At 39.5% G+C, this 57,492-nt stretch overlaps 2 protein-coding genes across 5 annotated transcripts; one reads left to right on the forward strand and one right to left on the reverse strand.

Annotated features, from left to right (window-relative positions):
- Positions 1-5,571: 5,571 nt before the first annotated feature.
- Positions 5,572-9,240, reverse strand: rnf26 (ring finger protein 26). The gene has a single exon (XM_044015731.1). The coding sequence runs from the start codon at positions 8,757-8,759 to the stop codon at positions 7,407-7,409; it is 1,353 nt and encodes a 450-aa protein (XP_043871666.1). The 5' UTR covers positions 8,760-9,240; the 3' UTR covers positions 5,572-7,406.
- Positions 9,241-20,185: 10,945 nt separating this feature from the next.
- On the forward strand, positions 20,186-54,122 carry mcamb (melanoma cell adhesion molecule b). Of its 4 annotated transcripts, XM_044015739.1 has the most exons (17): positions 20,186-20,335; positions 43,229-43,353; positions 43,444-43,675; positions 44,465-44,535; positions 45,153-45,240; positions 45,374-45,550; positions 46,008-46,138; positions 46,347-46,485; positions 46,587-46,702; positions 46,983-47,124; positions 47,939-48,066; positions 48,905-49,046; positions 50,313-50,369; positions 51,042-51,068; positions 51,559-51,682; positions 52,241-52,352; positions 52,463-54,122. In XM_044015739.1, exons 1-17 carry the CDS (start codon positions 20,272-20,274, stop codon positions 52,463-52,465), a joined length of 1,878 nt encoding a protein of 625 aa, XP_043871674.1. In that variant the 5' UTR covers positions 20,186-20,271; the 3' UTR covers positions 52,466-54,122. The 4 variants fall into 4 exon arrangements, with proteins under 4 accessions (XP_043871674.1, XP_043871672.1, XP_043871673.1 ...); XM_044015737.1 differs by lacking the exon at positions 52,463-54,122 and having other exon boundaries at positions 52,241-52,373; XM_044015738.1 differs by lacking the exon at positions 52,463-54,122 and having other exon boundaries at positions 51,045-51,068; positions 52,241-52,373.
- The last annotated feature ends 3,370 nt before the right edge of the window (positions 54,123-57,492 follow it).

Genomic DNA, 57,492 nt, shown 5'->3' on the forward strand with positions numbered 1-57,492 from the left:
TATGTGTGAATTATCTCCATTCACTGAAACTCCATTCACAGACCCTGCTGTCCATCTCACATCTCTGTTCTCCTTAAACCCCAGAACTGAATTAGAAGAAGTCATTTTGACAGTGAATTTGACCTCTCAATTTAACCAATTCTTTTTACACAGCAGTAGTGAACTCACACAAGCCAGGGACACCGGATCAGTGGGCAGCACTTATCTACGCCTGGGGAGTAATGGGGGATTGGGCGCCTTGCTCAGGGGCAGCCCAACCCTTGGCCCATCCCAGGATTGTAACCGGAATTGGGCAAACTAGTTTCAGGTAATTTTGTTCAATTCTCACTTTTCTCGAGAATTTCACGGTTCTTCAGTCTCCTCCCACTGTCCAAAAACATGCAGATTTCTGGATTAGGTAAATTGGACAATTTAAATTGACCATAGGTGTGAGTGTCTCTATGTGTATGTGTGTGTTTTGAAAAGGATTCCATCTTTATTAATAAAAATCTGATTTCCATTCCCTAAGGCAGAGCACTGTACCAAATCAATAAATATTAATTTTCCACTGGAGTCACACTGTTTACCTCTGCTCTGCCGAATTCACCAAACACTTAAAAACACCGGGACAGATGCACACATTTCAACACTGAGGTCAATGTCACCTCCTTCTCCCCATACTCCCATATTGGAGCTTAAGTCAAAAAGAACATGTGTTATTTTCACAGTTTACTGAGCTGAATATCTCCTGGTGTGTTTCTTTTTTTTTTTAAGGAAGGTAAACACAGACCAGAGCTCATCAAGCACTTCCTGTGCCTGTCAAATGTGCCACCTCAGACGGGAGGAAATGTTATTTTCCCATTTAGACTCGAGACATAACCCAATAACTTTTTGTCTGTGGGGCAGAACGAGAGAAGCAGAGCGTTAATCAGTCGTCCTCTGGCATTAATCACCTATTTCCATTAGTTCACAGTGTCTAAAGTGAAGCTGATGGCCAAACAGACAGTGACATCACTCTCTGAAAACGCTGGGTGAAGATTTGTTTGGGCGAAGGAAAGTGAGGTAAGACATCTGGATTAAAATTCAGATCCAGGGAGGCTTTAGTGAGAGTGAAAGTACAGTATGTATGTGTTTGTGTGTCAAGGTGATAATAGATTTGGATTTTTCATTAGTTTTTTTCAATTTTAGTTTAGTTTTTTTCTTAGTTTTAGTGTTAATTTGAGTTCTTTGTAATATGGAGTATTTGCCAGGTGCAAGATTCCAATAGGTAATAATATGTTTTGTGTCATAAAAACCCAAAAGATGCCGCTTTAACAGACAAAAGTAGACTGAAGTGCAAGATGTGCATCATAGTGTGTGCGTCAGGATTGTAGAAAACAAATTCCCCAGTAAAAGCTCACCAATGTACGATTTATTTCATTTATTCTTTAAATTCTTATTTAATGCGTATGGTATTATCACTAAATTTTGTTGGATTACATTTTACGTCCCTGCATAAAGGTTGAAATGTGTATTATTTTATCTTTATCTTTTTAATCCATTTGTCGAGTAATGTTTATAATATCACAAACACACTAAATTCACACGCAGGATTGATGTCAAAGGAAAAACAGTGTGAATACAAAGCATTTATCAAAACTTCTTCAATAATCACCTTTCATTTATTTAAAAAAGATAACTTTGTTAAAGCCCACTTAGTGGTACAGTGGCTAGCATTGTGGCCTCACAGCCAGATAGTCACCAGTTTGACTCCCACTCGACTCATTGAAAGAAGGGAACGAACAAATAAATAATAAGGATTAACAACTCCAGCTTTTGTTTGGATAAAAAAAGAAAAACATAATGAGTGAGTTTACTTACTGATTGACACGACGGGAGGCAGATTTATGTAATAAATTCAGCAAGAGTGGGATCAATCTTCTCAGTTTACCTAAAATGTCAGACTAATCTGTTGCAGTCATCTCCACCATCAAGCTGTTAATTAAAAATCATTACAGTATCGCCAGAATCTTCAGAGTGTGACCTTTGAAATTAAGAGAAACAAGACGTGTCCTCGCTGTCCTCACTCACAGTGAGGGTTTGTTTCCAAGTTCAAATTGAAATTAACATACATTACAGCACAGCCCTGCCAAGTATTTGGAGTCAGAAGTGAGCTATGCTCTCGTCAACTGTTTTCTGCTGCGATTTCTTCAGTGGGGCTCAGTTCAGACTGCTGGTGCTACTTCACTCAGCAGGGGGCAGTGTTGCATCAGCGTATTAGAATCTGCAGGTAAAGTTGAGGCTGTCCACTGTCCTGAGAGTCCTGAGATGACTTCACGGCGAGTGCACTGTGAAAAGACACCAGACAGGAATGAATTTTATATCAGATCAAAGTCATCAAAGTCAGATCATATCAACACTTTTGCAGAAAATTGAGCACATCATTCTCCACCACCTGGAAAATCACGATTAGAACAAGGTTATCAACAAATGATCAACCTAAACTGACATTATCCTCGAAAGGAAGGAAGAGTTTGCATTCCATTAAGTCACTTTTTTTGAAGCAGCTCAGATGCACAACAGACGGATCAATAAGTCGACCTCAAAGTGCTCGTCTCTGTTCATAAACGTGTGTAAACTCTGAAAAACCTGTAAATAATGAATGGACTTTTGAACTGGCCGCAGATCGTCATCGAACATGAATCATTTGGTGCAGCCTCTGGTGAACGTGGAACAAATGACTTTGAATCAAATTATGCAGGACGAGGTGTTCATGAACGTGTTCCTTTATAGCTGTGTTTAGACGCACTCGGTGGTATAAAACAGAAAGTAAGGTTATCTCTACAGAAATGGGAGCATTTCGTGTTGACTAGACTTTATGATCAACAACTGAAATGAAAACAAAACATTGCACAGAACAAAGATTCACTTTTGCTGCTGGAGCACTTTGAATCTCTGTCTTCATGTATGGTCATTTGAAATGCAAAGGTCAGTCTCTGGAGGGAATTAAGATCGAGATGCAACATTGACCTTTATTTTTTATTTTTTTACTGCACACTGTAATCAAACACACTCAAACTGTCACTTAAGCAGCGATCAAAAACACTCGTTTGTCATTGTCACTGTATACCTTTCTGTTGTGTTCTAGTTGGATAATACAAGGTGATCTCCATCCATCCATACATCCATCTATCCATCCATCCCTCGGTGCCAGTCCCAGCTGACAAAGGGCAAAAGGTGGGGTACACTCTGGACACGACCAGGGTGGATTCTGGTTCCTGCTCCTGCACCGAGCCTCATTAAGGACCCGCAGGAGCAACCAGTCTCTGCCAGATTTTCTTCCTCTCCAGTGTGGTAATAATCCGGTTACTCACTCACTGTTTGTACTTACCAGTCTTACATTGTGCCTCCTCGTTAATTCCTTGAGTCACTCTCCTGCCTGCTCACCCTCCTCCCACGGCTCAAACAACCTCCACATACATGATATATATCTCCTTCCTCCCAGAGGCTCTCACCTCACACCTGGACAATCCCTCAGATCCACTGACCACTCGCACACCAGCAACTGTTCAAACAAACTTTAAACTCAGTCTTGGTGGTGTTCTGCTTTTAGAGTTTTAGAGCTTAAACTTGACAGTCGCAGGTGATCTCCATTTTACTCAATTGAATTCACATGACTGCATCTGTGATGAATCAAGTTAAAGAGGTGAACGTTTGGTACTTTTAGATCTGGGTTCCGTTTGATCAAAGCCAGAAAAACCTCATTAAATCAGAGATTCAATCTTGTGAAACAATGTCCTTCCCTCAGTAGCAGAGTATCTGTTTGTAGCTCCTCCCACAGGCCTGCTCCTGTTTCTTTTTGCGTGAAAACAGTGGAACATTTCATTAGCATCTCATTTTACTCTCGGTCTGAAAAGGTGAAAGTTCAACTACTTATCAGCTCTGCGACCCCAGCTTCGCGACGCGTCATCAGCGGCTTTCATCTCTGCACTGCACTTTCTTTAAAGAATGGAAGGATGAGGATTATCAGTTGTCGAAATCTGCACTGCCGTGCTGATTACAACTAACATCCCAGTGGGCAGAGTTGTCGTAGAAGGCCACCACTTGTGAGGAATAATGCCTTCATCTTTACTTCATTACATTACTGTCAAACAATTGTTTTCCCCTTTGTGGTGATGAGGGTCCTGTCACTTCACGCTCGTCAGTATCAGAAATAGAAACGTTTGCTAAAACTCTCACGTGGTTTATCTTTCCAGGGCAGTTCATTGTTTAAGAGCCTCCCACAGGTCACGGGGTCAGAGGGTGTTGGGGGGGGTAGAGATCCATCATCTCTGACATATTAGGGGCACAGCAGCTCACTGTTCTGATGACTCAAATCCTCTGTTTTTTAAGAGCTTTTCCCACACGTAAAGATAATATAGATATGATATAGAAATCATGGCACAGAGTAAACATAGAGAGTGAGCGTAAACAGAAAAAATAGAGCCTGAGTGAGGCAGATAGAAATGCACTTGAGGTTGACATTTTCCCACACTGCTCCCAACCAGGACGACCAGGGTCACAGCGAAGGGGTCAAACCCCCAGAGTGTAAAACTCCTCACTGCTCTTCCCTCTGACATCAGCCTTCTTCTGCTCTGTTAACACCAATCTTCATTTACAAGCAACCCATAAACACCTCACAGTCAGGACAACAGCGTGTTTAGTAGAAACCTCACAATTATTACATCGGGGGAGGTTTGAATGATGAGTAAAAGATGCCGATTATGTCATGTTGTGTCATTAATAGCATCAAACTGCATTCTTTTATCCCAGCAGATGTTCAGCGTGGATATTTTGAGAGGGAATACTGGGAACAGGAATGAACCTCGGCTGCTTTACAAACCACAGAGCTCTGGTCAGCGCTCACATGTGAGTGGAAGTGGTCCCTCGTGGTAACGAGTGTCTCCTGTGTCACTGGAGCCTTGCTACTGTAGAACCCTGTGTTCTGCTGCAGAGGTGAGGTGTGAACGCTCAACTGTCTCTGAAATCAACGCTTCACCATGCATTTGTATTCGCTAATTTGACAGAATACAGTAGGGTTATTTTATTTTCATCACTCGACTGAAGCTCTGATGTACACAGACAGCTCCTGTGGCTGGGATGATATCTTTGTATTAATGATGAATCAGTGCTGAATATGCTACCACTGCTACTATTGTTGGAACAAAAATACATTTGAATTGTCACTGTGAACTCTACAGTTTTTTTTTGTTTCCGGATTTTTATTTTAATATCACAACCCTTTAAATATAATACAACTTTTGTATTTGATATACAATGTGTCTCCTGTTTGTGTGAGAGTGACCTGACCTGGTATGAAATCCTCCTCCAGTCCTGTTGGTGAGTTACCGGCATCTGTGCTTGAAAATATTGGGTCTATATTTGGCCTTCATTGTAAACAGCTTCTCACTATCTGGCTGTGCACCCAGCTTTTTATAAACATACAGTTTTTGTTTCAGACTTTCTGAGAAAATCCAATCTTGACCTTACTTTAAGTCCACATCAAGTATCAGAAAATACTGTATATATTTACATGTGTAAAGTGTTTTAGTGGTGAATAACGTCAAGACAAACTTCTTATGGTTGTTTTTATTATGAACATAAGACCTGCCATTATATGGCAGCCAGAGCATTTAACGCAATTTACATTCATGTCTTCAAACGGCGTCATACATACTGCAGGCAGCAACAGATGATGGTCATGACAGCAGTGTTCAGTTCTGCTAAACAGTGGCATGTTAAGAGATACCTGAGAGACGTTGTACTCTGAAATGTCTCGCGTCTGGTCTCGAGAAACATTTTTAACCCTAAGAAAAACTGGCATCCAGATCACATGACATCCGTGTAATGCACTGAGCATCAGAGTGATGTCAGTACGAAGCTCAAAAACAATGCAGAAATCAACTGTTTCTTTTGATGATAATATACAGTAAATGGAAACTAAATGTTGCCCAACTTTTTAAACACCGATCGATATCAACACTTCGGCTTCAACGGCTACAAATGAAAAACAAATGCAAATTAAATTGTGAGGCCTTATCAGCTTATGGTCCTTTTATATAAATCTGTTTTATTACAATGGCAAAGGAAATGGAAAACCTTTTATGGATTATGCGTTAGGTGGTGACTGTAACCTAATGCAAGACAGGAATTGGCCCCACCCACAGAATTAATAAATGTAATAAAGCCGTACTTTACCATTACTGCCTGGAATATTATACAGGACTTTCCTCAAATACAGAGAACTTTTTACACGGCTCTGTGCAGCACAAACATGTACATAAGTATATAAAAAAAGAGTTGTGGTATAGTTTTGATATACGTACAACATGTGTGGAATCACATGTAAGACTCATGCAATGTTCGTATTCACAGCTTGGTCCTTTAAAAGCACAAAGTTTTAAGACATTAGCAGTGGTAAACATTTCAGCATCAGAGATGGGGGGGGGGGCACTGACTGGTTACCGTGGCGACGAGACCTGAGACTCAACATGGCAATGCAGGACCATTGAAACATGTGCATCACAGTGACAGAGGAGCAGGATTTTAGGACATCATCTATTCACATTTGAAAAGCAACAAAAACAAGATAAAGATACTTTTAGAAAAGCATTTTTCAGTCTCTTTTCAATTTCACTCACTCACTCTGCATATACTGTATTTTAGTCCTTAATTAGCCCTTTTTGCTTCATAAACATTTGCTGTATAATTTGTTTTACATTGTTGGTAACATAAAATAATAGGAAAGTGGTTAGATTCCCCCCACCACTAATTTTTCACATAGTACATTTACGTAATTAATCAAAAACTGGAGCTGGAAGATATTTTGATCATGAAAAAGTACTGTAACCCGGGACTTTTTATTTGGTAGTGGTATTGTAATGTCCTTTTCTGACATGCATCATTTCTGTGTACATGTGAAATGGTATGTGCATGAAATGCATTTAGAAGTTATGTCTGGTGATATATATATATATATTTTTCCATTATCAGCAAACCCCAATTAATTCATAAATATGAGACGTGATCATACTGTCTGTAATAAAGGCCATTTTTACCTGCTTGAGTACAATTTGATAAAATCTACTTTTTTATTCGTCTTTTTTTTAAAAGAATAAAATGATATACTTACTTTACTGGGGATAAACAGGATTGAGTGTCACAGTCAGGGAAGAGAGGCAGTAAAGTACTGGGCGCTGGACTAAACCACTCTTTGTGTATTAATGTGCAATTTGTCTATGGCGCAAAATATATACAATATCACCAGACTTATCCTCCAACACAGCCTACAAAAACACATCATATACAAAACGATTTCTGCAGTGAAAGGTAAAACTTTATGTATAGACACTGATTGGTTATTTGGCTCCCTGATTCCAGAAGCCTGTAGATCCACTTCCACTGGTTCCTCAAAGATAAACATCCATAGTGTTCAGGATCATGTGTCGACACAGTGGGCAGTTCTGCTGGTAGATAGGTTGCCTCAGCAAGATGTTGGTACAGTCTCTACACAAGCAGAGGTGTCTGCACGGCAGCAGCACCACCGTCTTGGTACAGTCCTGACAGATGACACACTTCTTTCTCTCCTCCTGCTCCTTTAGTAGAGTCAGCAGATCCTTGGCAGGCAGATGTTTACTACCTTCACCTGAAGATGACAGCTTCTTTAGAGGCCTGTCTGTGCTAGAGGAGGGAAGGTCCCGCAGCTCTTGGTGGGCTCCATCGCCTGCTCTTCCATCTGGTGGACCCCGCCGCTCTTCCACAGTATCGCCATCCCCTCGCACTCTGTTGTTGTTGTTGTTCCTGTTCCTGTTGAGGTGTGTTCGCAGCACCAGGCCCAGTTCGCTGCTGAGTCGAGACAGCCGTCGCCAAAGTCGTCTCTCCAGTACATTGAGGCGATGGAGTATCCTTTGCAGGTGTAGTGTGTTAACATGCACCACATGTGGCACACGACGCATGGCTGAAACAAGTCGGCAGAGAGTGCGATAAAGTCTGCGCAGAGCGGGAAATGAATTCATGTAGTTCAGGATTTGTGCCGCAGCCTGTTGCGTAAGCTCTGGGTTCAGGTAAGCTGTGGTGGTTAGAGCGATAGAGACAGTAAGTATGAAACCATAGATATTCAGTATGAAGATACTGATGAACATATGCGCCAGAGAAACCAGAAAGTCCAGAACGAGCTTGCAGGGCGACCACAGGACAGCAGATGTTCCTACCAGGCTACTGTAGAGAAAGGTGAGGGAGGTCAGTGTAAGCTCCAGCACTTTCTGTAGTGGGCTGGACACTGTGTGCCACAAACCAACCACAGCCAGGTAAACATTCTGAGTGGCAATGAGCACAAAGTTAACCACTGTGTTTGTAAAATAGACCACCAGACTGACAGCGATGCCACAACCCTCCAGCAGCCACAGCAGACCTCGACAAAGGTGCTCCTTCCCCCGCAGGAGGACGTGCATGGACAAATAACCCATCATCTTCAGGCTCTCCAGCAGCCCCTCCAGAGCCAAAACCACACTGCCCAACAAAGTGACAGTGTTCTGGGCCACGTTTGAAGTCGCCTCTGCTGTGGACATCAGGCAAAATACCATGAAGTTTGCCAGCTCCAGCAGTGAAGTGAGGAGGAGGGTGGGCAGGTTGGTGATGAAGGTGATGACAGCCACCACAGTCTGCACCACACTGTGGACGAGGACAAAATTCAGGTCCAGGAGAAAGCAGGCCACGTCCAGACATTTTACTAGTGTGGAGATGACAAAGTTCACCAGTCCCATTGTGATGATTCTGTAGCGTATCGATCTTCACTCTCAGGGTGTCTCCGAGGCAAAGTCCATGTTTTTCTCACTTAATAACTCACTCAGCACGACGCACGTACACGTTACATTTTCCCCATACGGTGTGTTAGCCGATGCCGAAAGCCATTCCTCGTCTCGTATCACCACAAACCGATTTGTCTTTCATTTTAATCCATTTCTTCTCGGCTAAAACGACGAGCTAAACACCACAAACACATGCGTTAAAGAAGCGGATGTTTGGTTTCAAACGAGAGGCAAACACTTCCGTTTGATTGTTTGTAGTTTTTTTCTCTCGGTTCAGAAAAAAATACCCAGAATTGTCTTTAATTATTATTTGCGCAAAAAAATCATAATGTAAAAACGAACGGCGAAATCAAGAAAGACGAAGAAAAACATTTAAACGTTACTCAACGAAGTTTGTGGTTTGTCGTTATCTCAGCCGCCATGTTTGTTTTGAACACGTCAGCTGACCTCATCATATACTTCCGGTGAGTTTTACAAAATAAGACGATGCATCGCAAGACATAAAGAGCAGGAATTAATAAAAATAAATAAAGATAATAGCTCGTATAAATACCAGCCTCTGACTTTAAAGTCAGAATTCTGAGAATAAAGTCAGAAATTCTGAGTTTAAAGTCAGAACTCAAATATTTATATTTTATATTAATACTCTGTGGCCCTAATCCTCTTCCATATAAAACATGTATCGAAAGAAAAAACACAATTGCTGGGTTTATCTTTTTCAAAAAAATAACTTTTTTAAATTATTAGGACAATTTTATATTCACAAATCCAAATGATTGAACACATCTTTTTAGTTATAATATTACCTCGAATTTCTAAAGTATATGCGAAATAATAATAATTAAAAGAAATCTTTTCTTCACCGAATTTTACACAGAACATCTGTCCTTTTCCTCTATTTATGATGTCTATTACTTTTTTGTTTTAATATTTTTTTTGTATTTTGATTTAATCATTCTTTCATTTGATGCTATTGTACATTATTGTATCTCTATTATCTCTACCCCTCACTATTTGTTATTACTTGAATAAATTAATAAATATAAATAAATTAAATTTAATTAAAAATAATAATGATAATAAATAAACAAATAAATAAAACTAATTACTATAAAATATTGTTGGTCTGCATTTTGAGCAGTATTTGGGAAAAAAAAGTTAACCACCTGTTAGGTAAATTAATGTAGTATAATCATAGACCATACTACAATGTGATGTGATGTGATGTGATGTGATGTGATGTGATGTGATGTAATATAATATGATATATGATACGACACAACACGACACAATATAACATAACATAACATAACATAACATAACATAACATAACATAACATAACATAATCCCCCAGTTTACAATAAATCTATATATAAATCTGGATCTTTCCATGTTTTACATCCACAGGAAAGTGTCACCAAATTTATTCTTTACTCTTTGAGTTCTCCTCATAAATCACAATCACACCCCAAATCATAAAATCCTTGGTGGAGGAAATGAAAATGACACTGAGCACATATTGTTGATGTAAAGAGTTAATGCTTTTTTTACGTTTTACATTTTGTGTGGTTTATTTTGGGATTCAGAGTTCAGATCTTTGATTCAGTGATGTCTTTGGCTCTCGGCCAGGACACTGGTCTTACATAAATCCAGAATATGTGTTTGTGTGTGTTTTAGAAAGAGGACAGGGGGTAGGCGGCAAACTAGAATCTTCTCTGGGAAAACATAAACTCTAAACAGTAGAAATCACTGGAGTGCAGACTGGTCAAGACCCAGAATTCCACAGGAACCCTCTGCCTGAAGCCTACTGCCGCTGCACTGCACTGAGGGGGGGACGATAGAGTGGGCAAACAGAGCAGGACAAGAGGAATCATTGCACAAAGGAGTTAATGATGATTTTACTGGCGTGCCTCAGAGCGATATGAATGGGATGACTCAGACTGTGGAGGTCCCTCAGCGTGACATTCCTCTTCTTTGAGTCGTCTTCTCAGGACCTTGCCTTTGCATCTGCAAAGGATGTCCATGAGTTTGCAGGATGCAGTAGCAGCTTCCTGTTTCATGACTGCTTTTGTGCCACGAACAATTCCATTTAGATCTTTTTTTGTTTAATTAGCAAGGGGCAGTAACTGATAAGCTTTTCCATCACTTATACATCTGCAAAATGAATGAAGAAAAGTGTTTGAGTTAAGATTTTAGAAATTGTTGTATCTTACAGACCCATGTCGCAAACCGTTGCTGTAATTCTTTAAGTGGTGGGATTAGGAGGTGTTTTGGGTGTGAGACTAGATTTGTTAAAGTCATGGAAGGACATTCTTCTATTCTAGAATATGATTTTTTTGTTATTGACATTTTAATGATATACTGTAAGTCTTATTTGCAGGAGTTACACAGACCTTCTCAATTATGACTGAAATGTTTGCAATGATATATTAATTGGTAAAAAGGGACAAATATTTATTATTTTCAATTATTTTCAGTATTTTTTTGTTGGCTGAATTTTTGGAAGCGCTGCTTTGAACCAAAATCTGGCAGCATGGACTTCTTTCTTCCAACAAATAATAAGGTTTTCTGGCTCTAGGAAATAAGCACATTGTTAATTCTAAAATATCAAGAGGCAAACTTCAGGTTCAGCTATAATTTCCATAAGCAGTGGTAATAATCAAACTTCTTTATAAACCCTTTTTTAAATATCATCTTTCACATCTCTTTTTAATTCCCAAATCTTCCCAGGCTGAAATGTCAGTGGGTGGATTTATTGTGATTAATGCCCCCATTACATATAGTCACCATGGAGAAGCAATGTTCACATTTTGGCCCATGCAGTTATCACAGTGTCTCTTTGTCACCGTCTCCCTTGCTGTGATGGAGTTGAGCAGAAATTCAAATTTCTCTCCCACTCTTCCCCACAGCCCCCTCGCCATACCAGTATATGATGAAAAGCCCCCATCCTCTGGAGCAACTTGGACAATAGCTGCCTCTCATACTGGAGAGTCTACCCCCAAAATGACTTGCTCTTGAGTCTGGCTTCACTGGGTTGGAAAGAATGACTTCTTTTCCTCTGTTTCCTTCCATCAGGACATGAGCATTGCGCTGTAAGTGCTGGTAAGATAAGTCACTGAGGGGTGGCGCACACATGCTGGGGAACAGGGCGAGGACACTCGCATCAGTGAATCAGTGATTGAAATATTAATGCCGTCAGGTAAAACTTCACAGTTGCGACAAAGGTGTTTATCTTTAAATGACGTGTTTGTGAGTTAATCACTCTATTTTCTATTAAAGAAGAGAGCGAGATGAAAAGATCACAATCATTATGGCCAAGACTGGACACTGGTGAAGCCATTGAGAGGAAACAAAATCACTGAGTGTAAAATTGACCGGATATTGTTTTATATTGGACTAATTTTAAATCATTTGTGCTGTTACTAACAGAGGTTTCCATGTCCAACATAATTACATTTGTATTTTACACAAACTGTATGTGTGTATGGCCACACGTTGGTGTAGTGTTTAGTGCTCTTGGCTTTGCAGCAAGAAGACCCGGGTTCAAGGGCCTTTCTGCATGGAGTTTGCATGTTTTCTGCGGATTCTCCGGTTTCCTCCCTCAGTCCAAAAAAACGCAATATGGAGATTAGGAAAATAGTCACTCTAAATTGACCGTAGGTGTGAGTGTGAGAGTCAATAGTGGTTGTTTGCAAAGGTATCGCTATAAATATTGCTATTTTCTGGGGTGGAAAGTGTCTACACTGAGCATAGCTGTACAGTATTGCTACTGTCCTAGAGTTATGTGTTGTTACTATGCAGGGAGCAAAGCGCCCGTTGACCGAGTTGTGCACTCAATGGTCAGTTTAGCTTAGCACCCAATAGCACGGTTGACAACAGGCTTCCGAGAGAAGCTTTTCACATAGACACTCACTCAGGCTGTTCAGAGAACTGGGGTTACGCAAGGTTTCCTCAATAGAAATGGGAAAAAAGGGTTTGAGGTTCACTTTGCTGCTCCGAGCCAAGAAAAAGCCCCCACATGCAACACGTCACACATTCGGATTTATGACTCTTTATATGGAGGTTACCAGCTGATACAGAGAATGGTACCATCCTTTTATCTAACCCTTAACAATAACAACAACAAAAATGTATTTGGCTCAGTGCCCAAAACTATTCTTTTAAATTAATCAAGTTGAGTTGAGTAGACACATGCACAAAACAGCCAAGGTTGGTCATCTGATGGATTAGTATCATACGGTGAAACGTGTACTTGTTTTCACACAGTACATGTTCACAACTACTAATTTAATATAACCATTAACTGAAAGTAGGTTAAAGACTTTTCAGTTAAATCTGAATAAAGTTTCTCCCTGTCAGCAGGTTGTGAGATGTGGTCTCTGAGCATGCTGCAGTCCCTGGGAACTGTGTGGGGGAGGGTATGGGGCTTTTCCTGCTTCTATTTTCCTCATTCAGTCTCATTCCCAAACCCATTGCACCCTGATATTCCCAAACGCCCTGTCCAGGATGTACCATATTAAATAAAGGGCCAAGAAGGGCACATTCTTGCAATTTGTCCTCCAGGAATTTTAAGAGGACTATTGGAAAAAATTTTTTTCCCATATGTTTATATATGTACTGTACCCATTCTCTTTTTGCCACACCCTAAGTCGCATGGCACCTCTTATGATTCAGCCACGATTTACTGACCTTGAGTGGCAGAACAATGCACTTGTTTTGAAAACAGTTAGTTCTTTGCTATGAATGGAAAGCATAAGGGCTGTGCTTTATCCTAAAGGAAGTGAAAACATCAACATTGGTTTACACTTTTTTTAAATCATAGGTGTAATCCCTTAAACATTCACTTCTGTGTACTTTGGCTGACAGATGTTCTCTGTTTGACACTTGATAGTTTTTACTTAAGTAGTGTGTCTGTAATTTCACAGGAACCGTAGTACTGTACATCACAAAGCGCTGTGTCTGTAAAGGACATTGTGAGAGGTCAAACAATTTTGATTGTTTCCCTCACTGTAGCAGCAGCGACAGTAACAGCAAAACAGCAACCAAGAGAGGATGTTGTGTTGGTTTCACTCACAACACAAGACCCAATTAACACAACATCGCAGCAGGTCAGAGATAGAAAAAGGGGACAGATGTTAGGATGTGTTATCAGTATTGGCCTCATATTTCCATCAAAATACACTGATAGTGCTCATATCTCCAACAGCAGATCCTGTCTGATAGCATTAGGAAGGAGAGTAAACAGAACAATGGCGATATCTGCGGAACATAAAATGATATCAGTCCACTCTGTAAGCACACACATTATCTTCATGGCTTCTGTTTTACTTCTGCTGTCCATCTACTTTTGAACTTTTAAAAACTGCAGACCTCCAAGAGTAAAGGCTTGCACAGAGCAGGGGCACGGAAACAGCTTAGAGGCAAAGCAGGGGCCCTGAGAACAGCAGATTATATACAGCAACAACCGTTTTGCGAAAAAACCCTTAAATGTTGATATTGGCTATGTAAGGAGATTGCAATGACACCATGATTAGAACCCCTAACTAGGCCCAGTGCCACTGGCTTGCAAAGCTTCAGTCACTGTAGCCCCTTTGGCTCATTTTTGTTCAAATGACCCTGGCAGAGAGACCATGAGTGTGTCATTAATTAAGAAGTTTATATTTATATTTATTTGCTTTCCCACAGATTTAGATTAGTACATGGATATCACTTTCAGTTCAATTATCTTCAACATTTTCTAGTTAATTTGAATTTAACTGCGGGAAACAAGATATATCCTGCATCAGTGGCAGAACATTTTTTATGTGTTATAAGCGTCAAGTTTCCACATCACACTTGTGTGAGGTGCCTGTTACTGACTAAGCCTGGCTTACAATCTAGCTGTGCACCTCAAGGATTAAGGCTGATGCTCAGATTTTATGTGAAGCTAAAAAAAAAAGAAGCAAATAAGCATGGCATTGTCCTCGTATCCTTTTTTACAAGTCATATCAAAACATTAAAGTTGTGGGAAACCTTAAAATAAAAGCTGCTCCATGCATCTGGAAATCTGTCTTTTCCTCTGAGTTCCTTGAGGCTGCAGATGTTCGTCTATCGCTGCCTGCTCCTCCCTGCTCTGCCCACTTGGCACAGATAGAAGGTAGAGACGCGGTGATGTTTTCCAGCACTGAAGGTCTCAAAGTGTAAACGACGTGCTCTGCCCGTCTTTGATCTGAGTCCAGCTGCACAGACTGTCAGAGGTCACACGGGATCAAATAATACTAAGATTAAATGACTGTTTTAACTGTAGAGACAGTTTGAAGTTTTATCGCCATCTGTGCAGCGAGCAAGGAAGTGGAACTGTGTTGTTTGTAACAGAGGTCCTCTGATCCTGTCACAACCAAACACCAGGGTTTATCTGTCGTAACAACATAACAACAACGGCCCTGGAATTATATTCGTTTTGGCTTTCACTCTTAGACTCACCGTCTACTCATCTAAACTCTGACAAGTCTGTGTCAATGTAGACTAAATCTATAAATGATGCAGACATGTTATTTGGTTAAGTGCACATTATTTCGTGCAATTCTCCTTCAGCTCCCCTTTGTACTATGTCTGCATTATCCCCAGTAATATCAGGGTGTTCTCTCACAGTTTTATAAACTCTTTTACAAATCAAAGTCCTGTGACCAAAGCAGAGGTGTCATGTGTGCAATATGATTTCTTCTGGTCAGAACTGTGATTTTACATGTTGCTCTAGGGAGTCACTCTATATCTGCTCCTTTATTATGTCCATAATACGCTTTGAAATCAGCACACAGAGATCATGTTTGCTCTTTTATGAGTTTCTAGATGTAGATTAAGATTATTTGTTGTTAAGAGCAAAATTTAGCTGAGTACATAAAAGAGAGATCTACTTGAATTAAAACTAGGACAGAATATATTAAACACATACAAATAAGATGGTCGAGTGACACCCACTGTGACAACAATAAATATATATAAATTAATTTCTTCATGTAATATAAATCACAACATCATTATTCAATTTAAATTTAGGGCAAGTTAAGGGAAGCTGTGCACATATAACACATTATAACCACCTGCTGTAGATCCACTTCAGACTTGGCCTCATGGCACTGGAGCATCGACCAAAGTATTAAGTCCTCAAACACACACACAAACTCTTGTGATTCTAGTTTATATCTATTCATTTTCTTCTGATTATTCTTTGAGGGACGTGGGAACAGCTAAATCCAGTCTCAGCTGACACTGGTTAAGAGGTTAACAACAATAATAATAACAATAATAATAATAGTAGTACATTTTATTTGTCTGCGCCTTTCTCTACACTCATAAAATGCAAACGAATAAAATAAAAGACGTATCAAATTGGACATTGCAATGTGGTTATTGGGAGAATGCCATTCTGAACAGGTGAGTCTTTAGATTGGATCTGAAATGTGGGAGAGAGTCAGTGTTGCGGAGGTCAGTAGGGAGCGAGGGAATTCCAGAGCTGGGGAGCAGAGCGGCTGAATGCTCTGCTGCCCATGGTGACAATACAGGCTCGAGGGACAGTGAGGTGGAAAGAGGGGAATCTGAGGGCAGGAAAGGAAAAGTGGAGGAGCTCTGAAAGATGTTGAGGTGCAAGGTTGTGGATGGTTTTGAAAGTGAGGCGTATTGGGAGCCAGTGGAGCTGCTGTAGGACAGGTGTTACTGGGAGGAAACAGTGCAAATAGAATTGTCTGTGTTTTCTATATGTATCTTTTCATCTTTTGTTTTTAAAATGTGAAAAGCTTTTTGAAGCTAATGTTTATGCTCCATTATGAAAATGTATATTTCATGATGAATAATAACAGCAAAACAAGACTGAGGGTTAAGTGTTCCAGCTCGATGGTAATGGCAGTGAATTGGAGACTAAAGACACTCTGCAGCTGCATCCGTTCACCATGGAGTGCACAGGATTTAAGTCCAAGATGGAGTTATGTTTAGCCCTCATTCCTCTCTGTGTTTCTGCCTCCAGCTCCATCACAGATCCTCTCTTACAACATCAACTCCACCCAGCCAAGCAGAGGACATCATTCAGAGGTATGGTCTGCCACAGGAGCTGCTGAGCCTGTTTTACACGTCTTAGTCATCGTTCTTACAAGCCCAATTCCCTTCCACTCTGCCATGTGCCAGGAAAAAAATGGGCTTTTTCTGAAACTTCTCTCTCCTGCAGGTTCTATTGATCCCTATAAACCAAAACCACAAGAAACAGGACACTTTGTTTCCCAGTGCCACCTACTCCTCTGTGCGACACCGCTTCTTTTATTCCTGCTTCTCAAACAAATACAAATAATCTATTGTACAAAGGAGTCATGGAATGTCTGCTTAAGTACAGCATAATTTTCAGTATTGCAAAAGCAAATGTGTATTCAAGTATTTCCATGTTTATTGTTTTTGTGTTTTTTTATGTAGTTGTTAACTGCTACACTTCAGGTGGAGCTCATGGTTTCATGTGAACCCTACTAACACAAAATGTTCACAGAATGTTAGCCCATGGTTCTCCTAAGGTTAGTTCGAACCAAACCAGTTTTCAGGGTTTTGCAAGAGCGTAATGTTCCCTAAACTTTGAGGGAACCTAAAACTGAAACGTTCTCCTCATTTGGCTGTATTTTTGGTATTTTTGCTTACTACTAAAAGAGAACGGTCTGAGAATGTTATCCAGACGTTTGGAATGTTTGTATTTCAACCAGCGTCAATACATTTTTAAGATGTATATTGGCTATAATAATATGGCAATAATCAATCAATCTTAACAATGCAGTGAGACATAGTGGACATAAAGTGCGTCTGATGCACTGCACAAAGAGTATGTCAAAGTTTGTTAGTTTGCAACTCTTGTTACAGAGTAACATAAAAACAACAATATAAGACAGTATGAATAAATAATAAAAGACCTATTTCTCATCTACCTAATAATACAATGTAATAATGCACACACACACACACACTCATACGCTCCAAAACAGTCCGACCTTATTGAGACTACGCATTTTAAAAGTGGATACAATCTTGTTTTGTTTTCAGCCAGTTCTTAAACCTTCCAAGTGAAAGATTTGACATCTTACATCAGTTTTGTTTCTTGAGGCGTTTCCAGATATGACTCCTTTGATGGAGAGAGCTGACTGTCCACATGTGGATCTGCAGTGTTGATATTTTACAGTTTTTCTGGTGTGAAAAGCGTGGCTCTGCTCTTTAGCATACCGAAATATGAAATATTCAAATGAATATGAATATGGAAATGAATCTTTCAATATTTTGTATCAGTTAAAGTTGTCTCACTGTCCACTCAGTGGCTCAGTTCAATGTTAAATTCCATGTGATATCACTTATTTTTCCCTCTTCCATCGATCGTACTACGGTGGCCCTGGAGACTCAACAAGAGTGCTGTGGCTTTTGCATTTGCATTGTGACTTTTTGCATTTGAGTTTTGGCTTTTGCATGTGTGTGACGTTGTCAGGGCAACCGTAATCATCTCATAATCACCCATGGTCACCTGGTGTTCCTGTGCATATACAATGAGTTTATAGTGGTTTCACCTCAGATAAAGCAGTGACATGCTGTACCAGTGACCTAATATACTGTATATAATAATAAAATATCAGTCACAGGGACCAAACCAGTACATGAAGGTTTTTAATGCAGTACTTTAACTTGCAGTGATGCATTTTACATTTCCCTATTAGTATTTCCTCCACGACTGTGTCATGTGATGCATGTTATTGTTGGTTGTAGCCGTCCACAGCCTCAAACACTCCCTTGAAGTGTATTTACATTATCTGTACATTAATGGGTGGACTGAGAGTCACTGATGGACAATGAATCCGATTGTGATGGTCCTGCACAAATCCGCTGCTTCCCCAACGCAGCACTGCAAACACAAGCCCACACGGCAGCGTGAAGTCATTTTTACAGAAGTCACTGTAACTCATAATAACGCTCAGCTGACACTTAACTAACCCTGAGTGGTGAAGGATGGAGTCCCGTTATGCAAAACAGCAAAGCCACACCCTTCGCTTCCTAAAACCACGCTGAATTACTGCTGACCACACACTAACGGTTTCCCGTTGAGAAAACACAAGTTATTGCAATCATCGTGAGGAAATTTGCTCTATTACAGTGTTGCATCAACAAAGAGAATGTAAATCATAACTTGTGTATCTCGCTGCAGACCTCCGCCCTCCGGCTCTCACTGGGGTTTCCGCACACTGCAAAAAATAAACGCCTGCAACTCTGAGGTCTGTGAACTCCTCATTTGACGTTTGTGTCCGTTCATTGACAAAAATAAGTCATAAGTCAAACATGTTGCATTACCTATGCCTTAAAGGGGATGTTCATGTTTTTTAAAAGTGTGGTTAAATGACAAACTTCCACATACTCTGTGAGTTGCCAGTGCAGTCACAAAAACCTACATTTGAACTTCCTACTGGAGGAAGCAGTGCATCAACAATTCCAGTGTTCTGTCATGCTAAATATATCATTACATTATTTGTATTAGTGGACTTTGGTTTAAGGAGTGAGTGGTTTAGTACACATCACAAGCAAGGCTGTCAAACATTAAGCTTAAGTTGGCATTTTATGTATTGTTTACTAGTTGAGCATTTCGGTAAGTGGCTAACAAAGTGAGTGACTCTAGTGCTTTATTCCAGCACTGGAGGTGTGAACACACAGAAGTCATCACTTAGTACGTTTACATTCACAGTTTAATCGAGCTAATAGGCCGTAGTCTGACTAAGACAGGCAATGGGACAACTTGCCGAGTATACATGCAGAGGAGAAAGTCATTCATTCATTCATCATCTACCGCTTTATCCTCCACCAGAGAACAAACAGTGAACAATGAGCTGGATGGTGCTGTGGTTCTGTATGTTTCATACCTGCTGTATATGTTAATCACTATACAAATTAGATGGAGCATGGCCCTTGTGGTTGCTGTGTTGTCTGAAGAAAGACGACCCTGCCGGCAACAATACTGCAGTTTATACGGGTCCAACTCCAGCCTGACTAAGTGTATACATGCAGGAGTAATTGGACTATGAATCGCATTATGCAGGTAAGTTAGTCCTAGCTCGATTTTAGTCAGACTAATGTGTTTACATGACATTAAGAAAAACAAATTATTGTTTTTAGTCCGACTAAAATGGGACTATTAACACACATGTAAACACACTGCGTGTCAGTCCTACAGAGAGCCAATCACAAATTGAAAAAAACAAACTCTTTAATGACAAGCACGCACAGACACTTTTTACAGTGGAAGAACTCCGGGCTCTTCATTTGCCTCCCTGCGCCTCACCGTCTCTCTCTCTCTCTCTCTCTCTCTCTCTCTCTCTCCAGCAGGAGTAGTCCCTGACTCCGTCACACACACACACACGCACACACGCTGTCACACGCTCTCTCTCTCACACACCGGAGCACAGACAGCTGCTACACCGTCCAACAACCATGGCTGTGGGGAACTCTGCCTCTCTGCTCCTCGGTCTCCTGGTCCTCGTTCACACCTGGGGAGGTGAGTACTTGATTAACGCACTCATCTTCTGGGTGATGTAGTGAATGATGTGCAGTGCAGGTGCTATGCAAACCTTTTGTCCCACGGGCCATCATGTATTTTTCTCTGAACAGTTGTAACAGATGTATTTGATGTGAGAATGTTTTTTTTTACTGCTCTAATATAGAACACTGTGGTGAAATCTCACTTCCTTGCAGAGTTGTTACTGGAGCAGCTGCTAAACTGCAAAGATGTGATGTTACACAGACCATCTCCTCTTGCTTACATTATGATTCACTTAAAACCAACAGAGGCTGGTGACTACAGTCACATGCAGGCTGCATATTACACTCGGTGGTAGAATCTCTATCAAACACTTCATGATTGGCCTGTAGTGTGAAAGCGGGTTTGCCATTTTGCTCCCTCTCGGTCTCAGTTTGGCTGTATTATCTTGTTTACACGGGCAGCTTTTTTGTGAGACTTTCTAATTGAAATAACATGATGCCACACTTTGCTACTTCCCATGGTGCTCAGACCTCACAAGAATGTGAGTGACGTAGATATGAGCACCATCCGCAGTGTCATAGTAAGTTAGTTACACTTTAAGTTATCTTTTTCTTTTTTAGTCTGAATAGTTTGCTGTTTGAAGTTTTTAGCTCCTGACATGCATGGAGGTGCAGTTGTAGTGAAGGAGCTCACCCTCTGCTCTCTGTCAGCTCTTGTCTGGTAAAACTTCAGCTTCATGTTTCTGTCCACACACACACACACACACACACACACACACACACACACACACACACACACACACACACAGTCAAACACATCGTCTCAGTGAGATATACAGAGCTCTCACTGCAAAGGACCACACTGAGATATTTGTATTTAATGTGTAAAAATTTTAAAGTATGCAGTGAATGTTCTAAAATGTTTAACGAGATGACAGAAGTTCTTTCTCCGATGCATGTTAAGATGCAGATGTAGGGCATGTTTATGCTCAGATGACGTGTGAGTGTAGTTTTATATATGAGGTGTTATGTGGGTGAGCAGGGCACAACTCTGCCTCTGCTCTCCAGCTTTATTTTAAACAAGTTCTCTGGTGTTGATTTGCTCCTCACTCAGGTCAGTGTGTGTCCCTCCCGCCTCACTTCCCCACCTTTCCCCTCCTGTGAGCTTCACTTCCCTCCTCTTACACCCCACAACTCTTCTACTCCCGTCCTTATTCCTGTTTGTCACTGACCACTTCATTTCCTTACCTCTGTGTATTGTGTTGATCTCCTGTTTAATGTTCAGCCCCACTATTGTCTGTGATCTCTTCCAGCTCTCTCTGCACCTCAGTCAAGTTCACATCCAGGACTTGTGGCTTTCTTGCCTTCTCAAGTTTGACCTTGCCTTTCATTGTGTTACACTGCACTGTTGGAACATATCAGAGATTAGACATCAGTTCTTCTATATAAGGCTGTTTCCACTGTGCTGGGTTTATATGTTTGGTGAAGGAGTGTGTCAACAACACAGACCAGTCTCACTTGATTGTATGGTTGTAACTAATAGTTTTGATTAATCTTTTGAAAGTAATTTAGGTAAATAGATTCATGTCTGATATGAACATGAGATGAACTCATGCATAGAGCGACACAATACAGTTAAACAGTGATACAAGATTTTTGGGCCATTGAATTCCAGAATTTCATCATAATAACATTTAATCTCCATCAAATAAATGCAGAGTCTTTATGGATATTTCACTTATTCCACGTATTGTAAATTTGATTATTTTGCAATTAGTTGTGCTGCCCTACCAACGCAATATGTAAACATTTGAGTCGCAAACTCTGCAGTTTTTATTTGCATTAGAAATTGCAGCAGATTTATTGTTTTGTTGATCAACTAAGTGAATAATCGCTGTCAAGCATACGTCACTCTGGATCACACTGCTTAATGTTTGAAAAAAAAGCCTTTGTGGTGAGTGAAACCTTCAGAAGTTATTATCTCAAGCATTTGATGTTGGTGAACTCCCACTCAGTCACTGTTGGGACTGCAAAGACGCTCTGTCTGAATACTTGCACATGTATGTGCAACATGGGGGTGCAAATGAGGGCGATTGTGTCGGTGCCAGCCCTCTGTCTCCAGACTGTGATGGCATATGAAAGGAGAGAGGGACATGCTGCTGGGCCGCACCACTGACCCTCGATAAGGATACTATTCATTTTCTGTGACATCAGCTAATCAAGCCGAGCCAAAGAGCAGCCACATTAGACCTCGCTCGATTTAAAGGTCACCACTTTCGGCCGCAGCTGAGGCCCTGAGACTTAGTTTCATCAACTGGTGCTCTACAGAAGAAGTGAGCTAGTCACAGACAATACACGTCCTTGTTGTGTCTCGACCACAGCATAGAAAATTGAGGCCCAGCAATCTGGGAGAGGATCAGTAGAGCAGAGCAGGCCTGAGACTGTGACTCTTTCATTTCCATGTCTATGAACAGCTGGTAGGTTATGTTGGACTTTGTAAAATAGGGTGTAGTGTGGGGGTCTTGCATGTTTTCGGTTGTTCTGACATATTCCTCTTTTTTCTGCTCTCACAAAAGTTATTCATTGGAATCAGAATCATGCAGAACATGTACATAAATGTTTGCCACAAAACGTACATATTCTTCTGCGTTTTAATAACCAGGAGATAGAAATATGTAAAAATATTGATGGCGCTCTAGAACCAGGTCATTACTGAGAAAGTTTGGCATGGGCACTTGGTGTCTTATCTTTGCCCTGAGCTGTTCAAGCACTCTGTGTTTGTGTTCCCAGACTGGTGAGTGGATGACCCACCGAAAGGGGAGCAGTCCACCACTGTTTGTGATCATTGCCGTGACAGTGCTACATCAATCTGGAGATTGTCTAAAATTGTTTTGGTGAATTTACTGTTGTTAGTATTAGTGGAACGTTATCCAGATCCCCAGTGAAACCTGGAAAGGAAACACATACAAAGCCCAGTGAACATTAGTGTTGTGCCATTACATGTTGCAGTACAATGACCCTTAAAGGCAAAGAAAGAAATAGTTTTGGAAGCATTTAATGCACCAAACTGAATCAAAGCAAAGGTGAGATACTGTTGGTGTTGTTTGCCCAGCGTTCTCTGTTCATCATCATGAATGCAAGCAAAATTGCAAACCAAACAGAAATATGCAAAGTTTGGGACACGTATAGTGTTCTGATGGAGAGAGAGAAACAGCATTAGTGGTCATCACATGTTTGTACATTACCCTTTATAAAGGAGGTTATGTTTTCTATCTGCTGTTATGTTTGTTGGTTAGTATGATTGTGGAGGACATGAAATTTGACTCTGCTTCTCTCAGGTCAAGGACAGCCTTCCGACCTTGAATATCTGCTTATACCAATATCACTCCAATATCCAACTATAGTTGTTAATATGCCGCTTACCACCGAGCTTTAACCAGGCATTTTGAAATTCAGAACAATATTATATATACAAACAGTATTATAACAATATAATACTCTTTGCCACCTTTCTTTACAGCGTGTTGTTTTTGTTTAGTGAAGCTGTGATGTCACATTTAGTGTTTACAGATCATATCAGATCCACTGATTTTTTTTCCACTGAGTAACGTATTAGCTTATCCCTGCATACACCATGTGAGCTAAATGACAACACACACATATCAGATTAGTCCAATGAGTGATGGACCATGAAAGCAGCAGAAAAATCCACATTTTCGAGTGTTTTTATGGGAACTGCAACTCCCTGCAGGAACAAGTAATGGGTTGAAGCTGTGCACTTGGGAGCATACACTGCAGAAGCAAAAGGTTTCCTTTTACTGTTTGATCTTCCTATTGATGTGAATAACATCCATTATCACCATTACTTGGGTCAATAAAGCCAAGCAGTGATGGAGAAGGTCGGGCCTGTTTCTGGCGGAAAAAGCTGACAGGTCTTTGTGTTGTTGTCATCGGGGGCCATTTTGTGTGTGTTTTCCCTGAGTAACAGCAAATGATGGTTTGTCTAAAGTAGCTCAAGCAAAGAAACTATCTGCAGGTTTGCATTTCTGTTAATGGTGTCATAGCAACATGACTTTTAATGCATAGTGTATCAGAACAGAATAAAATGTTTCTTCAAAGCGACATCCTTTGGTACAGCTTGATATTCATCGGTGATATGCACTGTTATATATAGATGTGCTTGTTGTGGAGTTTACCTGTGAATCACATTGGAAGCCTCAGCACACACAAGACAAATCCAGTGTTTGCTGATTTGGCTGCAGGGAAAATCCACTTGTATCACAGGGTTTAGAGATCAATTGTAGCTACAACAGCGGCTAAAGAGGCAACTCCCCTCTGACTGTTTCCACTCACTGTTGCTCCAACATGCTTTGAAGTTCCCTGATCAGATGGGCAGCTGAGTACACTTATTAGTTCCCCTACAGTCCTGAGTGACAACACACTGCCAAGCAGGAACCACCCCCCCCAGACTCACTGACACATGATGTAAACACAAACATGGCCGCCTGCTCGGAGCAGGCGACCTTTTGTCCCTGTTTGTGTTACTTCTGTTAAAAGTCCAGTGAGAAAGTTTTAGGTTAAATTGTTGGGATTACAAGTAATGTGACAAGTAGAAATTTGGTGTAAGACCTGGGAGAACATGATAATGCCAGTGATGTGCCATTTCCAGCACAACACTAAATCCATATAACATAACATTTTCTGTAACTTTTTCTTTTTTCTCTTCTTTTTGGTGGGAAAACACTAATTTTAGTGCTTTCATGTGCTTTACTGATCCTTCCTTCATCATAAATGAAACAGCATAGCATAACTTTTACAGCTGCCCACAAACTGGTTGTTAATGAGCTGTGAGAAAAGGTTGGTTACATTCAAGTCGGTAAATCGCTAAAATGCCATCAAGGACTGGGAGGAGCCCTCTCCTGACCAAACAGTAATTACTACTTCATTGTAACACACAATAAAACTCTGACTATTTTGTTAACTGCTGAGTATAAGTGAGTTCCATTCTTGGTCAAAGTTTTACTTTGAGTGATGAGGCTGTTATAATATATTATCGTTAATAAAAAGTTGATGTCTCTGTGGCCACACTATAAGTATTTATAAAGTCAGTAATCTTATTAATAATAAATGAAAACGATTTGATTATACACTGTGTTCCACAGCCACTATCACGGCAGATTTTTTTGTAGCTTGTCTGTTTATTTCCTGTTTTACTTTCTGGGATTTTATCACTGGGCGTCTGTTTAGTGTAACTTCTGTTGCTAATTGTTTCCTACGACTGATGGGACACGTATAGTTTCTGGGTTCCTTTTTTTTTCCTTCTCCTCTCTTGTGTCGTCATGTTCTGACTCAGCCTGTGTTATTTCTGTGAAATGAACTTCTGCATTAAAACCCTTTTCTGATTCTGCCTCCCTAAAAACACCCCTGTACTTTTTTGCAGTGACCTCAGACATTTATTATTACAGTAAGAAGGTACATTAAGGAGATCAGTGTGCTGTTTAAAAAAAAAAAAATCCAGTTGAGTCTAAAACAATGAGAAAACAAATCATGTGCGTGTCGTCAGTTTTCAGTTCTCACTCTTTCACAATTATTTATTAATAAACTTGTTTTATAATTAGTAACATTAATTACTTGTCTGTTCTCCTACAATGTGTGCAGTTGCTCTTATACATCCCCCCCCCCCGACTGTGCTGGAATCTGATTTGTTTTGCTGCTGTAACTGCACATTTCTCTACTGTGGGATTAAATGGATTATTATTTTATCTTATCTGCCTGACTTCTGCTCAGTGAGTTCACTGAGGCTACTGTACTTAGTGTAACTCTCCTCTGTGGGATGACTTGCAAAGTTCATTTGAAACAGCAAACAAATGAAACTAATCCAGAAAACTCTTCTGTGGGTTAAGAACCCTAACTCTTATGTAAGAGGGGTGAAATCTAAAATTAGTTCCAAACTTTAAGGCAGCTTTAAAGTTTTAAAATATACTTTTATTATATAAGTGTACAATCATCTTGTATTATTAGTTATTATAGTTTCTTATGACCCCAGAATTAACCTTTTATATTTATATCAGGAGCCAGATCAGCTGCAGAGGTCAACACCATGGTTTTACAGTTGCTCGCTATGGATAAACTTAACATTTTTGGAGATTTGATGGTAACTGAAGGCTATATATGTTCTTTAACACTCTGGGAAGTGAATGGTATTTTTTAGCTGCAAAGTAGAACTCCACTAATAAATGATGCTAAATTATTAACGTATTACAGTTTGTCTCAGTGAGTCATACGTAGATTCCACTTCAATACTTCCATGCTCTCATGTTTTGCCTTGCTACAGTAAGAGCACACAGTAACATTTAAGTCTTAATGTCCAGTAAAAACTGTATTTATGTGTATAAAAGCAATAGCCATATGTTGCATCTTTCTTTAATTTGCACATTATCAGTGGGTTACTTCACAAATCGATGCCCAGTTACAAGGTTTTGGTTGTATGACCAGTTTTAGGTAGTTTCTTTGGGACCTGGTGTCTTTTTTAACTTGTAAATTCTCAGGTTTTTTTCTCTCACTCTGGACCATAGGTAGTTCAGTGGCCCCCAGTCAAATGAGCCAGTTGTTCCATCGTGTCAGTCACGTTGACTCCAGTGTCAGAATGGTGGTTTCTTCATGGTCGTTAGGCTTCGCAAAATGGTTGACATTCTTTACAAGGCGTTACAAGGGTGTGGAGTTTGCCCAAAATGTTGAAATTGACACCATCATGTCAGAGGAATGATGCATGGAGCCTTATGACTAATAGAAAAGGCATCTGTCCCAAATTTCATCAACTTCAGTGACGTTTTAAAGCTCACACTTTCCGTCATTGGTTAGACAAACAAATAATTTATGTCCTCATGTTGCAATAAATGCACATATATTTACACCTCTTTTTTCCGCAGGGATTTTTGTGACTCATTTGTGACACATTTCACAGTGAATGGCCTTAAATCTGTTTAAAGTTGTTCATGCATCGTCGTCCTGAAACCAGCTGCATTAAATGTCTCCACTGTTGTTCTGCACCAACACGATTAGAGCCGATGCTGTTTGCCTCAGACTATTTTTGGAATAAAATGTGGAGAGATTTCATGAGCCAAATTAAATTAAATAATAATAGTTGTTAACTCCACAGCTTGGGCCTCAAAAGCCACACAGACAATCAGGCACAAATACCTGCACACAAGTTTAAGCTGACTCAGTGCCACTTTTCTTCATTTCTTAACTCCAGGAGTCTTAAAACCCACGTCTGTCATTTAATAATGTATTTCCTTGTATCGTTTAAATTGGATTGACAAATGTTCAGATAAAAGATGGGGGATTTTATTGTTTTCATGCGTCTTTTCCAGGTTTTTATCTCTTTTTTCACGTCAAAGCAGAGCATACACAGAGTTGCTGGAAAAAACCGGCACTAAAGTGACATCTGAAATTGGTGACTGGTGAGTCACAGCTGAATACAGGATTGCTACAGTGAATATGAGCTTTTTCCCTTTGGACGAAAGCTTATAGTTTTGAGAAGTAAAGAATTGTTCTTTAAAGATGTTAAAGGATGCCTCTGGCGCCTAAATGTACCTATGTGCGGGTATAAATAAAGGGTCAAAGACGGTACCTGTGGACATTATACTGATCAGATTGTAACAACATCGGGCTGCAAAGATGGACTCGAATTAGAATTTTCCAGAAGAGATGTGGTTTCCAGACTTGAGCATTAATCCCATTTGAAAGGCTGTTACAGCGTGTTATTTGATTTCATCCAGTATGATATACAGTTGCACTGGTGTTTTCATGAGGACAGTTCACAGCCCTAATGAGAAAAAACATCCAGACCTCATGCTTCAGATGATAAACTGAGTTACAAAAGGTTATTTTGTAACCAGAGCCAAGAGGACTTCAAACTTCAAACTTTCTGTGCTCCCTTTGATCTTTGATGTTTGTTGCTTTGGTGTTTAACTGCTGGACAACAAGATATTAAGCGTTTTTTTTTCTTTCTATTTTATAGAATGCTTTTAAAGTGCAATTTTGTTGGTGTGAATACAAATATTTGATAAGTGGCTGCAGAATAATCACATACATTAATATGAACTCACTGGCTGCTGGTCTGTTTTTTGCTCTGATGCTGTGATTTATGTCCTTCTCCACATCCCGTCCCTGCTCTGAGGTCAAACTCTCACAGACTCCTCTCTGTCCCTTTGCTAAGTTTTGACAATGTGAGAAATATACCCACTGCTGGGCCGAGGCGCCTCTCCTCTCCTCTCCTCTCCTCTCCTCTCCTCTCCTCTCCCCTTCTGTCTCTTCTGCTGTTTAGGGTGATAAAGATGATACTCCAGCTAATTACTGCACAAGGCTCAGATGAGTATGATGTATCACTGTGCCTCCTCTTGTGGGGGGAATTGTCCACAGAAATGAAGCTAGACGATGCAGTTGAGACAAAAAAGACCGGCCTTAAACTCAGTGGATATTGGCAGTTGAACACTACAAATCAAGTGATCAACAAAAAAAGACATGAGTGGCTTTAAGAACCTAAAACTGCTGTAGCTCTGAGACTGCAACACCCCAATTAAAGGTCCAGTCCCAGTGTAACATTTAGGAGGGTTTACTGGCAAAAAATAAAAACGATTATTCCCATGAGCGTGTTACTTTAGTGTAAAATTGTATTGAAATAATAATCGCAGACAGGATTTGGCATCGCCATAACTCCTGGACCATTTGTGGTATCTAGAAAATTCAAGAATTATGGTGATCAGTCCAGGGTGTGAACCCACCTTTCACCCTATGTCAGCTGAGATTGACACAGCACCCCCTGTGACCCTCGATGGATGGATACCAGAAAGCAGCGAAACAGCTCCCATATTACCTGTCATTACAGTAGCCCTCGGGACTTCCACGGAACAACCATCCAATCACAGACAAGATTCACCAGCACGTAACCTTTACAAACCAGCAGACATGCAAAATGTAGAGCAAACACCACAAAATGAAATTCTCCATACACATGAAGAACTGATGAACATGTCCTTATAGTTGTGATGCACAGGCTAACAGTGCTGTCTGACATGCTATTAGTGGAGTAAGTGATTAACTGAGTGTAATGCAGGCCATGCTAACCTGATTAGATTACATTTTGATTTGAAATGTGTGGTAAAATATTGAATTGAGGTTTTATCTTTAATATTTCTCTTTTTTCTCTTAGAATTTTGTTTTCATGTTAAATCTCCAGCTTGTTTCTTGTTAATTTGCTAAGGATTTGTCAATCATTTGTGAGTTTTTACTTACGCTGCAGATCATTGAAGTCTAGGAGCCTCTGCAGGAACTTGATTGAGTGCTAGAGTGCTAAAAAGAGTTGGAAGCTGGAGGAGCATGGATCCTTGTTGAGCCTTAGATCTGAACCTGTCCTCAGGGAGCTGGAGTGGAGACTAGAGTCCTGTCAGGGTTTCTGTCTGTTCTCTCGTTGTTCAACACCCTGCTTAATAATAGATGCTGTTTTCCTGAAATGCTTTGTGCTGATCTAATGCACATTAGGACCCTTTTAACCTAATGCAACCCCTCCGCCTTTCACTATGACCACTGCCTCCATAGAACAGGCTGCTGTGTTTGCTGTGGCTTCACAGTGTTTAGTTACAGTGGATCACGGTTGGCAGTTAACATTTATGGTTTGCTCTTCTCTCACTTTGTGTTTGTCTATGAGATGATCAAGGCCTTAATTTATAGTCCTATATCACAAAGTTAGGTATATGGTTCTTGATATGGCAGATCCTTAGTCCTGTGCTTACTCTATGAAACTGGAATATTCTCTCTATCCAAGATGTAACAGATATTCAGTAAAATGGTTAGGGTTAGGGTTATAAAATAAAAATAAAAATAAAAAGAGATTTGGGTCAGTTCCTCATTTTAATGAACCTTTTCCAAGCAGGAACAGCTGATGCAGTGAAAGCGTGTCATTGTTTTCATTGCCTGGTTGCTGCATAATCACCCGGGATGTCACATCACACAGCATGTGAGAAATTGCAAATCAACCCTTGTATTCAGTGGGCAAGATTCTTGATGAATAAAGCATGTGAGAGAGAGATTCATTTTTTTTCTAAGAACTTCCAGTGATGCAGTGAAACAGGACACGTGGCTGATACATTACACAGTGATGACAGATCAGTTCAATTAATTCATTCTTTCAAAAGTAAACAAAGAGATAACTTTAATATGTGTATAAAGGAATGCACATCCAAAAATGTGCAACCATCAGCTTTTCACCTGAACACAAATAATACGTGTCAAGTCAATAACCAATGGGTTAATGGATGGATTTAATGAAATTAACTAACTGAACTTAAGTTAACTGTTTTTTTTTTAAACGTCTACATCAGGTCATGGAAGGAATGTATTGTGGGACATTTTTCATTTATGCAAAATACATAATTCTAGACAGACTATTAACTCGGCATCAAGTGTTCTGTCCTTTATCCATCAAACGGTTCGTCTTGATAATGCTGGCACTTAAACAATGACATTTTAGTTTAATCTAAGGCTCGGGTACAATGTGTGTATACATACAATGTCTCGTAAGTATACACACACACACACACACACATCTTTAACAAAAGCCTCATCTGCTCGTGATGCACACTCAAGTTACGAATGAATGTCTTGTTATGAATGAGCAGTATTTCCTTTTTTCATTGTTGCCACCAAAAAAGGAAAAGAGCTGCTGCTGAGCACCTTATCCTGTGCGTCAATGGGTAAAAAGCTTTCAGTCTGTGTATCTGCAATCTATCTTTAGCCATAATATGCCAACAGCAAGCAATGCACATCTCATACTTGTGAGACCATGTCATGGGACCTCTCTCTCTCCCTCTCTCTCCCCCTCGCCCTCTCTCTCTGTGTTTCTGTATGGTCACAATCAGACAAAATGACCCAGTCTCCAGTGGCCTTTCCCATACTTCCACGCTATGTTTTGTTCATCTCTGCCTGCTCACAGACTGACTGATGTGGACACAATTTTATAGTAAATGGACGTGGGAAAGAGGAAGGAGGGGGCGGCCCTCAGAGACTCACTTATAAAACACACTTATACAAACAATACATGCACAAAACACTGTGAATCATTTCAAAATGTTTTGTTTTAAAACGAGGCTCGGATGTGGGAACCATGACTGCATCCTGTGTGAAGTCGGACGTCATCATGTATTTAATGCCTATTATCTCTCTGTGTGTCGGCATATCACAATAGCGGAGTGTGGAAACTTTGAGCGGAGGGGAGGGGGCACTTTTGTTGCCAACTAGTCATCAAAAAAGGTTGAGGCTTGAGAATGGAGTGACTTCCCTCTGAAATCCAACTGCTGAGGAATTATGAATTAGCATCAGGTTAGAAAAAACTCTCCTGAGGGTCTGTGGTTGGATATATTTTAATCACTTATGACCTGAAACTGCGCTCAAATGGTTTCTGTTTTAGTATTTCAGTGGTTTGTACATCTTAATTTTCTAGAGACATAGCGAAAGACTGCAATTGTTGCCTAACAGGGTTTTGACGCATTAAAGTAACCATAGGCAGGAGTTTCTTTGGCATTATCGATCAATAATTCCTGCATGATTGATCGATGACAGTTCTGCATATTCTTGAGAGCCATGGTTCCCAACTTGGGGTCCGTGCCAGAGATCACATTGGAGGCGCACATCTTGAGAGGTTATTAAATGATATTTGTGCGTATTACATTTTGAAAATCCCAATCACACACTCTGGATAATCAGAACTCGGTATTACCCAAATTAAAACCCATGTTTTGGTCCACCTTTAAATGTATAAATGTATTTATTACCAACATCTCTGTGACCATTACTGCATAAGCAAGTCTCATTAGGTCAGTTAGCAGCTATACCTGATCGTGTTCCTATAGTCAGCATCTATACAACAAAATATCACATCAGAGAAACTTAAATGTACCAAAGACTCACCAATACCAAAACAGAAAACAAGGCCATATCTCAAGAGTTACCTTGGTTTTGATTTTATAGAAGCGCAGGACAGTTTTTATCCATATAAAAGATTGGGAACCAACTCTTTCCGACACATACTTCAAATGCCAGTGTGAGAGATAGTGAAGCAAGACATTTTTGTATACTGCTCCACACTCCAGTCAGAAACCCTTCAGCTCCTGCTCTTCACTCACTTCCACTCACATGCCCAGGTAGAGCATTTCAGAGATGGATTGGATGCTCTGGGTGACCTGTCACACCTGGCATTAGAAAGTGTTTTCTGTGATCAGATCAGGATCAGATAGCACTTCACCACATATTTACACACAGTAAATACACAAAGTGCGTCTCCGGTACCCACATCAAGATCCGATTGCTATCTGATCATGGTCATGGTCATCCCCCCTTACGTCTCTTCTTTATTCTTGCTTATTAATGTGTGCCTAACTGTGTATGAAAAACGTTTTGATGAACATTTATGATGAAGGGTAAATATCCTGTCTTTGACAAGATCTGGAGATCTTTCATGGTATTCCTAGAGGGGAGGAAAGAATTTGAAGCATGCATGCCTCGACTGTTGACCATCAGTGATTGAGTATTATTGTATGGATAAGAGCTATGTGATCTATGTTTTGGATTCTTTGCCCTGCCATATTTCACATAATAGAGATGACTCTGTGTCTGCTCTCTCTTGCATCCGAGTTAATTGTTGTAGTGTTGTCATCATTTTTTTCTGAAAATGAGTAAACACGCTTTAGGAAAACGTTATTGCTCGTAACTTTAGGGTTGTAATGCCCTGCATCTTATGTTCCACCACCACTGCTGTTAGAAGTGACCTTTGTAAGAGACACAGTCAGACTACTGTACTTGTTGTAACTGTTGTGAATCAACACAGTCCCCAAGAATGATGGATTGACTGGAGCCTGGTGAGCTCAGGATCGAGCCAGGTCTAACTGGAGTTGATCTCTGCAACAGGTGGTCTGTTGAAATGGAATACAGCATTGAATCACCAGGAGAAATCAGAGAGCTACGTGACTCTCTCCCTGTCTCCCCTGTTGTGTGGTCCACTCTGATCTTGTCCACTGTATTTACATTCTTTGTATACTTTACTCCCATTCCTTTTTGGAAATCGTTAATATCGATGGCATGTTGAGAGGATACTGCTGGCATTCATTTCCAGCTCACACTCTCTCGTTCCCCCTGTGTTTGGGGAAAGTGTCTGGCAGGTCAGTGAGAGACTAGTCGACCTCGCTTTCTCTGAGGCATTGTGGGAATGTGCAGTTTGCGTGCTGCAGCTGCCTCTGTCTGTCTCATTGTCTGCACAAAGCAGTTGAAACATCACCTGAACTGCTCAAAGGCTCCCTGTGAAGCACCACTCTGTATTCTAAGCAAGTAAGTAATAATTCTGTAGCTGCAACTTTACTGGTTTGTCTGGAGCTCAGACCCTTGTCACACATCACATAATCTCTATGTGCCAGAGAAATATGAAAGAATGTGTTAGAAAATTCACAAGTTTCTTTGTCCAATCTGAAGCCAAGTTGAAATGCATGTCTTTACTTTCAACTCAACGGTTACTAATGTATGTGGCCCCAACAAAACAATCTGGGGTTGCCTGGCAACAAGACAGTTAGACCAGGCACAACTCCTGCTGCAGCACAATGCGTCATTCAGCACAGTGTCGTGTAGGCCAATTACACGCAGTACATGCAAGTGCACATTACTGGTTCATGTCTTGGTCATGTTCTGACTATCTTGGGTAATCTGATCACATGTGCAACCGAGATGCATTTGTGATCCATCCGCTCAGACTGGAGACTTTCAGAGTTGTTCTGGGCCACAGATATACTCGCATCAGGACTGCATACTCGGCTAAATGAACAATATCTCATTTAATGGTAGAGCTGTACCCACAGTATCTCCTTATGACTTCTCTGTATTCCTCTCTCAGTTGGTCCCAATAAAAAACATTAAACAAATTAGGCACAGTGCGGCTTGAGCAGTCTAAATCAATTATGAATCCACTGGGAGAAGGTCGTCACAATAGCAGGGCATATCAGAAATGACAGTTTTGTTATGTTCACCATCAAAGTGTCGATGCAGACAAGTAATCTTACCTTAATTTTTAGCTGACATGCTGTGACAGCTGTGCGGCTGTTTTACCCCGTGATTTCACAGATGGTTTGTCCCTCCTCCTGCCAAAGAAAATAGTGGATTAATCCTGGAAGAGTGACGCACTCGCTGCTTTTCTCCATATGAAAATAACCAGCAAATATGTGGACTATAGTGAGAATATTAAATAACTGTCTCAACATCACCAGTGATTAATCTCTCAAGATTAAGCAAAAACTTACAATTGCTATTTGTGGAATATTAATACATTATGTATATAGGGTATGACACCATATGATAAATGTGCAATTTGTTTTTCAGCCGTCTACTCAAGACTTATTTGTGTATGTGTTTAATAACATATGCATCTTGTATTATATTGTATTATTTTATTCATTTATTTATTCAACTATAGCTATGGCATTGTGAAGGCAATGCTGGTTGTATATTTAGAGCAAATTACCGTGTCATATATAATGTACTTTCACAGTTAGTTACTATAACATTTACTATAATAAATGATTGTAAATCACAAGCTGTTTACTGTAAGTTCACAGTAGTTATGCCCTAATATAGTCTGTGGTTTATAAGGCAGTATTTAACTGTAACTTTACAGTTGTTGTGACTGTATTATCATGATTAAGCAGTAATTTACTGCATAATTACAACTAAGTCTTACAGAAATGCTATGTTAAAAATGTTACGCACATTTTTAAAAAGTGGGTTCTCATAAAAATGAGTCAGTCTTTGTTTTGTTTGCATATTTGTGGCATTACACACTGTGCTGTGTGTGTGTGTGTGTGTTCGTGGAGTGTGTCTGTGGTGACATGAGCTGTGCGGGGGATTCATGAATAAGTCAAATCCAATCCTAGAGTCTCGTATTGTTAGTCTTTTTTTTTTTGGTTTACATGCCTCAGTGTGCGTCACAGGATTATTGTGATTGATGAAGAAGTGACAAAACCTCAAGTGTTTTTAAGAGCTTCCTGTAACATTCCTTTGGGACTGTGCAAGAGAGTGAAACCGTTTCTTCTCAGTCCTCCTGGAGAAATTATAAGAACAAAGTTAAAGGCAACTCGATGTGTTCTATTTTCTTATAGAGGGCATATTTTGATGCATTCTTCTTACTCACTCACTCATTGTCTACCACCGTATACTCCACATGAGGGTTGTGAGGGAGCTGGAGCCAATCCCAGCTGACGTAGGGTGTAAGTGGGTTACACCCTGGATAGGTCACCAGTCCACCACATTGAGACAAACAACCAATCACTCTCACGTTCACACCTACAGTCACTTTTTGGAGTACGTGATTAACCTCTGCATGTTTTTTCTTTTGACTGTGGGAGAAAACCCACTTTTTTGTAGATTAACTGATGGGTTAGATGCACTGACACATTTCCGTCTATGCTATATATGTATATATGAAATGGAATTAAATGCATACAATAATACTTACTCAGAAATCAGTGGGTCTGAACTGATTATAGTATTTTTCAGAGATTTAAGCTGAAGTTGCATCTGAGACAGGTTGATTGTGCAGCTTGAAGGTGGTGGACGTAAAATCCCGGACAGTCCAGCTTTTTAAATGTATACAGCGGTTAAACTATATTAATATTTAAAAGAATATCAAACAAAATGTTCCATGTATAAGTAGTGTGATGTGCTGTGATGATAATTTTGTTATTAGTTTGCAGGAGAATTAAACAGTTAAACAACTACACTGTGGCTGTAGTAGTAATAATGATAATAATAATAATAAGAATCATCATGATAATAATAATAATAATAATAATGATCATGATGATAATAATAATAATAATAATAATAATAATAATGATCATAATAATAATAACAATAATAATAATGATAATAATGTCTATTTACCAAATGCAGCCTTTAAATAGATGTTTATTTGTGTGTGGCATTGCTTTTATAAATCGTGCAGCCTGGAGCTTGTGAACCTCTCCGTGTTTGTCTTCTCTCCACACAAGAGTGGTTGTCTTTAGCTTGATAATGTTACCTTCTCTCTACAAGATGCTGTAAGTGCACCATTAAGCCATCATTATGATAAATGTCAGAGGCCAAAGCAAGTGTTGGAGACCCAAACACTAGATAAACAACATGCCACATCAATTTCTCCTCTACCTCCATATTTTCTTCCTAGGAAGGTTAGGAAGGTGAATAGAACCTGTAACAGTAAATAATTAATTAAATACAGTACATTTACTGTTACAGGTTCTATTCACCGTAATGTTCTTTATATACATCCAAAACTTTAGCAGCCTGGCAAGAGCCCTGTGTTTTGTCATGCTCCCTCTCTCTGTCACACTCTGGCCTGAAGAGCTGCTATTTATGGTGCCACTCGGGTCAGTGGCACTGTAATTCTGCTGTATCATGTAAGCAAACAAGCTTGATAGGCCACTGTTATTCTTAGATGTGACATGTCTGGAATCGTGTCCCCGAGCTGTCATTTCGTTTTGCCACAGTAGTGTTTGGTTGAAGGAAATTTGGTTCCAAGAAACACACACACACACACACACACACATATAGGTTTCTGCCACGTGTTTCAGTATGAAGCTGTGTCGTTTTTATTTTGTTCTAATCAAATGCAATACGGGTGGAATTATTTTTAAGAGGATTATAATCGCGCTCCCTCGTGTTTCCTGCCTTTTTGCTGCCTTCATGTTCAAGCGTTCTTTCAGCACTGCTGATCACCTGACGTCCTGTGAGGTGATTAGCAATTAAAAAGCCAGTGGCAGGCAATAAAATGACGTTTGTGGAACACACACACATTGGCATTATTTGTGTGGATGTTCAGACATAATGCATTCCCCTTGCCCCTTACCTTAACCTAAGTCCTAAATCTTAACTTTAACCTAAACCTCATTCTAACTCCCAAAAACCAGGTCTTAATCCTCAAAAAGCCTGTTAAAGTTGTGTGGATTGGCCAAAATTTCCTCACAAAGTCAAAATGTCCTCACTAATATAGGTTTGCTTGACAGTTGGTCAATATAAGTATTCTTAAGACAGTCTAAACAAAGTGTTAACTAACCTAAACTTAACCTAGTGTAACCACAATTAAAATCTTCGACCTAAACTTAAACAGTTCCTCAGAAATTAAGTTTTTGCTCATTAGGATCAGGTTTTTGTCTCCATCAGGATCACTGGTCCTGACAAGGTCGGTGTTTCTGCCAGTTTACGGTAGGTTGTAACGACTTAACAACTAAGTACATACTGACTAAATCAGGTGGTGATATATATATAGGGTTAGTTATATACACTACCTTGAAATCTAACCTAAGTGATAGAAGACACAGATTATATACTGTATTTACTGTACTGTAATTATATATGTATTTTTTTTTAAGCCCGGTAAGTCGTGAATGAAACGTACAGACTTGAGATCTTGTGATCGCTGTGCTCTGAGACAGTTGCAAATGTGTTTCGTGTTGTAGTTAATCTTGAGTTCAGGTCAGTCGTGGGCCTCTGGTATGTATGAGCTAGATACAGCATAGTCACAGTGTGTGTTCACCTTACACCCCACAGACAGACAGACAGACAGACAGACAGACAGACAGACAGAAAACTGGCCGGTTATTTATGTGTAGTTGTCTGTTTCCTCTTGATCATCCTGCCAGTGGCTGCTGCTGCTGCTTTGATCTGAGCTTTTCTCAGATTTAAGAGTATGCTTCTTCTCCTCCAGCAGCAGGACCTAAGGAAACTGATAATGGGCTGTCTGACGTTGAAGGGGACGTTCCCAGTGTGACCTTTGACCTTCTGAACTTTCCTTTAGCACCAGTATCAGGTAGTTTCCCCCCACTTTTTCCACCAAAAGGTCATTTTTAATCCAATCAACAGATTGGGTCGTGATCTTAATTCAGTGTTTTCAGAAAGTCCATCAGCGTTCCCATCAGGTCAGATGTCAAGTTTACACACAGGATGTTTCTTAATGTAATGACCAAACTGCTATGGAATTTGCTGAGGGGGACATACATCCCTTTTGTAATTACCTTTCCTGTTGCTCAGCCCCTCTGTATCCTGTGGAGTGTTTTCACATTGTATGGTGTATTGAACATTAAACTCTCATGAGGAAGCTGGTGAGGCCTTAATTCTTGTTGCGACCCTGTGGAAGTAGTTTCTCCACGAATCTGCAACAATAGATGTGGATTGAAATGAGGATACAGTCAGAGTGTGTTAGAGTGAATTAGTTATAGCAGTGTGAGCATTTCTGGGAACGTATCATCCATCCATCCATCCATTATTTACCACTTTATCCTCCACCGGAGGGTCGCGGGGGTTGCTGTTCCAATCTCAGCTGACAGCAAAGTAAAAACGTGTTTGTTTAGGCAACTTTAATTTAGAGGTGGGAAGAAAGTTTTACTTAAGTACAAGTAAAAGTATTGGTCTAAAAATATACTCAAGTAGTTTGTTTAAAATTTACTTTTTTAACAAGCTTGGGGTTTTTTCTTGGGGTGAATTGTTTTTCCTCTTCTCATCATTCACGGCAAAGAACGTAATGTTTTATGTTATATATTATTTTTAATGCAGGCCATTTTTTTTTACTCAGTAACGGATGTGATTTAAAATTGGGTGAAGTAAATGTAATTCATTACTTTCATTTAACCAAAACTCAAAACACAACCCTCATAGTCAGATTCATGTTGAGGAGAGCACAATCTGTTTTGAATGTCAGTCCATGTGATGAAGGTAGACGTTGTCTCCTTCAACGATGACCATCTGTGGTATGAGAAGGCACCTCTGCTGTGCCCCCGAGAATCAGATTCCAGCCTCTGAACAAACGCACGCTATGTCTCATCTTTCTACTGTACCTGTCAGAGAGAGATGACCCAAGCATCTGTTTGAAGTATGTGCTCACACACATGTTTAAAAATAGGTTGTCCTGATTTCCAGAACGTCTGCTCTTCACCTGACAATAGTTGTCCATGTGAAGACTGTTGGACTGTTTTATGTGTCGATGAAGATATTTTGGATCAGCAGCCACAGCAGCTCAGCGTCTGGCAGGAAGTTTTGTTATCATCGCACTCCACAGACACAAACTGATTGTTATGTCTACAATGATATCAAAGCCATTTTGTCAGGATACACAATGTCTTTGATACAACCCCCCGTCCCCCTAAAAGATGGTCTCTTCCTATCTGCTCTGTTCTGCTTCGAGGAGGAGTTGTGGGGTTTATTTTGCAGTACACACTATTTATGTGTTGGGTTTAAGGAGGGAACCACTGAACTAAGAGTTCACCTGCACCCTCGGCTCAAACTCATTTTCTGGCTTAAACACTGACCTTGTCAGGACCATTAAACCTGGTGCTTATGTGGCAGAACCTCATTGCTGAGGAACTGGTTTATGTTTAGGTTTAGGGATAAGCTGGTCATGGTTAAGGTTAGGTATCATGTTTTGTTTAGGCTATCCAAATGAATGGATGACCTGAGAAGAATAGCTTTGTGTTAGGGTCAATCAGATCAAAAAATCTCCCTTTTCACTTTTTCGCTGACATTTCCTTGTGTTTCTGTGGGAACATAAACAGTGCAGGACTTTCCTCTTCCTTTGGTGTGGGACTCGTTTTGTAGAAGCAGTTCTTTTTCTTCAGCATGTTTTTGGACTGTGGGAGGAAACTGGAGAACCTGTAGAAAACGCAGGGAGAACATGCAAACTACATGTAGAAAGGCCCTTGTTCTGATGGGGTCTTGAACCTAGATCTTATTCTGTGAAAGCAAGAGTGGTGTGAATTATTATTTTCCATTAATTTTACATTAATATGGCTTACATCTCCTCTTATCTCCTCTCCTTTCAAGAAGCAGCATATGTACAGAATCCGTTGCCATCTCTTGTCATAAACGATGTTTGTAAAATTGTTGTCTCAGGGTCAAACACACACACTCTCACTCTGTTTGAGGAGGGCAGCTCATCAAAACTGGGAGAGTTTTCTCAGCTGTCAGCGAGCATGCTCAGCATATCTTCTGTCATACTGATTTAGGGCAATTATCCAGCGAGCATGGACTTTGCACTATCATTATCTGGAAGGATCGATCTGAGGCCTTGGAGTGCCAGCGTCTCTGAATGATGCACTGTGGAGATGAATGCTGATCAAATTACCAATGAGATCTGATTGAGATTCCCAGGAGCAAAAGTACTTCAGCTGTTAGACAACACAGCGAAGAGTCTGAGAAATGTTTGGTCTGAATGCCAAAATAGGATCTAACTTTCTACACGCTGTGCCTCTCTGAATTATATGTTCACTGCAGATAGAACGCGGATGGGATTGTGCAAGTGAGTCAGCGTTGTCCTTCCATCGCTAATGGCCAGAAAACGTATGTTGGAGAGACTAATTGGATTTCTTTGACAGGAAGGCATCTGTCCAGCTCCATTAGCCAGTGGTAAAAAGCAATACAGTGCAGAGAGGCAGCAGGGAGATAACTAGAGAGGTAGAGATGCAGGAGATAGTGAGGAGGGGATGAAATAAGACAGAGGTCACACTTTTGTTGTGAACGAGCAACCGCTGCATCATTATCATTCTGTGCAAATGAGTAAAAATGTAGAATAGAATGAAATGTCACCAGCGAAGCAGAGGCACCTGATGATATCTGAAAGAGAAGCTCCTTTATATTCTATAAAGCTGAAAAATGTACACAAATGAAAATTTAAAACAAATGATGCTCACTTTTCTTTGCTTATTTCATTCGTTTATGGGTGGTGGGATTCTGGTAGACAGTGAATAAGTACATCATAAACAAAAGTCTGAATATCTTCATATACATACTACATATGCACAAGTTTACCGGATTGAAATAGTATAAGCTAATAAGAGCTATTTTTTTTATCTTTCTTTTTTATCAATTCTGTGTCCCACAGTCATGATTAGACATTTGAGGTTCTGTCATTTTTCAGGTCAGGAGATTGAGTTTGTGTAATAAAGGCTTTTTTTTTTTGCCCACTGCATCCACTGAAGAAGTGGATGCAGTGACCTCATTTTGTAAAGTTAGTGATGATAACAGTTATATACATGTGTGTCATATACCATAATGAGGTCAAGAGACAGTTGCAAATGTGTTTCGTGTTGTCATGACAACTGAGCAAACTTGTCTTTGCTGAAGATGCAGTTGAAAGCTTTCGATCATGAATGCTTATTTTGTTTGAATTTCGTTTCTGTTTTGAAACTTACAAAAAATATTATTCATTTAAAATTAGGGATGGAATCTGTATTTTAGCTGAGTCATGTTTGGGCTGTTTATTTTTGGGAGAACAATATTTGTTACACAGTTGGAGAATGATGTCTTTGAAATGAGCACAAATGTGTTGTCAATAGCTTCATAGTTCATAAATGATCGGAATAATATCGGTATGTATTGGTAGAAACTCATATTTGTGATGGCGGTATTGGTATCTGACACAAAAAAAGTGGCATTGTGACATTTCTATTAAAAATATGTTTTTATGATGTAATTGTACATGTAGATAACATATGAGACTATATAATGTATTGTGAGGATTAATTAGGCCTGTCTTAAGAAGACTGCTCGTTTGTCTCCCAGTCCGGGTCTTTCTTTGTTTCTGTGTGGAGTTTGCATGTTCTCTCCTCTGGGTTCTCTGGTTTCCTCCCACAGTTTAAAAACATGCAGAGGTTAACTGGACACTCTAAACTCACTGTAGGTGTGAGTTGTTTGTTTCTTTATGTCAGCTGGGATTAGCACCAGCAGGCCCGCGACCCTCATGTGGAGGATACAGAGGTAGACACTGGATGATTGGATGGATCTTCAGAGTATATATGAGTGTGGAAGTAAAAATAAACGAGTAAATAAAGGTCAACGCAGGACACAGGCGACTCACATTTACATTTCCTCAAGCAGCACTTGACATAAACTTGGATATTTCTTGTCATATTGCCAAAAGAAAAGCTGCATTCACACTGACACTCAGGAAAAGCTAAATCAATCCTGGCAGCTACAGCCGTGGTCTGTAGCATGTAACTGGAGGTCCTTCCTATAGACGAGAGGGAGGACGTGCTGTGGTCAGAAACCCTTGAAGGGGAAAACCACTCATTCCTCAGAAACACATAATGGAGGAACAGTGGAGCTACTATGCCGCCTGTAAATTGAGTCTTTCTTCCTGTGAGAGGGTGACATGTTGGAATGCAGCACATTAATGTGGACATGGGTGGGCTCCTCATTCCTGTCATAGCATCTTTTTCTTCCCTTTGACACAACATGGCTCCGTCTGTCTGCATATGCGTGTCTCCTTTGACTTTGTATGAGCAGGATGTATGGATGCAGAAGTCAGGTTCTCTCATGAAGATGAAGATATTTTGGATCAGAACAGCCGACACAGACAGCTATCATATAAGATTATTCTTAACTCTTATTAACAGAGTGCCATGCAATAGACACGGTTTAACAAATGTATTAGACCACGTGTCATAAAAACGAGAAAACAAATATTTTAGAAATCTCTGAGAAACTTTTATTGTTACTTATTTGGCAAATAACAAACTGAATTCACTTTTTTATTCCCAAATTTGCTTCTCTGAGAAGTCAGAAACTAATCAAGTGTAACATTCAACCACTAAAACAAGTTTCTGTTCAGAAAGTCCTCGACTGAAGCCTTGGTTTGTTGAATAAATAATGACCTCTGTCAAATGACTATTGGATATTTTGGACAAACAGATGGATATTTTCATCCATCTGTATTCGTTCAGTTGGTTGGACTTTTTAAATGAGACATTGACACTGGCCGGTCAAACGACAGAAGCTTTAACCTGAAAATTCACCTTTTCAACAACCGTGTTCCGTGTCTGTCTTTCAGCCTGGGCCGCGGTGGACGTGAACATGGAGGACAGAGTGGAGGTGTTCAGGGGAGACACTGCCCAGATCGCCTGCATGTTTACATCAGTCGATGGCATCGGTGGCGTGACCATAATGTGGTTCTATGTGAGTCTCATGAAGCCTAATGCACACATACACAGATAGACATTGGATGTTGACATGAAAGTAATGTTTGATTCGACCTCTGACCATTAGATGCTACAAAAGGGTGAGAGGCAGCAAATCTACTTCCAGGACTCCACCATGAAGATCACAAAGCAAGGCACACCGTACTCAGACCGGATCAGTGTGAACGGAACCGGAGCCAACGGAGTAGTGGTGCTGACGATCAATGACGTGCAGCTGCGGGACGAAGTGGAATTTATCTGTCTCATCAAAAGTCTGACAGATGGGACAGGGGAGGGGCGGACAAAGCTAAGGGTGTTTGGTAAGATTCTGTCATGTTTTAACATATACAAGTTACCAGTAGATGTTTCGCTAAAGCTCTGGACTTACAGTATATTCTGTCTTGTTGTATGTTTTCATGGATATTCTTAATTCTTCTTCTTTCTTTTTTTTTTTTTACTTTGTCTCCTTCTTGAGGTGTCACCCTGCCCTCATTTCCTTATCTTTTGTCTTTTCAACTCAGACGTTGCGTTGAATGATGTCAAAATACATATTCACACATAAACATGATGTGGTACTCATTGCCTTGGTCCCTAAAAAACAAATGTTCACTTTGAAAGAAATAATGAAAGAAATAAAGAAAGAAAATAAAGATCATTTCTTCAAAGCTACAGGGAGCCACTGCAGAGGTGTTGCAGAGCCACATGAGGCTCGAGAGCCCGGGGGTACAGCATCTCTGTCAGCAGAAGCTCAGTTCACGTCTGTTTCTACTTCCAGCTGCTTGTTTAAGAGCTAGAAACTGCTGAGAAACATTAATGCTGATTGAAATATTAATAGTTTAAATACTATACAAAATGCTTGTTCCTTGCACTCATTGTTTGCGGGGAATGCAACAGAAGTTATTTATTGGAGCAACTTCCAGAAGCACTTGACCTGAAATTTCATCTTCTTCCTTGTCTCTCCACCAGTCTCCAAGAGTCGGCTAAAACCTGACTGACTTTCATTGTTTGCTTGTCAACAAACATCCTAACATATTAATGCCAGAACTGTCAGGACACACGCATCATTTTTGCCTCTTCAGCTCATGATTCAGTATTTGATTCCTATGCAGCGACACCAGACCTTCCAACGATCGAGGCCGTTGAAACAGCGTTCTCAGTCCATGACCTCAAGCCAGCCAAGGTAAACAAACTTTAAATAAAGAACATCACTGGAATCAGGGACGTGCACATGATTATAGAGGGGCAGGGCTCAAAGTCAGAAAAAGGCAGAAAAAAAAATCAGGCTTTAATAAGACAATATGTAGATTAATTAATGTAAACTTAATAAACAAAGTACTTATAAAAAGCAAACTACTTAGTTGTGTATCATGTGTAGATGTGAGTGTTATGTAATTGCCATTTCTTTTTTGCCAACAAATTATTATCAACTTGAGTTTATTCACATTATCATAATACTGAGGTTTGTAAGACATGCAATTCTAAAAAGCAACAAAACACTGGTTTATTATGAGTCTATTTATTGTTGTATATAAAAATACAAAAATAAATAATGGAAAAAACTTAAATGTGAAAATCATTTAAGTTCAATTGTTAGTAGTAAGATTTGTGGCAAGATAAACAGCCGACACAGACAGCTGTCATATTAGATTATTCTTAACTCTCATTAACAGGCTGTTACTTTATAAGCACATATAGGCCAAATTTTCTGAAACATGACTCATACTTACGCACGTTGATTAAGTGGAAGGCGACTTGTTTATGAATATGTTTCTACTCTCATTCTCTCTCCTGTCATAGATCGGAGTCTGTGAGGTGACCAATGGTTATCCGAAGCCAAACATCACGTGGTACAGAGAGAACACGCCGCTGCGTAATGATCATGGCGGTGAGACAGATTCACGCCAACATTTGCCACCCGCTGCTCCACTATTTAATCATACTTAATGAGATTTAATGATTTTTTTTTTCTTTTCTCTCCATCCCTCGTCTTGTGTTCTGTAAACGTTGCTGTCCTCCAGTGTCGGTGGTGAGTGTAATCACCTCCGAATACTCGGGTTTGTTCTCGGTGAAGAGCGAAGTGAGAATGATGGTCACGAAGGAGGACAAAGACGCCAAGTTCTACTGCGAGGTCAACTACTTTGTTCCCGGAGGAACACGGATGACGGAGACAAACCGTATTAACATCACTGTGTACTGTGAGTTCACGTATGAACTTTGCTGAATATCGTTACTCTCTTCCTGTTCCTTTCTTTAGATAGATATTTTTTAAACTGTTTTGTGTTTTTATTCTGCTTTAATTCATCTGTTAGACTGTTCCATCATTTAACACACATACTTTTTAAAGTTGTCCTGGCATTTTTAAATTATATTCCCTGTGTCTCTCTAAAAAAAAAAAGGTCTTTATTTTATTTGGAAGTAAATGATTTCTTGCTTTGAATATTATTTGTTTTAAACTGAATCAGATCCAGAAATTTTAGAATTCTGAATTCTGATTGCCCTTTTCTGCATTGTTTGAATATTGTTTTTGTACTTGTTTCCCAAATATGAACTTCAATCTCCTGACATTTTGGAGTTCATGTCTGAAAACGTCACAATAACAATAATAATCACATAACGTGTCAACAAGTTTGTGCTCTACATTCTCTGTTTCAGACCCCTCCACTGCTGTAAAGGTGTGGGTGGAGTCACCGAAAGGCAAAATCAAGGAAGGGGACTCGATTGAGTTGCAATGCCACGGCGACGGGAATTCTCCATCCTCTGTCTTAACAATCACTCACGATGGTGTAAGAACGCACTTACCAGCACTTTTGATCCCACGATTCATTCAACAACGATGTTGTCTTTCGCCGCATAAACATCCATTAGTCGCTGTTCTGCAGCTTTTGACTGTGTCATTCAAATTCCTCAGTCGACGGAAACACTTTTCAAGAGCTCCTGTTGTGTAAAAGCGTTTAGTTTATGTGCTAATCAGATTACAATGGCTTTCTGTAGGGCCTTGAGGAGACTTTGGATGACAATAGGTTGGTGCTGAGTAACGTGACTCGTCTGAACAGTGGAGTTTACCACTGCAACTCTCTGGACTTGGAATCCGATAAGGAGATCACAGGAAATACCACCGTTTTTGTCAACTGTAAGAAATCTGTGACTATGACAACACATACATTTTACTAGTGGTGTCCCAGTGTACGCAGTCATTTCCCTGTCATTTCTTTTCCTCTGCTGCGCGTGCAGATCTAGACCCTGCTGTGGTGATTCCTCATGACACTGTCGTGATTCAAGGAGAGGAGCTGGTGGCCACCTGCAATGCCCTCTCTTCTCCCCTGACGCACACAGTGGTGTGGTTTAAGGTCACATATGCACACACACACACACACACACACACACACACAATATGACTACAGAAGCAACATTTTTTAATCACTGCAATATGCATGTAGAAAAACTGTTGTCCTACTCATTCATGTACTCGATCATTGATTTATGATAATTGGTGATGCCACACGATCTGTTAAAATAGAGAAACTGGTTCACTTGCGATCATAATTTACTAAAAACTATTGCAGCGGTAGTCGTCCTTGTGTTTGTGTGTGTGCTAAAAGTGTGCCTCTTCCTGTTTGGTGTGTGCAGGATGGGCGGGAGATATCTAGGGGTCACACTTTGAAGCTGAAGGACACTACATTCAGCACAGCAGGGACGTATGTGTGTGTGGTGACTGTTGCTGAGATTGAGGGAATGGAGACCAGTGGCACACTACGTGTCACAGTCAAAGGTAAGTCTGATCACAAACACAAAACACCACAAAAAAGTCAATTAAAGATGCTTAAAATGTTATAATGTAACTTGTGTACATGGATTGAAATGGGTTTTCCTTTTCTTTTTTTTAAGTTTTACTTCATTTTGTTTGGATCCCTGGAACGTTGAAAAGTGGAAAAGGAAAAGTGTAGTGACTAGAGATGAGTGTTTAAGTGTGACCACAGAAACCGTGGAGTACAACAGTGCTTCCATGAGACAGCTGCAGCTGATTCAGATCGCTGCTGCTCGTGTTCTCACTAAGATCAAAAAAAGTGGAGCCCATAACTCACGCTCTGAGATCTAGACCACTAAGGTTAACCGGGTCAAGCTTGCTCTGTGTTCCCAGAACCTGGATTAAACATGGGAAAGCTCCCAGAAGAGAATGTGTCTGCTAAATCAATTAATTATTTTAAATCTAGCCTGAAAACCTACCTTTTTACCACTGTGTTTAAATAAAAACAAAAAGTATTTGCACTATGAGCACCACAGCTATTGCAACTTTTAATTTTCTCTGTCTTTCTTTTACCTTTCTATTTATATGTTTTTATTGTGTTTTATTATGTGTTTTATGTCCTCTATGCTGCCACCGCTGCTGTATTTCTTTCCATTTTATTGTAAAGCCCTTTGAAAGGACTTTGTTACTATTATCAACATTTAATTTTATAGATTAGTGTGGCACTATAGCTCTATGGTATGTGTATATACTTGAGTAGTATTTGTATGTTTGCAGTAGCAGTAGTTTGTCATGGGAGAACATGTTAACCTTATTTCTCGCTTCTCTCTCTCTGCAGGACAACCAAAGATCATCAGGCCTGATAACACAGACATAGAGGAGAGTTTTGAGAAGTCAGTCAACCTGAACTGCATGGTCAGAGGTTTCCCTGTTCCCAGCATCACCTGGACCACATCTGATGGACAGGTACAAGAACAAGAACTCATTAAACTCATGCATTTGCAGATTTTTATAATTTACTAATAATAAAGGGCTATCTTATCTTATCTAATTAGATCTTGATTCAGCTGTGATGTTCATGTCAATTTTTAATGCTTCAGCAAAAGGTTCTAACCTACAACCTCTATATTAAGGGCCATACTGAAGAGAAACAAAATATTAAATAAATCTATCGACAATAAAGTCGTAATATCACAAGAATGAAGTCATAATATTAAAAAAGTCATAATATTACAAGAATAAAGTCTTAATTTTAGGAGAATAAAGGTGTAATGTTAAAAAAGTCATGTTACAAGAATAAAGTCATAATTTTACGAGAATAAAGTCATAATATTACGAAAATAAAGTGGTCATTTTACTAGAATAAAGCATGCTAATGTGCCAGAAATATTAAGTATATTTTTTTGTGAAGCCCCAAAATCAAAATGTAACTTCACAAAATGCTCCGCGTTTGTCATCTTGACACAGGTTGCAGCTGATCATCTGAGATTGTGCGACTTTATTCTTGAAAGATTAAAAACAAAACAAAAGAAAAACATGTCTAATAGTCAAAACAAAATGACAAAATATGTATGAATGAGAAAAAAATCCAACAGGTGAGCGACGTGGAAGGAAACTGCAGAGTCATAGAAATTACACAAGACAGACGATGTGATCTCAGAAGTATAAATCAGGCTTAGTCATGATCATGTGACTAATGTACAATACTAAATCCCTGACTGACCTAAACTAACACTGTTCATCTTCTTCTTCTGTCTGTGCCTGGACATTTCTCTTTGTCTTCACCTGTGTGTCTCTGCGCCAGGTCCTCAAGACAGTGTCCCAAGAGGAGACTGAGGACAGTGTCAAGAGTGTGGTCAGTGTCAAGGTCATGTCCGACATCACTGCTGTGTGCAATGCCTCCAATGAATACGGCACGGAAACGCTGACCTTCAGCATCAAAGCCAGTGAGTCCCGCTGCTTGTCCTTCCTGTCACTGTATAGTATGTGTATGACTCTACCTGGTAGAATTAAGATATCCAGGATATCTTGACCTATGCTACTAACTCCATCCTGACTAAGTCGGTTGCACGAACGTCAAACCAGGATGAGAAGGCGCGGCTTGGTCAACCCAGGTGTAATATATCCTGGCACGTGCACGTTCACGTGGCTTTGAAGTAGACCGTGAGGTCGATCACAGATTTACTGAGACAGAACTGGAGAAGACGTGTGTCACCAATTGAAAAACAGCTTATCATGGAAACTTATGATAAAAAATACAATACAGTCGCTTATACTAAGATCAGAGAAAAAGTCTGACTGGACTGAGCTTATACTTACAGAGCTTATTTGAGCAAAGTAACTGTTTTTATACTGTTCTATACTGTAAACTGAGGTCGGATACATCGGGATTTCATGTAACAAAGCAGAGGTATCCTTCAAATAAAACTTAAAAAAGGAAAAACAACACAAACAACTTTTTGCTAATGAGCTCCTCGTTCAGTCACGTGACCAGTCACACCCCAGAAAACCGTAACACCACACAAGTTTCCCCACTGCGACTGTTAGACAACGTGATTATATGTGAAGTTACCGATTCATATTCTTATTGAGTGATTTGTGTGCTGTAGCAGTTTATGGCCAGTAGGAGGTGATATTGGGTGTTCTGCATACAGTTACCTAAAGGATGTTCCCCGCGTTAAAAGCAGCTGAGTGAAAGATAAAGTTTCATGTATTGATATGCAGAGAAATCACAAATACATGAGCCACTGATTTTATCAAATACACTTGTGACAGTGCAGTAAATCATGCCTTTATTTAAATGTGACTATAAGAAAATGTAAAAAATAATAATAATGATGTCATCCCTGTCAGATCATCTGTGGTGAGTTCACGCCTCTGTGCTGTGTGATGATTAATTTTGTGCAACCGACTTGAGGCTAAGTTCAGCCAGGATAAACAACATAGCCCGGCTTAATCCCTTATCCTAGTTTTGATCAACAGGTCCCTTTTGTCCTTCCTTTTGTTTTTTCCCCTCGTTGTTGTCGTCGTTACCACCTCTCTGGTTATTTTTACTTTGTCGAATGACCTTGACCTCTAAAGTGTTTGCCTTTTTGAACCTTTCATTTGTCAATGTTGTGTCGCGCAGCTGTGTGGCTTGTCCATGTTCACCCCTTCCCCCCCAGTTTGTTAACAGGGAATGTCCGCCCCTCTGTGCATCTACCTTTTTTCAGCTATACTCACCACCACACAGGCCTCCACCACTGCTAGTACTATTTCCTCCAACACAGGTAAGACGATAGTCAGTCTTAACAAATCAAGCCTGAAATCCATCACTTAATGTTCATACATTTGCTACCATAGTTAAAATTCCATGAGTAAACGAGGAAGAAAACGGTAATATTGAGTTTCATGTTGATCCTCCTCAGTGAGTCACAGAGACGATGAGAAAAAAACTAACTCGAATCAGTGTTTGCTCTCATTAAAATCTCTTTTTTATAACTTTGAATGTGTAACATAACTGAGACCTTTTAAATGCTGCAAGGCGTTATATTGACTCATGTGTAGGTGCAGTCCTTGTGTGTTTTTTCTTTCTGCTCGTTAAGGTTATAATTGCACTCACTGTACTTATACGGGACAAAAGGAATCAGCTGAATTATTAGATTCGAAAAAGATCCCCAACATGATTGACCTCCCGCAAACCGTAATGGGTATTTTTGTTTTTTCATTATACCGTGCAGATATACACAACACACACAGCCACAAATCAGCTTCAAATGCCGAAAAAAAAAGATCAGATGATAAGTTCAACATCTATTATAAGCAGTTTGGGGCGTCTGCTGAAGCTCTTATTGTCCTGTGTGAATAAGTGTGTGTGTGTCAGGTCTCCTGATACGAGTTAACCCAGTCACTCACTGATAATATTGTGCTCTTGTGGGTTTTGTTTTTTGTTTAACTTAAAGCAGAAGTACCAAAGAAACTCAAGAAAGGTTTGTATGAGACGCTGCTGCAGGTTCTCCTTTACCTCTTGACCTCAGAGGCAAAAAGCTTCCACCTTCTTCTCCTCTGCTGCACCTTCCTTTTCTCCACACGCTCCCCATTTCTCTGCTGCTGCTGCTGATGATGATGATGATTAAAACACCTTCCCCTGTGCAGGTTGTCATGCTGTTGTAAACACATTCACATGCTAGGACACACAAGGCATGCACACTTGCAGAGTCGGAAATCAAAGCCCACAACCTTCCAGTTGAAAGACGACTTGCTCTGCCACCGCACGCCTCTCCTCCTTCACAGTGAATCATGCATGTCCTGCACTGCACTGTGAAAATGCTCTCTTCTCTTCTGACACACTGTGGAATGCTGCATCATCTGCCAAATGCGATCCTGTGTCTCTCCGGCCGCATGCCGTCATCTTTCGTTTGTGTTCAAGAGAGTGCTTTAATAACCCCTGTGCTTGTTCCTGTGCTTCTTCTCCACCAGAGGGCAGTGGCGTTATCATTGCGGTCATCATCATCTGCATCCTGCTGCTGGCCATCCTGGGGAGTGTGCTCTACTTCCTTTATAAGAAGGGCAAGATCTGCGGCCGATCTGGCAAACAAGACCTGTGAGTGTGACGAGTTGAGTCGCTGGACTTGATCACAGCGGTCAAACTGTGGAATAGTAGCTGTGCTTTATCGTCTGCTTTCCTCTAAATGAGACCATCATTTAGAAAGTTGACAATGTGTTCGTTTGGAGGAAAATGTTGACTTATGCTGTAAAGCAAGTGAGAAATAGACACATTTTTGAGTTCAAATAAATAAATAAATTCTTACTTTCTAACTAGCCTCACCTGGCAAAACGGAAGGCTATGTCTACGTTTTTATGAGCACCAAACCAAATTATTACTATATGATGACACAGGACGTGTAGATCATGTCATGTCAACCTAAATGTTTTTCTTTTTTCCTGTACTTGTTTCTTGAGTCGTTCATATGAATATGGTAATGAAAGCAGAAGATTTCACACTGTTTGTTTAACATTTTTTTAAAAGGCATAATGTAAAGCATAAGGGGCGAGGGCTTTCTTCGTTTTTTTTTTCAAGATGATACTGTTTTCTAGTCTAAGTCGCGACAGATTAGTGTTGAGCAGAATGTCACTTAAATGAGTGTCTGACTTGTTGCAGCTCCAAAGAGAAGTCCAGCAAAGACAACATTGTGGTGGAGATGAAAAGCGACAACACGGAGGAGGCGATTCTCCTCGGGGTCAACGGAGAAAAACAACCTCCCAGTGACCAGGTAGACATCTGCTCTCGATAATAATTCTGTCTGTGTCGATATGATTATGCCAATAACGTCATTAAACCTCCTCCACTTCTCCTCTCTTTGTCTGTGCTTACGCTCTGGAGTGAAGGGTGGTAAGTACCTGGATGTGCAGAGGTGAGGACGTGACTTCAGACGCACCGAGTGCTGCCCCTGTTCTTCCCTCTCAGGCTCATACCCGCCGATGCCTTCAAGCTTCCACCGGAACTCTTTTCCTCCACCTATGTCATGGAAAATGCTCCGTCAATGTCCTGACGGAACAAAAGAGGCGCCAGTTAAACAAGCTGCGACCTTTGCTCACTGTCCTTTCACTTCGCGCCACATTTCTCTTGAAATGCACCCAGAGCTTTAACGACACAGGCCCCCGCTAATAAATCTTCCGACTCGTTAAAACCGACCGACCTTAAACTGTGTGAGCCTCGTACAATGCTGATCGACTGTAGAACAAACATTAGAGCACAACTGTTTTTTTATACCTGACTGAGCATCATCACCTCACTTGGTGACCACAAGCAGCCTGAAGCCGCTCTTTATCAAAAGTGTACATATTATATAATCTGTGTATATATATTTCTTTATTTAAAATAAGAAAATAAAAACAAAACAGAAAAACCGCCACAGATAAATGAGCAGATAGTGTTTTATTTTGTTCTGGTATTTTTTATAGAGAGCAGGGAGAGCTTAGGTAGTTTTAGTCATTGTGTTGTATTTTTTCTTTCTGCTAAAGTCTCCACACTGAAGTTTTGGGGACACAACAATGTTCCCCTCATACGCCACATCCAGCCTTGCCCAAGGTTTTGCCTTTTAGCTCTGAAAACAATCCTTATATTTGTTTTTGTGCTCTAAAGCGTATACTCGGGTTTTTCCACGCCTCCAGTTTGTGCATATTAAAGAAAAAAAGGTGAATTGTCTGTTTAGGATTTGCCTTAGAAGGGCTAACATTTATTTGTTACTTTGTTGTTGTTTTTTTCCTTCACAATCTAGTTTTGATATCTTCTGTGTGTGTTTTGAGTTCAAGCTTTGCCAACAGTCAAATAAAAAAAAGAGTTGTAGATGCCTTAGAAATGACAGTTGTGTAGAAACTCTACATTTTTGTACTTGGGTCATATTTAATGTTCCGTGCACTGATTTCCTTTGTTATTATCCGACATGCAGTTGTGTTTCTTTAATGTGAAAGGGTTGTTTTGTGTAGTGTGACTGTATGTGAACGGAAAGTATTACTGCAGTGATGAGAGCAGGACAGATTTGGTCCATGGTGAATATGTTTCATTGCATGAAGTTGACCTGTTTCTGTTGAATGAATTTCCTTGTGTTGACTGAAACTTGAAATAATCTGTTGGATCAAAGAGAGAGAGAGACAGACAGAGCGTCACCCTCAGGCCTTACATCAACTCTACTCTCATTTAAATGTAACGTCGTGTCACCTTAACATATACGACTACTGAGGAGTGGAGAATAATGTGACTTAAAATATGCAAATCAAGTCGGACAACAATAAACAATCAACATGCTGCGTGCAGCTACTCAGACTCAGCCCGTTCTCCGTCTGTCAGTTTTCTGTTCCTGCTGTTTTCATGAACTTACCACTATTTAAATTTTGTTGTTTGAGATCTGTTAAAAATGCAGTTTTAATACCATGGAGTTTTAATTCTTGTCAGTGATGGCAATCAAACCCATTTTACCAACAAAGTCATTGTTTGTAGTTTTGAAAAGTATACCAAATAAAGATTGAATGTTAAATGAAAAGAGAAACTGGTGGTCCCAAGACATATGTACTTTATTATATCGATTACAGCCAAAGCTACTGTATGCCATTTCAATAGGAGCAGTGTTTAATTGATAAACATAAACATCAGTAGTTATTCGTTTAATGCAGAGGGAATGTTTGGCTTTTTTCCACATTTTGGTGGACATACTAAAGTATGGCTTTTTTGTCACATTTTGGACGACATACTAAAGTATGACTTTTTTGTCACATATTGGACGACATAGAAACCTATGACTTTTTGTCAAATTTTGCACGACACACTAAAGTATGACTTTTTTGTCACATTTTGGACCACATACTAAAGTATGACTTTTTTGTCCATTTTTGGACAACATACTAATCTATCACTTTTTGTCAAATTTTGGATGGCATACTAAAGTACAATAATATAACATACAATAGTATGACTTTTTTGTCCATTTTTGGACGACATACTATACTATGACTTTTTTGTCCATTTTTGGACGACATACTAAATTATGACTTTTTTGTCAATTTTTGGACGACATACATTAGTATCACTTTTTTGACCAATTTTGGACGACATACTGGGGTATGACTTTTTGACAAATTTTGCATGACATACTATACTATGACTTCTTTGTCCATTTTTGGACAACATACTATACTATGACTTCTTTGTCCATTTTTGGACGACATACTATACTATGACTTTTTTGTCCATTTTTAGACAACATACTAATGCACAACTTTTTTGTCCATTTTTGGACGACATGCATTAGTATGACTTTTTTGACCATTTTTGGACGACATACTATACAATTACTTTTTTGACCATTTTTGGAAAACATACTACACAATGACTTTTTTGTCCACTTTTGGTCGACATACTAAAGTATGTTTTTTTTCTCCAAATTTTGGTGGACATACTTAAGTATGAATTTTTTGTCACATTTTGGACGACATACTAAAGTATGACTTTTTTGTCACATTTTGGATGACATACTAAGCTATGACTTTTTTGTCAAATTTTGGATGGCATACTAAAGTACAATAGTATAACAAACAATTGTATGACTTTTTGTCCGTTTTTGGACGACATACTAAATTATGACTTTTTTGTCCATTTTTGGACGACATACTGAAGTATGACTTTTTGACAATTTTTGCATGACATACCATACTATGACTTTTTTGTCCATTTTTGGACGACATACTAAAGTATTGCTTTTGGATGGACTACAATGACATATGGCCATTTTGTCCATGGCTTTTTTTTCCAAATTTTGGTGGACATACTAAAGTATGATTTTTTTGTCACATTTTGGACGACATACTATACTATGACTTTTTTGTCCATTTTTAGACAACATATTAATGTACAACCTTTTTGTCAATTTTTGGACGACATGCAATAGTATGACTTTTTTGACCATTTTTGAACGACATACTACACAAAGACTTTTTGGTCAAATTTTGGACGACATACGAACCTATGACTTTTTTGTCACATTTTGGATGACATACTAAAGTACAATAGTATAACATACAATAGTATGACTCATTTTCTATTTCTGGACAACATACTATACTATGACTTTTTTGTCCATTTTTGGAGGACATACTAAATTATGACTTTTTGTTCATTTTGGATCTATTACATTAGTATCACTTTTTGACTTTTTTGGATCTATTATAGCTTACTATGTTTTTGACGACATACAAGTATCACTTTGACAGTTTCAGCATGACATACTACATACTATGACTTTGTTGTCTATTTCGACGACATACTAAAAGTGCTTTTTGTCCATTTTGGAATCTATTACATCATAATATGACTTTTGTTTTATGACAACATATTAATGTATTTTACTCTTTTTGTCAATTTTTGACCTATTACGTAATAGTATGACATGGACTGATGTTTTTAAATCCATTACAGGCCATACGTAAAGACCTTTTTGGTCAAATTTTGACGACATACCATCTATGACTTTTTGTCACCTTGCGGCATACTGGTATGAATTTTTTGTTTTTGATCTATTATACAGTATTTATTTTTGTTCATACAGTATGACTTGTTCATTTTGGCCTATTATTACTGCGCATGGCTTTTTCCAAATTTTGGTCGACATATTGTTATGATTTTTGTCACAGATACGATATACATACCTATGATGCGCGGTTCATTTTTGGCTTCCATTATACAGTATGATTCTTTTGCTTGGATGACATATTGCTGGCGACCTTTTGTCACAGATTGACGACATAGGCTTAACCTGGCGACTTTTTGTCCACCCTTGGCCTATTACAATAGTAGTGACGAAACTATTTATGCATTATTGCTTAAAGTATACTAAAGTATGGCTTTTTTTCCAAATTTTGGTGGACATACTAAAGTATGAGTTTTTTGTCACATTTTGGACGACATGCTAAAGTATGACTTTTTTGTCACATTTTGGACGACATGCTAAAGTATGACTTTTTTGTCTCATTATAGACGACATATTAAGTATTACTTTTTTAGGACGGCATGGACAACATAATAAGCTATCACTTTTTTTTACCATTTTTGGTCGACATACTAAAATGGACAAAAAAGTCATAGTATTAGTATGTTGTCCAAAAATGGACAAAAAAGTCATAGTATAGTATGTTATCCAAAAATGGACAGAAAAGTCATACTTAAGTATGTCGTCCAAAAATGGTCCAAAAAGACATAGTATTGTATGTTGTCCAAAATTGGACAAAAAAGCCATACTTTAGTATGTTGTACAAAAATGGACAAAAAAGTAATATTATTGTATGTCATGCAAAAATGGACAAAAAAGTCATATTATTGTATGTCATGCAAAATGGACAAAGTCATGAAATATAGTAATAATGAATCAAAAATAGTTAAGAATCATAGTAATATTATATTCCAAAAGGAGAAAAAGTCATGCTTTGAGTGTCTGGTGAAATGACAAAAAGAGACATCGAAGTATTGTGGTGGCCAAGAATGGACAAAAAGTCATAATATAGCATGTGGTCAAAATGACTCTAAAGAATCATATTAACAATAATAGATCCAAAATGGACAAAAATCATACTTTTAAAATAATAGGTCAAAATGGACAAAGTCATAGTATAGTATGTTGTCCAAGATAAAGTCATAGTAGTATGTTGTCAAAATGGACAAAAAATCTACTATAAGTTGTCCAAAAACCGACAAAAAAGTCATAGTATAGTATGTTGTCCAAAAATGGTCAAAAAAGTCATACTATAGTATGTTGTCCAAAAATGGACAAAAAAGTCATAGTATAGTATGTCGTCAAAAAATGGTCCAAAAAGTCATAGTATGGTTTGTCGTCCAAAAATTGAAAAAAAGGCATAGTATAGTAT

The sequence above is a fragment of the Solea senegalensis genome, unplaced genomic scaffold (genome assembly GCF_019176455.1).
Source record: "Solea senegalensis isolate Sse05_10M unplaced genomic scaffold, IFAPA_SoseM_1 scf7180000013836, whole genome shotgun sequence".
NCBI lineage: Eukaryota > Metazoa > Chordata > Actinopteri > Pleuronectiformes > Soleidae > Solea > Solea senegalensis.

Coding starts and splice junctions, on each gene's coding strand:
- rnf26 (XM_044015731.1), bottom strand. CDS start 8,759: ATGGGACTGGTGAACTTTGTCATCTCCACACTAGTAAAATGTCTGGAC.
- mcamb (XM_044015737.1), top strand. CDS start 20,272: ATGGCTGTGGGGAACTCTGCCTCTCTGCTCCTCGGTCTCCTGGTCCTC. Junction 44,536..45,152: donor ATGACCTCAAGCCAGCCAAG/GTAAACAAACTT, acceptor CTCCTGTCATAG/ATCGGAGTCTGTGAGGTGAC. Junction 46,139..46,346: donor TAACAATCACTCACGATGGT/GTAAGAACGCAC, acceptor GGCTTTCTGTAG/GGCCTTGAGGAGACTTTGGA.